Source organism: Lathyrus oleraceus, chromosome 6, assembly GCF_024323335.1.
Source record: "Lathyrus oleraceus cultivar Zhongwan6 chromosome 6, CAAS_Psat_ZW6_1.0, whole genome shotgun sequence".
NCBI lineage: Eukaryota > Viridiplantae > Streptophyta > Magnoliopsida > Fabales > Fabaceae > Lathyrus > Lathyrus oleraceus.
The window spans coordinates 173143170-173215258 of NC_066584.1; positions in this window are offsets into that span (position 1 = coordinate 173143170).

Below are 72089 nucleotides of genomic sequence, written 5' to 3' on the forward strand. Positions count from 1 at the left end.
ACTAAACAAATCAGTACAATACTCGGACAACCAGACAATAGTCAATAAGCAACAGACAATCCCAATGTACAAAATGTGTAAGCCAAAAGGCAAACTCAAATGAGTTAGCAACAACCTACAAAACACACAAGTGTTAGTTATCAAACACAAACAACAATATTCACATGATGAAGCATCATCCACTATGGAACTTGAGTGCTCAACCTGAAATCAAAGCTCAAACATAAGCAACAAACCACTAGGTCAAAGCCTAGGGTCAAAGATGGAGAAAAAATTTAAAACAGGAGCTGAAATTTAACATGAATCAACTTCAATCACATCTTGACACATTCCAAAAGGTCTCACATCAAAATCAATTACCAAAAGCATTTCATGATCAAAAGAAGTTCAAGGCAATTTTAAAGCTCATATGTGATCATCATGAATGAAAAATTTAAATCAAAACAGAAATGATTCAAATAAATCTGGAAAAATTCATGCTCAATCAAGACATTCATAACATGCATTATACAAAAATTCAGAAGCATTGGACATCATTTGGCATGGCAAACTCATCATACAAGTTGAACATCAAAAGGTGGGACACAAATTGTCACACCAAGTTAGCACAATCATAAAACAGCAATGGATCACAGGAAAAATACCAAACCAACACCAAAATGTCAAGCAATGTGTCTAGTTTCATCATGAAAAATTTCAAAGCCATTGGATAAGAAACAAGCATTTCACAATAGTTTGAACAAGGCAAGGTCAAAATTGGACATATGATCAATCATTCTAGCACCAAATAAAATCCAGCCAAGCACAATTTTGGAATTAATGATCATAAAAAAGTAGACAAACCAAGGATCACAATGCAAAAAATTGGAGTTAATTTGGATGAGTTTTCAATTTTATATGATTTTTCTAAGTTGATGGAAAAAATGAAAATAAAAAATGAGCATAGCATAAAAAATGGGAGGGAAAATGTAAAATGGCATGGCATTTGAAAATAATACGCTCGGCAGGACTCGAACCACGTTCACATTCAAATGTGCGCGCCTCAGACAAAACGACGTCGCTTAGCACCTCTTGAAGTGCAGATTCGGATTTGGCTTGATTCAAGGCTTGTGATAGCTCCAATGTTCCTCTATGATGCTTGTATAGATGATTGGAGGAGAAATTGAAGCTTAATTGCTCACGAATCCAACAGATTTTTGAAATTCCATGGATGCTTCAAGCTTTGTGTATGCTTCAATATGGCACGGTTTCTCTCTATTCCACGTCCAATTCTTCTCAAGAACACTTCAGGATCATGAATCAAGCAATAGAAGAGCTTCTTGTGTGAAGATTTGCAAGAAAAATTTGAGAGAAAAGTTTGAAGAATTTTGGATCTAGATCTGAAAAATGAATGTTAATCCCTAAAAACAGTTACGATTACTCTTATATATGCCATGCTAATGATTCAGTAATCATGCTTAAGCCAAATGCTAAGTGAGATTAACCAAATGAGGTGTATGTGCAAAAATGGTTTCTCACCTCTATGCATGGAATGCATGTGTGAACAGTGCACGAATTTGATTCATTTTCACTAAAAATCCAATTTTAAAACCAATGGCAATGGCAAAAAGTTCAAACCATGCACCAATTTTGAATTTTGTAATTTCCCTCCAAAAAGCCAATGGATTAACAAGTGATCATGTGATGACAATTCATGTAATGTGATGCATGATTTGGAATTTAGAGGTCAAGAGGAGAATATTGCAAAAAGAACCACTCATTTTGGAGCTTTGGTTGAAAAGTTATGCTCATTTGAAGTCCCATGCACACTTTGCCATGATTTGATCATATCTCCTTAACCACACATGAGAAATTCATGAGCTTGGATATTTTGGAAATGGGAGAGAAAGATCTACAACTTTCATGTTCAATAAAATTTCATTTGAAGCTTTCTTGATGATGTAATATTGAGTTGAAGTTGGTCCAAAATCTTTCTATTTTTGGAAAGTTCAAATTATAGGTCACTTGCCATTTTTGGAAAGTCTTGACCTGACTTCAAATTCTTCAATGTGAGTATTTGAAATGTCAAATGAGACTTGTTTGAACATGAATGAAGTATTTATAATCACTTCCCACCTCCAAATCCACAGTTGACTAGGCAATTGACTTTCTTGGTCTTCAGTTGACTTGACAATGTTCTGATGAAATTCAAGCCTCTACCACTTGGGATTTTGCTTCAAAATGACATCATAACTCATATGAACTCTTGATAATGATTATGGGGCCCAAATCTCAAGAATAACCACCATCTATTGCTCAATGAATGACTTTGATTGCCTTGACCTGTTGATGCTTCATCTGCAAGACAAAGGTTAGATGACATATTTTTGTACTTTTGGTTAGTGATAAAAAGAAAAGCAATGACATACAAATGCAAACATGCTTGGTGATCAAGAATCACTCTCAAGAAGATGACCCACCCACAGGGGAGGGAGCAAGGTGTCCAATGATCCTTGAGGCAATGCAATGATATGATATGATGGCATGAGGGATCTTAGGGACAAAATTGGGGTCTTACAGATGCCCCTATTTAAGGTCATTCTAGCCGGAGAAGTGAAGGTTAAAATCTTCATCTCGACGCGGTAGAATGGGCTTAAATAACAGTAATGAGACAAATTTTGGTCCCTAAGAGACCTCATGATGCAGATGTATGCATGTAAAAGAAACAACCTCTGTGGTGAATATGGGTCCACAAAGAAAAGACGATCCATCGGAGTAATACACTCACCAGGAACAAAGACTCTAACAGGACTCTCATGGGGATAAGAAAAAGAATGCGTGAGCAGGACACGACTCTGAATTAGGGGAAACTGACGCGGCACGAACAGAACACGACTGGACTAGAGACTTCACTGGGGAGTAAAGGCCTCAAACTGAAAAAAAAAAGAATTCCAAAGGAAGACACATCCATTGAAAATACTCAAGCTGACTCAGACTATCCACGAAGGATACTTCGGATGAAAATCCGGACTCGGACTGGGGAAAGATTCACACAGAATCTCCATGCCGGGGAAAACTGCATATATTGGGGAAAACGCCAATATAGCAAAAGGGCAAAATCACAACGGAAACTCCACTAGGGAATGTCTAACAAAGAGACTCTCCTGGAGAAAAACTGCAAGATGAGGTGTTACCGGTTACTGGGTAACAAATTAAAGAGACATGTGATCTAAACACCGATTACTGGGTGAAAGAACAACAAGCTCAGGAAGAATGAATATCTAAGACCGGTATAAGGGTGAGAGATATCAATCAACCAAACATCTGAGAAAGACCTGAAAAAGGTACATCAACTCAGGAAAATCTGACTCCACAGGGGACCAAGGTCATAATAGGGAGCAGAAAGGAAGGAACACCAGGGATACCTGTTACTGGGTATATAACAGGTGACCGACCAAAGCATGAATTGGTATATATGCCAAAACACTCATCATCCAAAAGGAGGTCTTGAAAAAGCAAATCAACTTACCGGATGGACATTCGAATCCGCAACGGGAAAACGAATCTTACTCAGCTGGAAAAAACCCAAAGAGTGCATGAGATATAATATCCATTACCGTCAGAACGTGGATAGTATACTCGCATGAGATATATTATCTATTACCGTCAGAACGTAGATAACATACTCGCATGGAAGGAACACTAGGGATACCGGTTACTGGGTATATAATAGGTGGCCAACCGAAAAGAGAGACAATCGATACCAACATCAACAGGGTAAACGAAAGATAACTCACAGGGGATAAATTGCAAGCATCCGGCAATCATCCAAGAGACAACAAAATATTCGATTTCACAAAAGGAATACGAATCTTACTCGACTGGGAAACACAACAGGCTTCGACTGAAGAGTGCATGAGATATATTATCCATTACCGTCAGAACGTGGATAACATACTCGCATGGAAGATTATCCATAATCGGTTACTGGGTTAATAAAAGATAAATCAACCGAAAAGAAAGGCATCGGGATACCAAAACTAGGTATATAAAGATGACCGATCAAAGGGAGCAACAATCATTACCAAGCAAAAGGGTAAATGAAAGAGAAACTCACCGGGGATACATTGATAAACATCAATGATCCGGGGAACAAATCACTGGCATACAGTGAAAGGACCTACTGAGGATAAAAATTGCTAGCATCTGGCAATTATCCACAAGGAAAGATCTGTTGGGGATACAATTACTAGCATACGGCAATTACCCAGAAGAAAGAGGGAATATCAACATCGAATACTGGATGAAGATAACCACAAAGAGTAACCATCATCGGTTAGGATGAACAACAAGGTTAACTCTGCAAAGGAGAGCAATTAGGATTTACAACTACCGAATACGGGGTAGAAGACCACAAACTCTGGCTGGGGATAAAATTGCTAGCATACGGCAATTATCCACAAGAAAGCCCAGACTCCACTAGGGAGACAACAACAACATAGGATTTACAACTACCGAAAATTAGGTAGAAGACCACAAAATCCACCATCAGCCAGAATGAACCACAAAGGTTACCTCTTCTAGGGGATAAAAGTAGGATTTATAACTATCGAATACTGGGTAGAAAACCAACAACTCTCTGTGTGGGGAATGAAAGAATCACAACTCCGCACGGGGAAATAAAATAGGGTTTATAACAAACCACCAACTGCTGAGGAGCAAGAAGAAAGGATTTACGACTACCGAATACTGGGTAGAAAACCATCGACTCTTGCTGAGGAACAAAGATGTTCACAAGCACCTATTCCACAAAAGGGAAAAAAGGTATACAGGATTTACAACTACCGGGTACTGGGTAGAAAACCAACAACTCTCCTGAGGAATAAAAGGTATATAACCACAAATTTCGCCAAGAAAAGGGAACATAGGACTTACAACTACCGGTTACTGGGTAGAGGCCCAACCGAATTCCGTTGGAGATAAAAAGAACTATTGTCGGTTACTGGGAAAATTCATTCATTTATTCCACAGGGAAGCACAAGAGACAGTTGAAAAATGCCAATTCAGGATCAAACCAAAAAGGCAAACTGAATCAAGACTCGTCCTAAAGAGGATATAACTCAATAGGAAAATCCATCCCAATATATGTATTGGGAGGAAACGGAAGAAACCGTCATCCACGAGGATATATCTCAGTGGGGAATCGCAGAAGGAAAGACAGACGCTTTCTGCTTATAGGGCTAACTCTATATTGAGAGATTAGACACCCGACATCTGCTTGGGAAGATCTAATGGAGAGATCTATATCACCGTTAGCAGGAGACAACAAACAAAATATATATGGCAAAAAATGCAATCATGAATATCTGAATGTTGAAAGTATGCATGAATATGCGTGATTTATGTTTGATGAATGCTGACAAAACAAACATATCTAACACAAACAGGTCCAGGAATCAAACGCCCGGTACTACACTTCCAGAGGAAACATCCAAGGAAATCCAACTGGAAAGCCACTCTGCTGGAGATCTACATGCTAAAAGCAAAGATTTGCTAGAAAGCAAAAGATCAGAGATATCAAAGAAATCACAAAATCTCTGAGTGATGGATCATCAATCAACCCAACTGGGAAACAGAAGCTCACAACAGGCAGAAACTGCCGCAAAAGCAAATCTGTTGGGGAAATGGAGAAATCCCGAGATTTCTGCAGGGGATCCTCAGTATCAAGTGGGAAACAAGAGTTCACTACACAAGCAAGAACTGCTGAAGAGAACAGAACACACAAGTAGAATCTATCCGCACAAGTAACTCTACTGGGGAAACTGTCAGCCGCTCCATTGGGGATAAACCCACTGAGGGAAAATAGATCACATAAGTAGATTCTGCCACAAGCCACTCTACTGGGGATCAAAAGCATCAGGAAATCAACCAAATCTATGGATGATAGATCACCAATCCACCCAAACTAGGGAACAGAAGTTCACAACAGGCAGAAAATGCCACAAAAGCAACTCTGTTGAGAATACCAACTCTGTTGAGGATACTGCAGGGAATCATCGCAGACACAATCCACCGTACCACAAATCTACTGGGGGATTTATCTGAGGATGAGAAGGAGAATCGGTGATCAACCACCAAATGCTGAACCTTCTAAGAGGAAACTACCAATCGCTGAGGAGGAAACAATCACTGCTCTGCTGAAGGGATAAGAGGTGAAAACCTCAACAAGCACTCTGATGGAGAGATAGCATAAATGAAGTACATCATACCAACCACTTTGCTGGCGACTTTACTGAGGAAACAGACGAAGTACCGGGATGTCAACCCACCAACTACCGAATCTTCCAAAAGGAAAGCACCCATGCTGAGGAGAGAATATTGTTGGAGAGGACGGTGAAGTTCTAAACAAACACTTTGCTTAGTGAACAACCCTAACAACAATCTGGATAAAGAGGATACAACCATGCCAGGAATATGAACAAATGTCTTACCCTGTTGGAAATCATGCCACCCTTGGGAGAGCACTGAGAAATTCTTAAGTATCCTTTCATCATTGTGAATGTTCACTTTGTTTAAAACAACATTTTGAAAAAATTTATTGTTTAAAACAATGACATTTTATCAATTAAAACATGCAAAACATTTGTTGAATTAAAACAAATAAGAGTGCAAATAATTGGATAAAAGCTCAAATTGATTTGATGGAATGGTAGCCTGCAAATGGCAAGACTCCATAGATCTGTACAAATTTGAAATCAGTGATATATATTGGAAGAGGGCTACATTGAACATAATGATCCTTTCTCTACCAATTTGAATTTCGATGTATTCGAAGCTTCAGTTGACGACGAATCGAGAATCTCTGACGAAAAGACAGCTGCGGAACAGAAAGTCTTGTCAGGATGCAGTTACTTGCCATATCCCTAATTTTTGCCTAGATTGCCCCAGGGTGAGGTACTCAATCTAGCGGGATGCAAAATTCATTTTTTCAATGTCTCTAACTTTTTCTTGGATCGCCCTTTCGGGTTCTCCACCGCTCATTTTTGCCTAAGCCGCCCTTTCGGGTTTTCAACTTAGCGAGCTATTCTGTTTTTCTTTTACTTTCTTTTTTTTTAGGCAAAGTATTTCTTGACTGCATCTGAATTCACAGGACGAGTGAAATCCTCCCCATCCATAGTTGTAAGCATCAAAGCACCGCCTGAAAAGGCTCTCTTAACAACATATGGACCTTCATAGTTTGGAGTCCACTTGCCCCTGGAATCGGGCGCGAAAGACAAAACTTTCTTGAGCACGAGGTCACCTTCTCGGAACACACGAGGCTTGACCGTCTTATCGAATGCTTTCTTCATTCTCTGCTGATATAATTGACCATGGCACAAGGCAGTCAATCGCTTCTCTTCAATCAAATTCAGCTGGTCATAACGACTCTGAATCCATTCAGCATCAGTCAACTTGGCTTCCATCAAGACTCTCATTGATGGGATCTCCACCTCTACTGGGAGAACAACCTCCATACCGTAAACAAGAGAGAAAGGGGTTGCCCCCGTTGAAGAGCGGACAGATGTACGATAACCATGCAAAGCAAATGGCAGCATCTCATGCCAATCTTTGTACGTAACAACCATCTTCTGGATAATCTTCTTGATATTCTTATTAGCAGCTTCAACCGCCCCATTCATCTTTGGTCTGTAAGGAGAGGAATTATGGTGTGCAATCTTGAATTCAGCGCACAACTCTTCCATTATCTTATTGTTCAGATTAGATCCATTATCAGTAATGATCTTATCTGGCACACCATAACGGCAAATAAGCTGATTCTTAATAAACTTCACGACCACCTGCCTGGTCACATTCGCATACGAAGCGGCTTCAACCCATTTGGTGAAGTAATCAATTGCTACGAGAATAAACCTGTGTCTATTGGATGCTTTTGGTTCAATCATGCCGATCATGTCGATTCCCCACATAGAGAAAGGCCATGGTGATGAAATCACATTCAGAAGTGTCGGAGGAATATGAATCTTATCTGCATAAATCTGACACTTGTGGCATTTCTTCACATATTTGCAGCAGTCAGACTCCATTGTCAGCCAATAGTAGCCTGCTCTCAACATCTTTCTAGCCATGGCATGTCCATTGGAATGAGTACCAAATGAACCCTCATGGACCTCAGTTATTAACAGGTTTGCTTCGTGTCTATCCACGCATCTGAGCAAAACCATGTCAAAATTTCTCTTATAAAGCACTTCACCACTGAGGTAGAAACTGCCTGACAACCTTCTCAAAGTTTTCCTATCTTTCACAGATGCCCCAGGCGGGTAGACCTGGTTCTGGAGGAAATTCTTGATATCGAAATACCAAGGCTTGTCATCATTCACTTCTTCAACTGCAAACACGTGAGCTGGTCTATCCAAGCGCATCACGGTGATATTGGGAACTTCATTCCAATATTTGACTACAATCATCGAAGCAAGCGTAGCAAGCGCATCTGCCATCCGATTATCCTCTCGAGGAATATGATGAAAGTCAACTTCTGTAAAGAACGTTGAAATCCTCCTCGCATAATCTCTGTACGGAATGAGACCAGGCTGATTCGTCTCCCATTCACCCTTGATCTGATTGACAACTAAGGCCGAATCACCATACACATCAAGATGTTTGATTCTCAAATCAATAAATTCTTCCAATCCCATATTACAGGCCTCATACTCAGCCATATTATTCGTGCATTTGAAATTTAGCCTTGCTGTAAACGGAATATGCGTGCCATGAGGAGTAATGATTACTTCCCCAATTCCATTTCCATACTGATTTACAGCGCCATCAAACACCATCGTCCATCTGGAACCAGGTTCCGGACCTTCATCAAGTGTAGGCTCATCACAATCTTTCATTTTCAAATACAGAATCTCCTCGTCTGGGAAGTCGTACTGAACAGACTGATGATCTTCAATCGGCTGATGTGCTAAATGGTCAGCCAAGATACTACCTTTGATAGCTTTCTGAGCTCGATACTCGATATCATACTCAGACAACAACATATGCCAACAGGCAATCCTCCCAGTTAAAGCAGGCTTCTCGAAAATATACTTGATTGGATCCATTCTGGATATCAACCAAGTTGTATGATTTATCATGTACTGGTGTAAACGCTTAGCAGCCCAAGCCAAAGCACAACACGTCTTCTCAAGCATAGAGTATCGAGACTCACAATCAGTAAACTTCTTACTGAGGTAGTAGATAGCAGATTCTTTCTTCCCTGATTCATCTTGTTGACCGAGTACACAACCCATGGAGTCTTCAAGAACAGACAGATACACGATCAGAGGCCTTCCTTCTACAGGCGGAGACACGATCGGAGGTTCAGACAGATACTCTTTGATACTGTCGAAAGCTTTCTGGCAATCCTCGGTCCAATCATGAGATTGATCTTTCCGGAGGAGCTTGAATATCGGCGCACATGTGGCAGTCATGTGGGATATAAATCTGGAAATGTAGTTCAAGCGGCCAAGGAAACCTCGGACTTGCTTCTCAGTTTTGGGCGCAGGCATCTCTTGTATTGCTTTGACCTTTGCAGGATCAACCTCAATACCTCTCTCACTGACAACAAAACCCAACAACTTGCCAGAACGGACTCCAAATGTACATTTGTTCGGATTCAGACAAAGCTTGTACTTCCTCAAACGCTGAAAAAGCTTCAACAAATGCTCAACATGTTCAACTTCCGTTCGGGACTTAGCAATCATATCATCAACATAGACCTCTATCTCCTTGTGCATCATATCATGAAACAAGGTAGTCATAGCACGTTGATACATGGCTCCGGCGTTCTTCAAACCGAAGGGCATCACTCGATAACAGAATGTTCCCCAAGGTGTGATGAATGTTGTCTTCTCCATATCCTCGGGTGCCATCTTGATTTGATTATATCCGGAAAATCCGTCCATAAAGGAAAAGACTTTGAATTTGGCTGTATTGTCTACCAACATATCAATGTGTGGTAGAGGAAAATCATCTTTCGGACTAGCTTTATTCAAATCCCTGTAATCAACACACATACGGACTTTTCCGTCTTTCTTAGGCACTGGCACAATATTGGCCACCCATTGAGGATATGTAGAAGTCACCAGAAACCCCACATCAATTTGCTTCTGAACTTCCTCTTTGATCTTCACTGCCATATCCAGATGAGTTCTTCTGAGCTTCTGCTTCACAGGCACGCACTCAGGCTTCAAAGGCAGGAAATGTTGCACAATATCTGTATCTAGACCCGGCATGTCTTCATACGACCAAGCAAAGATATCGGAATATTCTCGTAGCAAACTGATCAACCCCTTCTTGACAGACTCTTCAAGAAGTGCCCCAATCTTCACCATACGAACACAATCTTCAGACCCTAAGTTGACTGTTTCCAGATCTTCAAGGTGCGGCTGAATGATCTTCTTCTTGTGCTCAAGGAGACGGGTAATCTCATCAGGAATCTCTTCAACATCATCTTCCTCTGCTTCAAATACAGGGAATTCAAAATTGGGAGATGACGTTGGATCATTATGTTCAATGGGTTTTAGAATCAACCTGCATAATGATTTTGGTTAATAAAAACTTTAGAATTTAAACAAGCAAATCATTATGCAGATGAAAAAGATTGCTTTTATTCTTGTTTTTTAGGGTTTTTTGTGATCGCCGATTTCATGCAAAAGCAAAAAGTGAAAACAAATGGAAAAACAAATGTTTAACAATGCATTAATTGAATGAAATATCATTGTATAAATGCTGCCAACAATGTCATCACTTCTCCTTTTGGCATGGGAGAAGGGTTTTGAACAAAGTGAACAAATTACGCTGACTTATGAATGACCGTAGGAACATCCACAGCGACCCAATTATGGCAGATCCCGCCTGGGATAACAAAGTTGCTCAAATCCTCTGCATCCTCTTCCAGAATAGCGGCAGCTTCCTCAGCTTGATCAGCATGGATGAAACCTCCACTCTTGAACAGACCTTGCTTGTTGAAGACCCCAGAAGAATAGCCAATGCCAGCCCGGGATTTATTGTCTTCAAGCTCAATCATCTTCCCTAAACCAGCAACTGCACCACATTCAATGGCCAGTTTCGCATCACGATAGGAAGCAAATGAAGGAGACTTCTTCTCAATCGGCTCAGCAATAGACAAAGCTTGGAAAGGCGTTCCAACTTCATCCTCAGCATCAATATATGAGAAAGAAGACAGGTGGCTAACCAGGAGAGCCTTTTCTCCCCCTACCACAACCAGTTTCTTATTCTTGACGAATTTCAGCTTCTGGTGTAGGGTGGATGTCACGGCGTCAGCTTCGTGAATCCATGGTCTACCAAGGAGACAACTATAAGATGGGTGGATATCCATAACCTGAAAGGTAACTTGGAAATCACTTGGTCCAATCTTGATTGGGAGATCAACTTCCCCAACAACACCACTATGCCTCATGGGAGGCCCCTGATATGACAATCTCGAAAGAGTGGTCTTCGGCAATACATTCAAAGATGACCCAGTGTCCACCAGCACGTTGGACATGGCGTCGGTCTTGCAGTTCATAGAAATATGTAAAGCCATGTTGTGGTCTCTTCCCTCCTTAGGGAGATCAGCGTCACAGAAACTCAAAGTGTTGCAAGCAGTGATGTTTGCAACAATACTGTCAAATTGTTCAATTGTGACATCATGATCAACATAAGCCAGGTCCAATACTTTCTACAGAGCCTCCCTATGGGATTCTGAATTCAGAAGCAAAGATAGCACGGAAATCTTGGACGGCGTTTGTAGAAGCTGGTCTACAACGTTGTACTCACTCTTCTTGATGAGCCTCAGCATCTCATCACAGTCTTCATTCACAATGCCACTAGGGCCAACAGAAAAAGTAGGAGTCTTTTGTACAGAGGAGGGTTTGGCAACAGGTGTCGGGTTCAGAACGTTCACCGCAGTCCCAACCGGACGCTCAGCAGAATCAGAAACAACAGCCCTAGCCTGAGGCTTCGGGGGTGCAGAAAATATACGACCACTACGGGTCAACCCGCTCACGTCAGCAATATTAACAACGGAGGATGAAGGCAAAGGCACTTATTTCCCATCTTCAACAGCAAAGGGATTATAGCGGAAGGGAATCGCTTTCTCAGAAGCATAAGGCACAAGGCCTGCAGGCTTGATTACCAAGGAAGGAGAGACCTTCGGCTTGCTACCATTATAACGGATGACAACAGGCTCAGGAATCTTGAACATAGGAGAAATCACATTTACTTCTGGTTCGTCTTCATCAACATTTCTATTCTGAAGAATCTCTATAGTCCCATCATCCAACAGCTCTTGAAGCTCCCTGCGCACATGGCGGCAACCCAATCTATTGACAGAGCAGATATGACATTTGTCATGGTCGTGCTCCATATGACTGTAATCACACAGCAGACGATGCAACTCGACCAATGACTGTCGAATATGGCTTACATACTTGACCTTATATTTGTCAGAGCAACCCTGGACCATGTTAATCGACTTCCCATGCTCGGGCAATGGGTTCTTCGTAACATTGGGGCCTGAGTCCTCAAAGCTCAGAATGCCGCATCTCATAAGGTCTTGAACCTTAGTCTTCAACGGATAGCAGTTCTCTATATTGTGTCCCGGAGCACCGAAATGATAAACACAATGTTGGTCGGGCTTATACCACCACTGCGGGTTAGCAGGCACAGCCGGAGGATCCCTTGGGGTAATCAGTTTCCGCTCTATTAAAGAGGGATATAACTCAGCATATGACATAGGAATAGGATCGAAAGTGATCTTCTTCCTATCATAATTCAAATTAGCCTGATTACTGCTGTTGCGAGGCTGGTAAGCCTGTTGCTGTGGGCGATGCTGCTGTTGATACTGAGGTTGTTGCTGATTATGCTGATTGTTGTCTCTGAAGACAGGTGCTATGTGAGCCACCTGATGCTGGTTGCTGGCATGACGCACAGGCTTCCTCTTGGCAGAGGGTCTTCTGGGTTTAGCATGGGATTGCACAACATGTGCCTCCCCATCTTTCTTCTTAAACGCCCCATATCGTTTAGAAGAGCCTTCATCCTTAGATAACTGTCCTTCCCGGACTCCTTCCTCCAATCGCATCCCCATGTTCACCATCTCGGTGAAATCAGAGGGAGCACTAGCGACCATCCGCTCATAATAAAATGAACTAAGAGTTTTCAAAAAGATCTTAGTCATCTCCTTCTCTTCCAGCGGAGGAGTAATCTGAGTTGCCAGCTCTCGCCACCTCTGGGCGTAGTCTTTGAATGTCTCTTTGTCCTTCTGGGACATAGCTCTGAGTTGATCACGGTCAGGAGCCATATCCACATTATACTTATACTGCTTGACGAAGGCCTCGCCAAGATCGTTGAAGGAACGGATGTTTGCACTACCAAGGCTCATATACCAACGAAGAGCTGCACCAGACAAACTATCCTGAAAATAATGAATCAGCAGTTGATCATTATCAGTCTGAGTAGACATTTTCCTGGCATACATAACCAGGTGACTGAGCGGGCAGGTGTTCCCCTTATACTTCTCAAAGTCAGGGACTTTGAATTTGACGGGTATCTTCACACCGGGAACCAAGCACAGTTCAGCAGCAAACTTGCCGAACAAATCTTTCCCTCAGAGGGTCTTCAATTCCTTGCAGAGCTCGAGGAATTGATCGTTCATAGCTTCCATCTTCTCATTAACATCTGGGCCCTCAGACGGCTCAGAATGATAGATGGTGTCGTCTACCCTGGGAGTGGTATGCACGACAGGAGGAGGCATTGCAAGGATCAGGCTAGATGTCGGCATGGAAGAAAATGTAGGAGCTGGAATATCAGGCGTGAAACCTGGAGGCATACCCCACGGAAACCCGGCTGGCATGGCTGGCATGAAATGAGCACTAGCAGCTGGCACAGTTGACGCAACTACTTCAGACATAACAGTCCTCTGGGGAGGAGTTGTAGGCGGTGGAGATGGTTGATTCGGAGCAGCCAAGAACTGCTCCATCAGAGCACTCAATCGGGCAACTTCTTCCTTCAGCTCTTGGTTCTCTTGTTCAAGTTGATCCATCACTCTTGCAGAATTGGCTCGGGTGTAGTATCGATGAGTCAGCTTGTCTTCAAAATAAATGAAGAGCACAGAGTTAGGCCACAGACAAGAAGACCAGAACAACCTGCTTATGCGAAATGATGCATGCAATGCTTGTGCATATGCTTTGTTTTTATTTCAAGGAACTTTTAGGGTTCTATTTGCAAATTTTGAATATTAAACATTTAATAGCATATGGAAAATATCTTATCAAATATATTTGAGACAAAGAAGTACAGCATTGTTGATCATATTACAAGGGAGAAGGAAAATGAACATCCTATGGATCCCTAGAAGCTCGAGATGCTGGAAGACGAGAAACACAAAGCTTCTTGATCTCTCTCTCATATGCTGCTTCCATATCCGCTTTCTCCTTAGCAAGTCGATCATACTTCCTCTTCCAGAACTTGGAAGACTGAGGAAGCAGAGAAGTCCAGGTATCATTCGGATCATCTATTACCTGATGCTCGAGGAATTCGATCAGAGCGTCCTTTTCCTTGATTTGCTGAAGCAACTCTTCTCTTTCACGGATCCAAGCACGTGAAAGGTCTTCTTCTCTCAACTCCTCTACGCCTTGGTTAGGGAGGGTTGAAGGCCCAGCCACAACCAACGGTGTAGGTCTCGGATAATCATACGGCATAAGATACTCAGAAGCTCTCTGTCTGACCCAAGAAGTATACGGCTCCAAAGCAATGCAGTTCTTCGGACCTAACTCATTTCTACCCTTCTTGTGAATCTTGTGCCAAGCGCAGACCATCCTTGCTTTCAGGCCTTGGGGATCTTTACCCTTCTGAAAGAATACACCTTCTAACAGAATGTTATGAGGCTTATCCTTTAGGGGGAACCCAAGCTGACGACGTGCTAAGATAGGGTTGTAGCTGATCCCACCACATGTACCAAGAAGAGGCACATTAGGGAATTCACCACAATAATCAATGATCTGAACAGTATCATACACGCGATCATACCAAGAGATATCGTCATTAGTGAGAGACATAAGTCTCGTAGACCACCGTAGAGATCCCTTGTTCTCCTTGAAAGCGACCGTCTGCGGTAAGTGAGAAATAAACCACTTATACAACAGAGGCAAGCAGTACATAATAGCTCCTCCGCCCTTTGCATTCCTCAGATGCAAAGAGAAATAGGCATCACCCAATAGAGTAGGAACGAGATTAAGAACAGAAAAGATCCTAATGGCGTTCACATCCACAAATTTTTCGATGTTGGGGAACAATACCAAACCATAGATGAGCAGCACAAATATGGCCTCAAAGGCATCCTCACTCATGGCCTTCCCATAAACGGTAGCTTGAGCGATGAGGAAATCAGAAGGAAGACCCTGAATTCCACCTTTGGTGGTCATATGTGCTTCAATAAGGGATTCATCTATGTGCAACAAGTCTGCGATCTCTCGAGAAGTCGGAATACTCTCCAAGCCACTGAACGGCACCTGATCCAGAATAGGAATACCCACAAGATGAGCATACTCCTCAAGCGTAGGCAACAACTGAAAGTCTGGAAAAGAGAAGCAATGATACAGAGGATCATAGAACTGTGCCAAAGTACTCGTCAACCCTTCATCAACCTGAGTAGTCAACAGAGGCAGAAGCTTCCCATAACGAGCTTTGAAACCCAAGGGATCTAATACATAGGATGTCAGATTCCTTAACTCTTTCAGATCGGGCTGTCGAAGGCTGTACTTCTTTGTATGCCTTTTTGGTCTTTCCATGTCTGAAAATTTTGCAAATAAACCCTTTAAGTTCCTTGAAAATTTTCTGATTTTTTCTGATGACATGAATGCAGATGAATGCATGAATGTATGAATGCAACAATCACACTCAAGGATCAAGCAAAGCACACCAAACAAAGGTCATGGGAAAGCTCATAGTATCCTTAATATCAATCATCCATTTTGGTGGATTATGGTTTACACCTTATCGACACCCAAGTTCCATTGATATTAACAATACATGAACCAGCTCAATCATCCTTAATATCAATCATCCATTTTGGTGGATTATGGTTTACACCTTATCAACACCCAAGTTCCATTGATATTAAGGATGTCTGAACGACTCAACCATGAATCATGGGTTTGTTGAGAGTCACGAGCATGGAGTCTCGGTTAAGAACCACCGAAAGGGAGTGTACTAGGGTTTAAACCTGCCGAACATGTTCTACAAGAGGTTCCCATAGTCATCATCCCATCTTTCGAATATTATCGCAGGAACGAATACTCGTATTCCAAAAATATTCTCAAGAGAGACTCTTATGAGTGTAGCATCGTGTAACAATCGCATCAGATCTTACATCTGAACGACCTCCGCACTACGTCCTAAAAAATAGGCCAAGATGGGCTTGGTAAACTAAGGTCCTTGGCTTCTAAGGTACATGATTGAAAGAATAATGCCTAACCACAAATGACTTGTGTGACATTATTAATCCAACATGACCTCCACAAAGTGAATGGACTCGCAAGTCAACTTGCTAAGGAATACTCCACACAAGTCGACAAGACTACGCCATTCTCCTATCCTAAGGTGCACTCGAGTTCGGGTTTAGAACTCATCTCACAGAGATCACCAAGCAAATAACAATTGTATATCAAGCAATTCAATCATTACAATCAATACAGTTATCCCAAATTGTTCAAAAATATGTCATATAACAAGTAAACAATATCATACAACAAGGGTGAAAAGTAGGCAAAACCACCAAGGAGATTTCGGTCCCCAGCAGAGTCGCCACTTTTCTGTAGCGGTGTATTCGTCACTTTATGATTTATTGACTAAATCAAAAGCAAAGCATACAAAGAATCGAGTCGCCACCGCACTTTTATTTATCCAAAGGAATGGCTAAAAAGCGAACAAAAGCCTAAGAAGTTTTACACATAGAAAACTAATGAAAAGATCAGAGATCTGGGTAAGGGGTTAATTACACTCTCAATTATGATCATTACTTTTCCAACCTGTCAACACAGACTTGACACACACACTTGTAGCATAATGTACATTCAACAGACAAATTCGATCTAGAATACAAAATTAAAAAGTAAAAATAACACAAAACAAATTACAAATAAAAGACATAAAATCTCCCCCACACTTGAACCTAACATTGCCCACAATGTTTGTAAGCAAGCGCGGAGGAGGGAACTCACAGGGTCCTACTGAGGAGGTGGGTGCGGGAAATGCAACATCAACGGTCGCATCATGCTGCTCATCTCATCCAACATCGCTCCCTGACGGGCTTGCTCGATGCCTTGCCTTTGTTGTTCAGTCCTCAAGTCACCTATCTCGGTCTGTACCCAACTCTATTGGTCAGTTGACCAAGATGATAAACCCGCCTGCTGGATGGGTTTCTGATGCTGTGGGGCAAACTGCTCAGGAGGTGCTTGAGGATATTCCTCTTCTATTTCCGTTCCTTCTGCCTGATCATCTACAAATTGCTCACCTGCATTAAAATGGTCAGTGTCGTGGCCCTTATCCGCATCGGGATCGGCGCTCACATATAGCCAATTCGCACAATCAATAATAGCCACTCTGTCTGGATCCGGCAGAGCGATGATAAACCTTTTATGAAAGAGGACAGAATAATAGGTAGGGGCAACCGCAATCATACCTTGGGAAATCAGAGCAGACATGTCAATTTTTGTATTACCTGTAATCGGCGTGTCCTCGAGTAAAACAGCCTGATACCCGAGATGCATATGGAAAAATTTGGGTGATCATACCTCCCATGGAAATGCCTCCAGAGTTCGCTCGGTCGACTCTCCCCAGGTAGTCTGCTGTAAAGGCAACTACAATGATGGTCTTGGTTTGAGCCATCGAGTACATGAAGAATAGCTCTCTCTGAGTAGCTACTCCATTGCTGTCACCTCTACCAAACAGGGTATAGGCTAAGTGTCGCAACCTGAAAAAAGGAATGCGAAAAAAACAACCGGAGAGAAAAGAAATTACAGAAGAGTCGCCACCGTGCGTTATTTATCCCAAAGGAGGGAAAGGAAACGCTCGAAGTAAACCTGAAAAAAGGAAAGGAAAAGACAAGGTCTCGCAACCAAATCTTGGGTTCGGGAGCCGATTATGGGAAGGGAAGGTATTAGCACCCCTACGCATCCGTAGTACTCTACGGGATCCATTTTTGTTGTTCTTGTCTAAAGGGTGTAGGTTTATCTAATGTACTATTTACTAAAAGGGGGGTCAAAAGAAAATGACTCGCACGGATGTCGCATCCACTGCATACGTATCTCATCTGAACATGAGAATCAGAGTCTTCGTAGCTCGGCTACCTAGGGGTTAAAGAGGAGTGTGCTCGCTAAGACATCGCGTCTTATGCCTACGTATCTCATCTAGAATGAGAATCAGAGCAAGCCGTAGTTCGGCTAACTACGGGTTAAGGGTTGTGTTTTTGGGTGAACGACGTTACTATGCATCTACCGGATGCTCGACCTTTGGAGACTTACTCGCCTGTAGTAGAAGGAGTTAATGTGTTCTTAGGAGAAGAAAAATCAATGAGTTGGTTTGTGTTTTAGGAATGCTCATGCAAAAAAGGAAGTCCTATACGAAGGAACAATGCTACCTTAATTGACATGCAAACGAGAGACTGTACGAAGCCTAACAATCTTATGGGGAAACGATCACACCACACAAAACATGTATCTTAAAGTAAACGCGCCAACAGGGGGGCTCAAACATACATGGGTAGGGCTTTAGTCAAGAGGGGTCATATCAACCTCGACAAACAAGCCATGGACAGGTAATCAAATGGGCTTTTAACCACTGACATTGAACGTCAAGGTGAGCAGATCAAAAGGGTAATGAGGATAAGACCTCATAGCTCTTAACCCTGGACAGGGTGAGCTCATGACAAAAAGTGGGGATTCAGAAAGGATGATAAAAAGTGGGGATTCAGAAAGGTGGAACCCTCTCCACTGACTGACCGGACAAAAGATCTTGGGCTTTTGTTCTGAAGCATCGACACGTAGTGTGAGCATAAAGAAAGACACGTAGGATAACAGGGGATTGATTACTAATCTCTTTTATCCGTCAATTGCCTCTGGATGGAGGTCTTTGGGTGCCTCCTATTGAGGTCTTCCAGCTAAGAAAGCGGTAAAATGCAGGAAAGATAAAGGATCAAGAGATCTACCACACGGATAAAGATCCGAAGTAACAGCAACTAACGACACAAGAAACCCAGAGATCTCTCAAGCTGGCACCACCAAAGAAAGCAAGTCAGCACACGTAATCGGAATAAACCTCCAGGTGGTATCCCACAAATAAAGTGGAATGCCAAGCAAGCTATCCTTTCAGGAGTCATGTGAGCCCTCACAAAAAACTCAACAAACAGGTTAGAGTGACAAGATGGGGCGCAATCAAGAGTTGCCCCAAATCAAAATGTAACCACATGAATCATGCTATTAAAATTCACAAAAAGAGCTCACAAAAAGCAACCAAGTGTAGGAGGCCTAAACCTCTTGTTAAACATATGCATCAAAAGGGTATCAAAATTCAATGTCAGGGGCAAGGATCCACACATCAAGACATGGCATACATACTAAAACATGTTCCCACATGCAAAACCTAACGATAATACCTCATACATTCAGAGCATTCAAATTGAAAGCATAGAGTAATGGAAATAGGGCAAACCTGATTGGAGAGATCGAATGAAATTGAATTGCCCGGTTGGGTTTGCAAAGCAATCTAAGGGTTTATATGAGATGGAATTGGCTCTTTGCAGATGAGTTCCTTTCAGTCTCTGGAGGTTGCTCTGAACTCTGTTAGCTCTTCTCTCACTATCTTTTTCTCAGGTTTTTTGGGAGATGGAAGTCTAGAATTTATAACTTGATTTTTGTGACTTTGTGGGCTCAAAAGAGAGAGGTCCAAGTCCAAGATTTTTCTGTTATATTTTATTTATTTATTTATTTATTTTTTTTTCTTCGTTATTTTCGTTTTTTTTTTCGAAACCCTTGTGTTAACTGATCACCCAGATAGGACCCACAAAGTGTCTTGGATGATATTCAAGTTTCTTGGATTTAATTCCGATTGACATGATGAAATGCAATATGAAATGTTAAATGACCTAAAAATGAATGCATGCATGAGGGGGGCAAATTTTGAGGTATTACACTAAGCCTTTTTGGGCGTACCTAAAATAGGGATTCTGGATGCCCGAAGCTTTCACGCCTTTGGAGGAGTAATCCATCCTCCCAGTTATGGAGATCCAGAAATCCTTAGGAGAAAACCCGTCTAGGACCGCTCCGGGTCCGTTTAGAGGGAGTCGGAGTATTGCAGCTAACTCCACAACAGATAATTCATGATAATTGTTAAACAACCGGAAACGTAAGGTACCTAAATAATACCTGGTTATGTTAATCCACCGTTTTTCCAGCTGGAACTCTAAGGTACTGAGGAACTCGAGAGTGATGCGCTCGTAGGTCGGCGCCTCCAAACTTATAAACTCGAGCATGACCAAAACATGGAACATTTGGTCGACCTTAATTTTCAGTCCTAGAGCGTTTAGAGTATGCTCGCACATATACCTGGTCGGCGTGAGCTTTCGCTTCCGGTGAATTTGGTAACGTCGTTCTTGCTCCAGATTGTCAAACACAATATTGTGGGGATTAGGGTTCTGGCTCGGGCGTTTCCGGGACTTCACCATCTCTGCAAGTTGTTGCTTTCCGATAAGGATTCTTCTCGGGGGCATTTTGGACCTGCAAAAAATAGCAATATTCCGAACTTTTGAGTTAGAAAAATCTAAAACCGTGGTTATGACCGAGACTGCGAGGTGAGAAATATTTGTAAAGGGTGTTTTAGCTATAGGTGAGGGGAACTTGAGTGCATAGAGGGTTTTGTGTGGTGATGTAAGTGAGTGTTAATGGAGTTTGTGAGAGAGTGGAAGAAGATGAAAAAGTATGAGAGAGAGTGATGATAAGTGTTGTAAAAATCTGATAATGATGCGTGATAAGGGAAAAAGTGTGGTTAAGAATGGTTTAAATGGGTGGGCCCCACGAAAAATTCAAAATTTCAAAAAAATTTCAAAAAATCCGCATGCCTGACACGGCCGTGTCAGCTGACACGGGTGGCCGTGTCAGGCTACTATTTAGCCACTTTTCCACCAAATGTTTTACAGTGATCCTGACACGGGTCGTGTCAGCTGACACGGCCGACCGTGTCAGACCACTGTTTTACCAAACCTCAAACCAATTCTCCTTCAGTGCTCCTGACACGGCCCGTGTCAGTTGACACAGGTGGCCGTGTCAGGCCACTGTTTTCCAACACCCTTCATGCATTTTTCTCCTCTGACACGGCCAGTGTCAGCTGACACGGGTGGCCGTGTCAGACTGTCCTTTTGGCCGTTTTTGGGTTTTCTTGTCAGGTCAACCGCTGGTTCCTCTGGCTCCTCCTTGTAGAACTCCTGTATACCTACAGACACACACAAATGCTTAGAAATAAAAAGCGTGGGTTGCCTTCCACGAAGCGCTTCGTTTAACGTCGCATGGCTCGACGGTTCATTCCCCTTATTATGGGGGGTATTTCAGGTTCAAAACCTTGTTGCACCTTTTGTCCACAACTAGGACGTTGTCTCTTTTCTCAGCGTGGACTCCTTTGTGCCACGATTCCTTTTTAACCTTCCTCTTGGTGTTTGGAATAGATATGGGAATCTCTCTGTTTAGGGTGGCTACTGGCAGTGGTGAGATTCTAATAGCATTCGATGTCTTGATTACGCCTACTTGATATTGAGTTTCTGTATCTTCCTCATGCTCCTGGTCTTCAATAGCATTCAATGTTACTTCCTTGTCGTGAACTTTCAAGGTTAACGTGCACTGATCCATGTCAAGCTTGCATCGACTCGTCTGCATGAAAGGTCGACCTAGAATGATGGGTGCCTCATTATCTTCAGGTATGTCTAGGATTACAAAATCAACTAGAAAATTCAAGTCGGCTATTGTTACCAGCACATCTTCAGCTATACCATATGCATCTTTTCTTGAGTGATCTGCAAACTTCAGATTGGTCTTTATATCACTGATATTTTTAATACCCAGCCTGTGATAGATCGATAATGGCATCAGATTCACACTAGCTCAAGAATCTATTAGTGCATTTTTGAAGGTTCTTTCTTTGATTGTGCATGGTACTGTGACAGTTCCTGGATCCTTTTGTTTGTTAGGAATGTTCTGCCCCAGTGAGTTTGCATTATACTGTTCCTTCCAGGATACCTGTTCTTCAGTGTTTGGATTCTTTTCAGCCATTACCTCTTCCATGAATTTCTTGTACATGGGCATCCTTTCAAGTGCTTCAAACAAAGCCATATGACCCTCAACCCTTTTAAACATTGTCATGAATTTCTCAAAGTCTGACTCACTAGGTTCTTTCTTTGTCATTCTCTGAGGGTAGGGCAACTTAATCACCAGTTTAGTTCCTTTTGTAGTTTCCTCTTTAGTCGGCTCGCTCGGTGATATAATTTTTTTCTTTTTAGCAACCTTTTTCTCTATCGTCGTGACGGTATTAACATTCTCCTGACCTCTCGAATTTTGAACTGTTTCACTTGGTAACGAACCTGGTGTTCGAGAACTTGCTAGTTGTTGTGCTATCTGCCCCAGCTGGACTTCAAGATTCTTTAGGGAGGCGGTGGTGTTTTTCTGATTGTTTCTAGTCTCTTCTTCAAATTGCTTATTTTGAGCTGCCATGTTTTCAATGGCAATCTCCCAATCTTCTTTCCTTGGAGCTTGTTGTTGTTGATATTGAGTCTGATATTGATTTTGACCCTGTTGTGGAACATTCCCTTTTTTATCTTTCCAAGAGAAGTTTGGATGATTCTTCCACCCTGGATTGTACGTGTTAGAATAGGGATTATTCTGCTTCAAGAATTTGATCTCTTCAATCTGTTGGGGAGTCGCAAAATAATAGACCGTATGATGAGGTCCATTACAGATTTCACAAGTGCTTGCCTGAGCTGCCCGAACCTGTGCTATCTGTTGAATACCTATATTCATAGCTTTTAGCTTTTTGTCTACTTCGGCCGCAACAGTGTCTTCCTGACGAATTTTATTTGTCTCTAATTTAGATCAATTACCCCGTCTGGCTAACTGGTACACCTGTCATATAGCTCTAGATGCTCATTAGCAGCTATTGCTTCAATAATCCTCTTGATACCAGTGGTTGTTGAGAAATTTGTTGAGCCACCGGCTGTTGTATCAATCAACTGTTTTGTCTTTATTTTCAGCCCATTAACAAACATCTGCATTTGTTCTGTCTGATCCATATTATGAGTGGGACACATGACTAAGATCCTTTTGAATCTTTTGTAAGTGTCTCCCAATGATTCACCATCCTTCTGTTTGAAATTCAGAATTTCATACATTTTTCTCAGGAATACTGATGCTGGAAAATATTCATTTAAGAATGCAGTTTCCATCTCCTCCCAGGAAGTGATACTACCGGCAGGGAGAGAATAGAACCATTCTTCCACGTCTTCAGCTAAAGTGAACGGGAACATTCTTAATTTTTTTGCTTCATCAGTGTGACCATCAATTTTCAAGGTGGTGCTCATGGTCAGAAATCTCTGCAGGTGTTTGTTGGCATCTTCATTAACCTTTCCGGTGAAAGATTTTCTTTCCAATTGATTGATCGTGCTAGGATGCAGTTGAAAATTTGTAACATTCACCGGTTGGTTAACAATGGTCAGTCGACCACCCGGTGCATTTGCACCTCCATAGTCACCTAGGAGTCTTTTCGGAGGTGGAGGAGGTGGAATTGGAGGAACTTCAGCCATTGGTTCCTTGACTTCTGGTTGATCTGAGGTGCTTTCTTCTGTAGAATCCACTCTTTGTTCTTTGCGTCTTCTGTGAAGGGTTCTCTCGATTTCTGCGTCAAAAAGAATTTCAGCTGAGGGTTTTCCTCGCATACACTGCTTAAGAAAGTATAAATGACAGAAAAATAATTTTATCGTAGAGCAACAAAATTTTAATTGAAATAAAATTTAAACTCTATATTTTTGGCAGTCCCCGTCAACGGCGCCAAAAACTTGATCGGGAAATTAGCAAGTGTACTATTTCGCCTTTTATAGTAATAATGGGGAAATTCCCCGAATGTCGATCTCAAGGACTGCACGTTAGTATTGAGTTTAAATTATCATTCAATTAAACAAAAAGTATTAATTTGGTTTTTGAGTGTAAAAATATAATAATAAAAGGAAAGGTAAAGAAATATGAAAATAAGGGTTTATAGAGAAAAAGGAACAATGCCAGGGAAGGTGTATGATTTATCCCTGTAACAACTCTGAGTTACTATTGCGTCAACAAATATCAATTACCACCAGTTCTCAAGGGTATTTTCTCCCAATTTCTTGGTGAGAAAACCTTTAATTAATCTACCCTAATTCCTATGTCCATAGCCAATTAGGGTGAAGTTAAGCTGTATAATTTCAAGAATGCTCTGGTTCATACAGGGTATCCCTAGTCCTAGGTGATATCTACTGCAGAGTAACCTGATGAAAACCTTATCACTGGCGGTCCAACCTAAGTGATAACCATAGATCAATCTCAATTGGTCCGAAAGAGAAAGCAATAAACACATCAAAAGGTTACCGTAAACAAAATATTATAAATGCAAATGTAAACTCAAATTCATTACAATTCTAAATCAGGGACACCCCCTAGCATTGGGGGGTTTAGCTACTCATATTGTTTAAAACAAATTCAAGATAAAAATTACACATTATAAGTAATTGGATGACTTTGATCTTCAATCGCTCCCGCTCATGAATCTCTTCAGCTCTCCAAATGCCTTGATCTCTGTAATACTTGATTACTTCATAATACTGTGTTTTTCTGTATTCTAAGATGATTTTTCCTTTGGCAGAAAACCTCTTTTTATAGTGAAAGTTCCCAGCAGCAGTTGGACAGGTCCAAAGATATCTCCACAAAGCCCGAAGAATGAAAAGCCCGGGAAAATTGGAAATATTGGGCTTGGGCTGACACGGGTGGCCGTGTCAGCCTACTGTTTCCCCTGACACGCCCCTGGCAAGGCTAACACGGTGGGGGCTTCTACCTGACACGGCCCGTGTCAGCTGACACGGGTGGCCGTGTCAGGCTACTATTTTCCTTCCTTTGCTTCCATTGCCCTGACACGGCCCGTGTCAGGTGACACGGGTGGCCGTGTCAGGCCTCCTGTACCGGGGTTTTCTGCTCTTTTGCGTGCCGGACTCTCGCACTATCGTGTTTTGAGTTCTCCGGTTCTTCTACTTGGATCTGTCGGACAAAAACACAGCTATCCCACGTATAAAATCAAGATAAACAAAGTAAAACATAACAAAGATTAAAAATGCGTAAATAAAATAACGGACGTAAAACTACTCGAATTGTACCTTAAATGCTTGCATAGTGTATCAAATGTGTCTATTTTGAGTCAGATCAGTAATGAAAACTTACTATAAATGGTGACTGATCACTAACCCACTTTTAGGAGGAGGCGCCAATTCAATTAGCGACTCCTCTTAAAAATTGAATGCATGCGCCAATTGGATTGGCTAGGGCAGGTGCCCTAGCCAATTGGATTGGCGCCCCTGCGTATAAGTTTATAGGAGGCGCCAATTGGATTGGCGCCTCAGTGTAAAATGCAATTTTTTGTTATAAATAGATGCGTTATGTGAGTCATTGTTCCACATCTCCATTAATCATTAGGCAATCATGCTTGGTGTTTGTCGTCGATACGAAAAGGTGATTTATGCGAGAGACAAACCTCAGATGTTGATGTTGTTCTGGGACATCACTACATTCGATCAACTGAAGAGGGAGCTGGTTCGTTGGTTAGATGGGAAAATACCAGAAGTGGAAAAAATGAGAAGAATTGAGAGACTCGACAGTATCTTTGGTTGGGTGCGAATGAAGACTGATAAGGATGTTAGGGAAATGATGTTCGGTCGAGATGACATCAATTTGATTGTTGTAATCAGTTAGAAATATTTCTATTTTCAGATAGCTTATTTTGTACTGATGTTTGTTGTGAACCTCGTTGTAACAAAAACTTAATGATATATAGTGATTAAAGGTTACAGAAATACAATGTTACAAAAAGCTTAAGACCCAGATGTAAGACCCCAATTTTGTCCCTAAGATCCCTCATGGCATCATGTCATATCATAGCATTGCCTCAAGGATCATTGTGCACCTTTGCTTCCTCCCCCTGTGGGTGGGTTATCTTTTGAGAGTGGTTCTTGATCACCAAGCATGTTTTGCATTTTGTATATCATTGCTTTTCATTTGTTTACTAACCAAAAGTACAAAAATATGTCATCTAACCTTTGCCTTGCAGATGAAGCAACACTAGGTCAAGACAGTCAAAGGCATTCAATGAGCAATAGATGGTGGCCATTCTGGAGAATTTGGGCACCATTGATCATTCACAAGAGTTCATATGAACCATGACATCATTTTGAATCAAAATCTCACGTGGTAGAGGTTTGAATCTCATCAAGGCATTCTTCAATCAACTGAAACCCTAGCCAGTCAACTGCCAGTCAACTGTTGGATTTGAAGGTGGGAAGTGATGGGAAATACTTCATTCATGTTCAAACAAGTCTCATTTGACATTTCAAACATCAACAATGAAGAAAATAAAGTCAGATGAAAACTTTCCAAAAATAGAAAGTGACCTATAATTTGAAATTGCCAAAAATGGAAAGGTTTTCTCCTCAAGATTACTTTACCAAAAATGCTTCAAATGAAATTTTGCTGAAAATGAAAGTTGTAGATCTTTCTCTCCCATTTTCAAAAAGTCCAAGATTATCCATTTCTCATTTGTGGTTGGGGAGATATGGTCAAAAGATGGCCAAGTGTGGATTGAACTTCAAAATGGCATAACTTCTCAACCATTGCTCCAAATCACATGGCTCTTTTTGCTAATTTCATGTCATGACCTATAATTTCACAATCTTTCATTACATTGCATCATTTCTCATTCCATGAACATTTGCAAAAATCTTGATTTTTGGAGGGAATTTCTAAAATTTAAAATTGGTAATTCATTTGAACATTTTCCAATTACCAATAGCTCCAAAATATCATTTTAAGTGAATTTGAACTAAATTCGTGCACTGTTCATGCACCATGCACATGCATAAGGGTGAAATGCAATTTTGGCCAAAACACCTCTTTTTGCTAATTCACTTAACCAATTAATTAAACATGTTTAGAGGGTGATTAGTAGGGGGTATTTAAGCCAAATCCTAACAGAAATTCAGTAACCACACTTCATAAATTCAGATCTAGAATTTTTGCTCTCAATTTTCTCTCATTTTTTTTCTCTCATTTCTTCATAGCAATTGCATAATTCTTGCTTGATTCTTCATCTAACATCATCATAGAGTAAGCTGCGAGCAAGATCCAGGTGAATCCGTGCCATTTGAAGCAGCTTGAACTTGAAGAACATTAATGGTGAATTGCAAAATCCGTGGATTCAAGCTCAATTGAACATCCAAACCTCATCCAATTCACTCATACAAGCACTCTAGAACACGATTGAAGCATAGCCAAGCCAGAAACTCGTGGATTTGAAAGCTGCTCTACAAGAGGTGTGAAAATCGATTCTCTCTATTCTCAATTTCATTATGTGATTCGTATAGATCTTCCTTTTGTGAGCATGCTGAGCTAAAAATCATAAAAAACGATGCCGTATTCATGTAGTTTCGAAGGTTTGAAGTTTCATGTTGATTCTTGATTTGCTTGATTCATACGTGTTATCATGTTTTTGGATGAAATTGTGGTTGATTCTTGTTGCATAATGTTATATCTTCATGATGTAATGCGTAATTCATGTTTCTGGATACTTTCAATTTTTCTGGAAAAATCGTTGATGAAGATCATAAAGATCTTCATCATGTTCTTGATTGCTGGAAATTTCCTGCGGATTTTCATATGACCTTCATCGCCTTGGCTGCGAAATTTCCTGCGGATTCATGAGCAGTACTTGCGAATCTGGAATTTGCATGCATGCACGTTGCGCCTAGGGTTAGTCCAAAACGACTGTGTTTTGGTTGGCGCGCTTGGATATTTGAATTTGAGTCGTGTTCGATTCCTGGCTCTAACATGATTCATAATTGCCTTGCCTTATTTTTTTTCAACTTGTACTCATGTGTTCATGCATTGCTTCATCATTTTTTATTTCTTTTCCACTTAAAAAAATCCATAACTCCATGAATAATGATCCAAATCACATGAGTTTTTTTTTCACATTGTTCCTCATGATGTCTACTTTTTTTTGGCTATTTTTCCAGAATTTGTGCTCGGTTGGATTTTAAATTTGCCTAGGGATTGTTCATGCATATGCTATCTTGCACCTTGCTTGCCATTTTCTTTGTGAAATAATGATGGTTGATCCAATGAATGTGAAAATTGACATGCTTAAAATAGACATCCTAATTGACATCTTCGCATTGAGTTTGCATTTTTCTCATTTCTGGTTGTTGAGATATGATATGATTAATGTAGGTGTGACAATGTGTGTCACACCTTTGCTTGCTTGATTTGCTGATTTTATTTACCATGCCAATTAAATGTCAAATGATGTGAATTTTTGCATGATGCTACTTCTGGATGTTAGGATTGATCATGAAAATTTGTGGAATTTTTGGATCCATTTCCCATTTGTTTGAGATTTTCTTTGCTGGTTGGTCATGTTTGGACTTTTGATGAGTGTTGAACTTTCATGATTTGTGAAATTCTTATGCTTTATCATATGAACTTGAAATTTTGTACATGTCTTCTAGACACATTGAAGTTTGTCTTGGATTTGGTTTGAGTCATTTATCACTTGTCATCTCTGTTTTAGGATTGCCTTAAGTTGATGTATCAATTTGTGCCTCCTTTGAGCTTGTTTATGCTTACCTTGACTTGAGGAATTTCTTTGACCTGCTTATACTTGTCCAAATGCCATGATTTTTGGTGTGTTGATCATATGATGTGTCCTGTTTATCCATGATTTTTCTTGAGATTTGTTGAACCATTCTGGAATTAATATGCATCTGATCATTCTGTTGCTTCAATGTGGTTTCAACTTGCCTACTTTGACATGATTGCTTTATGAAATGAAATTGGTTGATGCTATTGACATGAGACCACTTGGACATTGTTCTTAATTGATTAAACTTGGTTCTTGTCAATTTTCATGTTCTGTTTTGGATTATTTCTCCTTCTTTGACCCTAGGCCTTGTCCTAGTGGTTTGCTTCTCATGTTTGAGTTTGTTTTCAGGTTAAGAAGCACATGCCCTTAAGGAGATTAATGCACATTGCTTGAGTGGTTTATTTGATTGATATTGGCTAACTTTGACTTGTTTTGTAGGATGCTCTTAGCTCATTTGAGTTGAGCTTGTGCCTTGCACATTGTAGCCTTGCTTGTTTGATTGTGCATTGTCTGTTGACTGTTGGATTATCTGTTTGACTTTTTGAACTGAGTACTGATTGAGTTGGATTGTTTTCAGGTACATTAGTTGCTTAAGTTCATTTTGAACTTGCTTGGTTGCTTAACCAATTAGGTATAATTTCTCTTCTTCATGTAGTCTGGAAGACCTGGCCTATTATTTGGTCAGGCACCTGTCTGAAGTCCTCCTTAAGAGGCAATGCTTGTGATTGTTTATCTTTGTCCCCAAGCAGGAAAAGTCCTTTGATAAGGCAATTGGTAGATAAAAGAGATGTGTAGTCCATCTCCTACTATTCTGTGTGTCATCCCTTTGGTCACATTACATGTTGATGCATTGTGGATCTTAACCCAAGATCTATAGAGTCATTAACTTGTGGAGAGAGTTCCAACTTTCTGAACTCCCACACCTTCTAATATTCAAAGCTCTCCCTGACCAGGGATAAGAGCTATGAGGCACACCCCTCATTTCCTTTTCATCTGCTTCACCTTAACTCTCAATGTTAAGGTTAAGAGCACCACTTACCCCATTCCAGTTGACTTTAAAGTCTAACCCTTGCTTGAGCCTAATTGCTTGTATATAGTGTGTGCTAACTGAATCATTGATTGCTTATTGGTTCATCTATACATGTTTGCTTGTTTGCCTTTGTGTATTTATCATCATTAATTGTTCATTATTGCATGATCATCATTTCATACCTTTGTTTCACATCTTTGTTTGTCCATTGAGGAATCAACTGTAAGTCCATTCATTGGTCATTGTTCCTATGATTTGGAAGGGATTGAGTGTAAGACCATTTCATTGGCCACTTATGTCCTCTTTGCTTAATGCTTTTGTTTGTTTGTTGTATGTGAGGATGCAATTGTAAGTCCATGTTGTTGGCATTTGTTTTCCCATGATCATCTATTGGAGATTAGAGTAAGCCCAAATAGATTGGCATCTGACATCCATGTTTTGTTTTGGGAGATTGGAATAGGTCCATTTATTGGCCTCTGATATCCATGTTTGGTTTTGCTTTAGGAGATTGGAATAAGTCCATTTATTGGCCTCTGATATCCTTGTTTGTTTTAGGAGACTGATGTAAATCCATTGATTGGTATCCGGTATCCACCTTTGTTTGTGAGATTGGTATAAGTCCAGCAATTGGCATCCGGTATCATTTGTTTTGCTTATTTGTTATTGCTCATTTTCCTATTCCTAAGGACACACTTGAATCATCTTCTATATGATTTCAAGAGGTGAACTTCTAAGAAGTTTTACACTCCTTCATCCACACCCTTTTGTTTCCAAAACTCCTTTTTCACATTGTTAATTCAAAACTTTGAACTATTGTGCAAACATCTTCATGTCTTTTCAAATTAGAAACCTGGACCCTAAGTCCTTGACTTTTCAAACTCCATTTTTGATAACACTTCTTTGAATTGAATCTTAATCATACTTTGACCATCCTTTTGTGAATACTCATAATCAATTAACTTCACTCATTCAATTGTTTTGTGGCTTTGTCCATTGTTGATATGTTTTCATACATTAGCCATAGGTTTCAATTCTCATAGTGGTTGATGTAAATCTCACCACATCCTTAGTGAGTTGATTGTAAGTCTTCCATACTTATTATAGGGTTAACCCCTCACTAGTATGTTGAAGTTGTCCTTGCATGGTGGATTGTTGGTCTTGGTTGAGTTTTCTCCCATTGGTAATGAAAAACCTTAGGGCTTGTGTTTTAAAATGAATTCATTAATTTTTGGAAATCTTTTAGCCGAACTACGGCGTTTTGATCCTTACCTTTCATGGAAGGTACGTAGGCAACGGGTTCATCCGTTCAAACACAAAAATAATAACTTGTACATTCTTTTCTCATCTTCCCAATCATGTTTGCACAATATGTCATAAACAAATAAACATTTTTATACAACAAGTGTGAAAAGGGCTCCCTAGGAGTACCTAGGACGTTTTGGGTGCCTAACACCTTCCCATTGCGTAATTAACCCCTTACCCAGATTCTCTGATCTTTTCATTAGTTTTCTATGTGTAAAACTTCTTAGGCTTTTGTTCGCTTTTTAGCCAATCCTTTGGATAAATAAAAGTGCGGTGGCGACTCGATTCTTTGTATGCTTTGCTTTTGATTTAGTCAATAAATCATAAAGTGACGAATACACCGCTACAGAAAAGTGGCGACTCTGCTGGGGATAACGTTAGACCTTCCTTAGTGGGTTTTGCCTACTTTTCACCCTTGTTGTATGATATTTGTTTATCTGTTATTTGACATATTTTTGTACAATTTGGGATAACTGTATTGATTGTAATGTTTGAATTGCTTGATATACAATTGCTGTTTGCTTTGGTGATCTCTGTGAGATGAGTTCTATACCCGAACTCGAGTGCACTCTAGGATAGGAGAATGGCGTAGTCTTGTTGACTGGTGTGGAGTATTCCATAGCCAGTTGATTTGCGAGTCCATTCACTTGGTGGAGGTCATGTTGGATTAATAATGTCACACAAGTTATTTGTGGTTAGGCATTATTCTTTCAATCATGTGCCTTAGAAGCCAAGGACCTTAGTTTACCAAGCCCATCTTGGCCTATTTTTAGGACGTAGTGCGGAGGTCGTTCAGATGTCAATTCTGATGCGATTGTTACGCGATACTACACTCATAAGAGTCTCTCTTGAGAATATTTTTGGAATACGAGTATTCGTTCCTCCGATAATATTCGAAAGATGGGACGATGATTATGGGAACCTCTGGTAGAAGATGCTCGGCAGGTTTAAACCCTAGTACACTCCCTTTGGGTGGTTCTTAACCGAGACTCCATGCTCGTGACTCTCAGCAAACCCGTGATTCATGGTTGAGTCGTTCAGACAACCTTAATATCAATGGAACTTGGGCGTTGATAAGGTGTAAACCATAATCCGCCAAAACGGATGGTTGATATTAAGGATGATTGAACCGGTTCATGTATTGTTAATATCAATGGAACTTGGGTGTTGATAAGGTGAAAACCATAATCCACCAAAATGGATGATTGATATTAGGGATACAATGAGCTTTCCCATGACCTTTGTCTGGTGTGACTTACTTGATCCTTGAGTGTGATTGTTGCATTCATGCATTCATCTGCACTTCATGTCATCGAAAAATGAGAAAATTTTCAAGGAACTTAAAGGGTTTATTTGCAAAAAATTTCAGACATGGAAAGACCAAAAAGGCATACGAAGAAGTACAACTTTAGACAACCTGATGTGAAAGAGTTAAGGAATCTGACATCTTATGTATTAGATCCCTTGGGTTTCAAAGCTCGCTATGGGAAGCTTCTGCCTCTGTTGACTACTCAGGTTGACGAGGGTTTGATGAGTACTCTGGCTCAGTTTTATGATCCTCTGTATCACTGCTTCTCTTTTCCGGACTTCCAGTTGTTGCCTACGCTTGAGGAGTATGCTCATCTTATTGGGATCCCGATTCTGGATCAGGTGCCGTTCAGTGGCTTGGAGAGTATTCCGACTTCTCGAGAGATTGCAGACTTGTTGCACATAGATGAGTCCCTTATTGAGGTGCATATGACCACCAAAGGTGGAATTCAGGGTCTTCCTTCCGATTTCCTCATCGCTCAAGCTACCGTTTATGGGAAGGCCATGAGTGAGGAAGCCTTTGAGGCTTTATTTGTGCTGCTCATCTATGGTTTGGTATTATTCCCCAACATTGACAAATTTGTGGATGTGAACGCCATTAGGATCTTCTCAGTTCTTAATCCCGTTCCGACTCTGTTGGGTGATGCCTATGTCTCTTTGCATCTGAGGAATGCAAAGGGTGGAGGAGTCATTGTGTGCTGTCTGCCTCTGCTGTATAAGTGGTTTATTTCTCACTTACCGCAGACGGTCGCTTTCAAGGAGAACAAGGGATGTCTACGGTGGTCTCAGAGACTTATGTCTCTCACTAATGATGATATCTCTTGGTATGATCGCGTGTATGATACTGTTCAGATCATTGATTATTGTGGTGAATTCCCTAATGTGCCTCTACTCGGTACATGTGGTGGGATCAGCTACAATCCTATTCTAGCACGTCGTCAGCTTGGGTTCCCCTTAAAGGATAAACCTCATAACATTCTGTTAGAAGGTGTGTTCTTTCAAGAGGGTAAAGATCCCCAAGGCCTGAAAGCCAGATTTGTCCGCGCTTGGCGCAAGATTCAGAAGAAGGGTAGGAATGAATTGGGTCCGAAGAATTGCATTGCTTTGGAGCCATATACTTCTTGGGTCAGACAGAGAGCTTCTGAATATCTTATGCCGTATGATCATCCGAGACCTACACCGTTGGATGTGGCTGGGCCTTCAACCCTCCCCACCCAAGATGTAGAGGAGTTGAGAGAAGAAGACCTTTCACATGCCTGGATCCGTGAAAGAGAAGAGTTGCTTCAACAGCTGAAGGAGAAGGACGCTCTGATTGAGTTTCTCGAGCATCAGGTGATCGATGATCCAAATGATACTTGGACTTCTCTGCTTCCTCAGTCTTCCAAATTCTGGAAGAGGAAGTATGATCGACTTGCGAAGGAGAAAGCGGATATGGAAGCAGCCCATGAGAGAGAGATCAAGAAGCTGTGTGCATCTCGTCTTCCAGCATCCCGAGCTTCTAGGGATCCATAGGATGTCTATTTTTATTTTCCCTTGTAATAATCAAAAATTGCTGTACTTCTTTGTTCAAAAATATATTTGATGAGACATTTTCCATATGCTATTAAATGCTTTAAATATTCAAAATTGCAAATAACCCTAAAAGTTCCTGGAAAAAACAAAGCATATGCACAAACATTGCATGCATCATTTTGCATAAGCAGGTGTCGTTCTTGGTCTTCTTGTCTGTGGCCTAACTCTGTGCTCTTCATTTATTTTGAAGACAAGCTGACTCACCGGTACTATACAAGAGCCAATTCTGCCAGAGTTATGGATCAACTTGAACAAGAGAACAGAGAATTGAAGGAAGAGGTCGCTCGTCTGAGTGCTTTGATGGAGCAGTTTCTGTCTGCTCAGAATCAACCTTCTCCACCTCCTGCAACTCCTCCCGAGAGGACGGTTATATCTGAAGTCGTTGCTCCGACTGTGCCAGCTGCTAGTGCTCACTTTATGCCGAATGCCATGCCAGCCGGGTTTCCGTGGGGTATGCCTCCGGGTTTCATGCCAGATATTCCAGCACCAACTTTTGCTTCTATGCCGGCATCTAGCCCGGTCCTTGCAGCTGCTCCTCCTGTCGTGCATACCATTCCCAGGGTAGACGACACCATCTATCATTCTGAGCCGTCTGAGGGCCCAGATGTCAATGAGAAGATGGACGCGATGAATGATCAATTCCTCGAGCTGCGAAAGGAATTGAAGACCCTCCGAGGGAAAGATCTGTTTGGCAAGTCTGCTGCTGAACTTTGCCTTGTTCCCGGTGTTAAAATTCCAATCAAATTCAAAGTACCTGACTTTGAAAAGTATAAGGGGAACACCTGCCCTCTTGCTCACCTGGTTATGTACGCCAGGAAAATGTCTACGCAAACAGATAATGATCAGCTTTTGATTCATTACTTCCAGGATAGTTTGTCCGGTGCGGCTCTTCGCTGGTATATGAGCCTTGATAGTGCAAACATCCGATCCTTCAACGATCTTGGCGAAGCCTTCGTCAAGCAGTACAAGTATAATGTTGATATGGCGCCTGACCGTGATCAACTCAGGGCCATGTCCTAGAAGGATAAAGAGACATTCAAGGAGTACGCCCAGAGGTGGCGAGAGTTGGCTGCTCAGATTACTCCTCTGCTAGAAGAGAAAGAAATGACTAAGATCTTTTTGAAGACTCTTAGCTCATTCTATTATGAGCGGTTGGTTGCGAGCGCTACCTCTGATTTCACCGAAATGGTGAACATGGGGATGCGTCTGGAGGAAGGAGTCCGTGAAGGACGTTTGTCAAAAGATGAGAGCTCTTCTAAACGGTATGGGGCGTTTAAGAAGAAAGATGGGGAGGCACATGCTGTGCAGTCCCATGCTAAACCAAGAAAACCCTCTGTTCAAAGGAAGCCGGTACGTCGTACTAGCAGTCAGCACCAGGTGGCTCATATAGCACCTGTTTTCAGGGACAATGCTCAGTATTGTAGCGGTGTATTCGTCGCTATATGATTTATTGATTAAACCATAAGCAAAGCATACAAAGAAATCGAGTCGCCACCGCACTTTTATTTATCCAAAGGACTGGCTAAAAAGCGAACAAAAGCCTAAGAAGTTTTACACATAGAAAACTAATGAAAAGATCAGAGAGTCTGAGTAAGGGGTAAATTACGCAATGGGAAGGTGTTAAGCACCCAAAACGTCCTAGGTACTCCTAGGGAGCCCTTTTCACAATTGTTGTATGAAATGTTATTTGTTATGAAATATTTGTTGTGCAAACATGAATGGGATGATGAGAAAAGAATGTACAATTTTTATTGTTTTTGTGTTTGAACGGATGAACCCGTTGCCTACGTACCTTCCATGAAAGGTAAGGATCAAAACGCCGTAGTTCGGCTAAAAGATTTCCAAAAATCAGTGAGTTCATTTTTAAACACAAGCATTAAGGCTTTTCATTACCAATGGGAGAAAACTCAACCTGAATCAACAATCCACCATGCGAGGACGACTTCAACGTACTAGAGGGGTTAACCCTGTTTTCAGTACGGAAGTCTTACAATCAACTCACTAAGGACAAGGTAAGATTTATATCAACCACTATGGTAATTGAAACCTATGGCTAATGTGTAAAACATATTAACAATGGACAAAGCCACAAAACAATTGAATGTGTGAAGTTAATTGATTATGAGTATTCACAAAATATGGTCCAGGTATGATTAGGATTGATTCAAAGAAGTGTTATGAAATGGAGTTTGAAAAGTCAAGGACTTAGGGTCCAGGTTTCTAATTTGAAAAGACATGAAGATGTTTGCACAACAGGTCAAAGTTTTGAAAGCAAAGTGTGAAAAGGTTTAGGACAAAGAGGGTGAATGGATAAAGGAGTGTAAAACTTCTCAGAAAGGTTCACCTCTTGAGATCATATAGAAGATTATTCAAGCGTGTCCTTAGGAATAGGCAACAAAACAAATAAGCAAAACAAATGATACCGGAGGCCAATTGTTGGGCTTATACCAATCTCACAACAAAGGTGGATACCGGATACCAATAAATGGATTTACACCAGTCTCCTAAAACAAACAGGGATATCAGATGCCAATAAATGGACTTATTCCAACCTCCTAAAGCAAAACAAAACCTGGATATCAGATGCCAATCTATCTGGACTTACTCTAATCTCCAACAGATGATCATAGGAATACAAAAGCCAACAACATGGTCTTACACTTGCATCCTCACATACAACAAACAAACAAGCATTAGGAAATGGACATAAGTAGCCAAATGACATGGTCTTACACTCTATCCCTTCCAAATCATAGGAACAATGGCCAATTAATGGACTTATAGCTGATTCCTCAATGGGCAAACTCAAACAAATCACAAAGATATGAAATAATGATCATGCAATAACGAACAATTAATGATGATCAATGCACAAAGGTATGCAAGCAAACATGTACATATGAATCAAGCAATCAATCAAACAAAGTCATTTAGCACACACTATAACCAAGCAATTAGGCTCAAGCAAGGGTTAGACTTTAAAGTCAACTGGAATGGGGTAAATGGTGCTCTTAACCTTAACATTGAGAGTTAAGGTGAAGCAGATGAAAGGATATGAGGGGTGTGCCTCATTGCTCTTATCCCTGGTCAGGGAGAGCATTGAATATCAGAAGGTGTGGGAGTTCAGAAAGTTGGAACTCTCTCCACAAGTTAATGACTCGATAGATCTTGGGTTTTTTACTCACTATGCATCAACACATATGATGTGAGAAAGGTGAGTGACACACAGAATAGTAGGAGATGGACTACACATCTCTTTTGTCTACCAATTGCCTTATCAAAAGGACTTTACCTGCTTGGGGACAAAGATAAACAATCACAAACATTGCCTCTTAAGGAGGACTTCAGACAGGTGCCTGGCTAAGTAACAAGCCAGGTCTTCCAGACTACATGGAGACAAGAGATTCTACCTCAATGCTAATGCTATCAAGCAAAGCAAAAGAAAGTTCACAAAGGAACTATAGCAACTAAGGTACCTGAAATCAATCCAATATAATCAGTACTCAAGTCACGAAGTCAAAACAGACAAGATAAGAACCAACAGTCAACACAATCAATCACATGTGCAAAGCACAAACTCAAATCAAATGAGTTAGCATCCTACAAAACAAACCAAGTTAGTCCATAACAATCAAGTAAACCAAACTCAATCAACTTGACTTAATCTCCTTAAAGCAATTGCTTCTTCAACCTGAAAATCAAACTCAAACATGAGAAGTAAACCCTTAGGCCAAAGCCTAGGGTCAAAGGAGGAGAAATAGACCAAAACAGAACATGAAAATTGATCAAAATCAAGATTAATCAAATAAGAACAAAGTCCAATTGGTCCCATATCAAAACTATGCACCAAATCCATTTCATAAGCAAATCATGTCAAACTATGCAAATTGAAACACATTGGAGTAAACAGAATGAACACAAGCATATCCATACCAAAATGGCTCAATAAATTCCAATAAAAATAATGCTCAAACAGAACACATTGAATGAGCAACACACCAAAAATCATGGCAATTGGATAAGTGGAAGCATGTCAATTAAAATCAACAAGTCAAAGCATGTTCAAACAAGCTCATACAAGGCACCAAATCATGCATCAACTTCAAGTAAGCATAAAACAGAAACCAAACATGATAAATGAATGAAATCAAAGCCATGGAAAACTTCAAGATGTCTATAATGCACATGTAAAATTTTAGGTCCATCCAATAAACACCAAGGATTTCACAAATCATATGATATCATGACTCACAAAAGGTTCACAATTGGTCAAACAGGGGGAAAATTCTCAAACAAATTGAAAATGCATTCCAAAATTCTACAAACAATCATGCTCAAACTAGACATCCAGAAGTATCATTATGCAAAAATCCATATCAATTCAAGTTCAATAGGCATGGCAAAGAAATTCCACAAAATGGACAAGAAATGGTGTGACATACATTGTCACACCTCCAAAGATCATGTCATATCTCACAATCCAGAAAGGCAAAAATCACAAACCATATACCAAAATGACCAGGAATGAGTCTAGATTACACATGTAAAATTTCAAGAATTTTGGATCAACCATCATGATTTCACAAATGAAATGGCAAGCTATATGCAAGAAATGACATATGAGAACAAACCCTAGGCAAATATTTTTTCCAACCGTGCACAAATTTATTAAAAAATCATCAAAATATAAAGGACATTACAAGGATCATGGCATAAAAAACCTCATGTGATTTGGATTATTATTGAGAGAGTTATGGATTTTTCATGTGGAAGAAAATATAAAAAAATGTGAAAGGCAAGCATGTAAACATGATAAGCAAATGTGAAAAAAATGCAACAAGCCAATATGAGGAAATGATGGAAGCCAGAATCGAAGTGTGTGTGTGTTTGAAGTTGGCGCTCACTTAATGAAACACAGTGTTTCATTAAGTGAGGTGGCATGCTTTGATTCGCGGCATGGCATACAAACATGATTTTCATGCAAAAGCAAGGCAAAACGGATCAAAGCTATTTCTGGACACGAAACCCTACACGTTCATCACACATTCATATTGTTTATCATGCTCAGGATCCAAACTCCACAGAAATGCATGAAAATTATATGAATCGAACCGTTATTCAAGACACATCAATAATCTAGCAATGATTTGTCCTAATTCTAAACATATCACAAGAACCGATCCAAATAAGTTTCACAATCCAAATTTCAAATCCACATAACTTGCTCAAAACTTAATGAAATTGCACGATTCAAATTGCAGAATGCTCTACATGCTAAGATCTACAAAAACCACATGATAATTGCAAGAACTGAGAGTATCGAGTTCCAACCTCTATGAAGATGCAGCACTTGATTCGTGTGTTTCAAGGCTCCAATTGTCAAAACAGATGCTCAATGATGAAGAGGAAGATGAATGAATGATGTGCTTTAGCTCAACAATGCTCAGATTCGAAGAAAACTCCAAATGCCATGTGAAGGCTCAAGTTTCAACAGCTGCAAATCTTCAAGAATTCTCCAATCTTTGCTTCAACAGATCGTCAATACTTCCTGCAGATGATGATTAGCACAAGAACAAGCAAAAAGAATCAAGAATTTCGATGGAAAAGTTGAAAAAAGTTTGAGCAAATTTGAGAGAATTTGAGAGATTTTGAGTTTGGATCTGAGATTGTGAAGTGTTGATGCAAAATTCTGTTATGATTAGTGCTTTATACCACCTGTTAATCACACTAGCTAAACATGATTAGGCAAAATGGATTGGATTAGTGAAATTGGCATGGTTTATGGAAATTGGCCAAAATGCCCTCATACACACATGACCAATGGAACAGTGCGAAATTCTACTTGAGGCAAGTCACAAATTCTGTTTTAAGGCAAATTGAATTGGTTTGACATGAAAATGATGCATAATTTTCAAAATCACTTTTTCCCACCAAAATTCAAATTGATTCACTTGAAAAATGGACTTTTTGTGTGATGATTTTTGATGAAATGTAATGAATGATTTGAATAGAGGGGATCAAAAGAAGTTTGCTCAAAAAAGAATCACATGAATTGGCCATTTGATGCAAAAGTTATGCCTTGTTGAAGTTCAAAAATTCTTGACAATGATTTGATCATAACTTGCCAACCACAAATGAGAAATGGATGTTCTTGGACGTTTTGGAAAGGTGAGAGCAAGATCTTCAACTTTCATGTTGGACAAAATTTGATTTGAAGCTTTATTGGACATGTAAATTTGAGGAGAAGACCTTTCCATTTTTGGCAGTTTGGAATTATAGGTCACCTACTATTTTTGGCAACTTCTTGTCTGACCTCCAATTCTTCAATGTGGATGTTTGACATGTTATATGAGACTTGCATGGACATGAATGAGACCTCTCAAACCATCTCCCACCATCAAATCCCTGATTAAATGCACAGTTGACCACAGTTGACTTTGCTAGGGTTTTGGTTGACTGAGCCATGTTTTGATGAATTCCAAGCCTCTACCACTTGAGATCTTGATTCCAAATGATGTCACAACTCATATGAATCTCTTATGAATGATCATGGTGCCCAAATTCTTCAGAATGGCCACCATCTATGGCTCAATGAATGATTTTGACTGTCTTGACCTAATGGTTGCTTCATCTGCAAGTAACAAGGTTAGATGACATATTTTTGTACCTTTGGGTTAGTAAACAAATGAAAAGCAATGATATACATATGCAAAACATGCTTGGTGATCAAGAACCACTCTCAAAAGATGACCCACCCACAGGGAAGGAGGCAAAGGTGCACAAAGATCCTTGAGGCAATGATATGATATGATATGATGCCATGAGGGATCTTAGGGACAAAATTGGGGTCTTACAGATGCCCCTATTTAAGGTCATTCTAACCGGAGGAGTGAAGTTTAGAAATCTTCATCTAGACGCGGTAGAATGGGCTTAAATAACAGTAATGAGACAAATATTGGTCCCTAAGAGACCTCATGATGCAGATGTATGCATGCAAAAGACACAAACTCTGTGGGGATAAGGTTCGCACAGAAGAAAAGACGATCCATCGGAGTAATTCACTCACCAGGAACATAGACTCAAACAGGACTCTTATTGGGACTCTGATAGGGGAAAACAGAAAAGGAATGCGTGAGCAGGACACGACTCTGATTTGGGGAAAAACAAAACTGACACAGCGTGAACAAGACACGACCGGAATAGAGACCTCACTGGGGAAGCAGAGGACTCAAACTGGGGAGAGAAAGAAATTCCAAAGGAGGACACATCCATTGGAAAGACTCAAGCTGACTCACAAAATGCATGTACTGGGGATAACACCAATACAGCAACACGAATAGGAACACGAATCCGCTGGGGAAATCTAGAAAAGACTTTCCAGGGGAAACCAAAGGATGAGATGTTACCGGTTAGTGAGTAACAAACTCAGGAATAATGAATATCTAAGACCGGTATACGGGTGAGAGAGATCAATCAACCAAATATCTGAGAAAGACCTGAAAAAGGTATACTCAGGGAAATCTGACTCCACAAGGGACCAAGGTCATAATAGGGAGCAGACAGGAAGGAAACACCAAGGATACCGGGTTGTAGGTATGTAACAGGTGACCGACCAAGGCGTGAATTGGTGTGTGTTCCAAAACACTCATCATCCTGAAGAAAGCTAGAAAAGCAGACTTGTTTATAGGATGGATATTTGATTCTGTAAAGAATGCAAATCTTACTCAATTGGGGAAACAAACAAAGGATCCGACAAAAGAGTGCATGAGATATATTATCTATAGCCGTCAAAACGTAGATAATATACTCGCATGGAAGATTATCCTGAACCGGGTTATAGGTTGTTTATAGGATAAAAATCCGAAATCGTGAATTGGTTTGTGTTCCAAAACACTCATCACCCTGAAGAAAGCTAGAAAAGCAAACTTGTTTATAGGATGGACATTCGATTCCACAAGGAATACGAATCTTACTCTGTGGAGAAAACAATCAAAAGATTGACCCAAGAGTGAAAGAGACATAATATCCATTACCGTCAGAACATGGATAGCATACTCAAAAGGAAGATTATCCTGAACCGGGTTGTAGGTTGTTTATAGGATAAAAATCCGAAAATGTGAATTGGTTTGTGTTCCAAAACACTCATCACCCTGAAGAAAGCTTGAACAACAATCCTGTTTATAGGATGGATATTCGATCCCACAAGGAATACGAATCTTACTCTACTGGGGAAGATCAACAAAGGATTCCAACCAAAGAGTGAAAGAGATATATTATTCATTACCGTCAGAACGTGAATAATATACTCGAAAAGGAAGAGACACCAGAGATACCGGTTAGGGCATATAATAGGTGATCAACCAGAAAAGAGAGACAATCGATCCCAAGCATACGGGTAAACGAAAGATAACTCAAAGGGATACATTGCAAGCATCCGACAATTATCCGAAACAACAAATATTCGACTCCGCAAAGGGAAATAACGAATCTTACTCGACTAGGGAAACACAAAAGGCTTCGACCGAAGAGCGAATGAGATATATTATTCATAGCCGTCAAAACGTGAATAATAACCTCTAGAGGAAGATTATCCTGAACCGGGTTGTAGGTTGTTTATAAGATAAAAATCCGGAAATGAAAGGCATCGGGATACCAAATTAGGTATATAATGATGACCAATCAACAAGGAGTCACAACATTACCAACAAGAGGGTAAATGAAAGAAAACTCGCCGGGGATACATTGACGAAAATGAATGATCCAGGGAACACAATCACTGACAAACGGTGAAGGGACCCGCTGGGGATAAAATTGCTAGCATACGGTAATTATCCACAAAAGACTTGCTGGGGATATAAGTGCTTATTCAAGCGACTTATCCAAGCGAAGGAAAAATCAACATCGAGTACTAGATGAAGATAACCACAAATAGGGGATTACATCTACCAGAAACAAAACTGGGCAGAAAACCGCAGAAGAGTAACTGTCATCGGTTGGGATGAACAACAAAGTTAACTCTGCTAGTGGAGAAAACAGGGTTTGAACTACCAGTTCGTAGGTAGAAAACCGCAAAGATAGGACTTACAACTGCTGGTTTGTAGGCAGAAGGCCGAACATTCCACTGAGGATAAGATGAATGAGCGCCGGTTTGTAGGCAACTATTCATTTATACCACAGGGAAGCGCGAGAGACAGTTGAAAAAGGGGCCAATTTAGGATCAAACCAAAAAGGCGGACTGAATCAAGGCTCGTCCTGATGAGGATATAACTCAAAAGGGAAAACCCGTCCCAATGTGTGTTGGGAGGGAACGGAAACAACCGTCATCCACGAGGATGTATCTCAGTGGGGAAATGGCAGGAAAGGATAGACACTTTCTGCTTAAGGGCTGACTCTATTTGGAGAGATTAAACACCCGACATCTGCTTTGGGAGATCTATAAAGGAGATCTATATCACTATAGCAGGAAACAACAAACAAAAGATATATGGCAAAAATGCAACATGAATATCTGAATGTTTATGAGTATGCATGAATATGCGTGATTTATGTTTGATGAATGCTGACAAAACAGACAATCTAACTCAAACAGGCCCAGGAATCAAACGCCCGGTACTATACTTCCAGGGAAAACCAAGGAGGTCCAACTGGAAAGCCAATCTGCAGGAGATCTTCAAGCTGAAAAGCAAAGACCTGCGGGGAGGCAAAAGATCGGAGATATCACAAAATCTCTGAGTGATGGATCAACAAACATCCCAACTGGAGTACAGAAAGTCACAACAGGCAACAACGGCCACAAAGACAAATCTGTTGGGGAATGGGATAAATCCCAAAATATCTGCAGGGGAACAAAAGCTCACTGCTATGAAAGCAACTTTACATAACTCCACTGGGGAACAACCCACTGAGGGAGAATAGATCATCCACATAGAATCTGGCTGCACACGCAACTCTACCTGGGGAAAACACAAATATCCATTCCATTGGGGAACAACCCAGTGAGGAGGAAGAAAAGATCACACAAGTAGATTCTGCCACAAGCCACTCTACTGGGGATCAAAAGCAACAGGAGATCAACCAAATCTCTGGATGATAGATCACCAACCAACCCTACTGGGGCAACAGAGGTTTCCAACTCTGGCGGAGATTCTGAGGGGAATACTCAGATGCAATCCTGACTCTGTTGAGGAATACCCATTCCATTGGAGATTTTGCATATACACGATCCACCAAACCACAAATTTGCTGACGTCTCCTGGGGAGATCCGTTGAAGAATCCACTGAGGGATACAGAAGAGAGCTGGGGATCGACCACCAAAGACTACACCTTCTGAGGAGAACACCCACAACTGCTGAGGAGGAACACAATCACTGCCCTGCTGAAGGAATACGCGCACTGATGGGGAGATAACAACTCCACTGGCAACTTGGCCGGGGAAGAGGGTACTGCTGGAGAAAACGACGTCTTCCACAAGCACTCTATCTTGGGGATATATCACAGATCCCACTAGCGACTGTGCTGAGGAAAGAAGCAACAACTCAGCTTGCGACAATTTTGGGGAAAGCGGTAAAGTACCGGGATATCAATCTACCAACCATTGAATCTTCAACAGGAAAGCAACCATGCTGAGGAGAAAGACCACAACTCCGCTGGCGACTGCACTAGGGAGAGTGATAGGGTACCGGGGTCTCAAACCATCCACTACCGAAACTTCCACAAGGAGAACACCCATGCTGGGGGAGAGTACTACTGGAGAAGAAAACGAAGTCTTCAACAACATCTCTGCTTAGGGAACAACCCTAACAAAAGCTCTGCTTGGGGAACAGCCCCAACAAAAAGCAGGATAAAGAGGATACAACCAACGCCAGGAATATGAACAAATGTCTTACCTGTTGGAAATCATGCCACCCTCGGGAGAGCACTGAGAGATTCTTAAGTATCCTTTCATCATTGTGAATGTTCACTTTGTTTAAAACAACAAATTTTTGAAAAAAATTCATTTGTTTTAAAACAATGACATTTTATCAATTAAAACATGCAAAACATTTGTTGAATTGAAACAAATAAGAATGCAAATAATTGGATAAAAGCTCAAATTGATTTGATGGAATGGTAGCCTGCAAATGGCAAGACTCCATAGATCTGTACAAATTTGAAATCAGTGATATATATTGGAAGAGGGCTACATTGAACATAATGATCCTTTCTCTACCAATTTGAATCTCGATGTATTCGAAGCTTCAGTTGACGACGAATCGAGAATCTCTGACGAAAAGACGGCTGCGGAACAGAAAGTCTTGTCAGGATGCAGTTACTTGCCAAATCCCTAATTTTTACCTAGATTGCCCCAGGGTGAGGTACTCAATCTAGCGGGATGCAAATATATCCTTTTTTTCAAGTCTCTAATTTTTGCCTGGATTACCCTTGCGGGTTATCCACCGAGACGCTCATTTTTGTCTAAGTCGCCCTTTCGGGTTTTCAACTTAGCGAGCTATTCTGTTTTTTCATTTGCATATACTTTTTTTTAGGCAAAGTATTTCTTGATTGCATCTGAATTCACAGGACGAGTGAAATCCTCCCCATCCATTGTTGTAAGCATCAAAGCTCCGCCTGAAAAGGCTCTTTTAACAACATATGGACCCTCATAGTTCGGAGTCCACTTGCCCCTGGAATCGGGCACGAAAGACAAGACTTTCTTGAGCACGAGGTCACCTTCCCGGAAAACACGAGGCTTCACCTTCTTATCGAATGCTTTCTTCATTCTCTGCTGATACAACTGACCATGGCACATGGCAGTCAATCGCTTCTCTTCAGTCAAATTCAATTGGTCATAACGACTCTGAATCCATTCAGCATCAGTCAACTAGGGATTTTAGGGTATGCTTTTCTTTTTCTTTTTCTTTTGAAATTTTTTTCTGATTTTTGATTGATTTTTTTTTTGATTTTGTTTTTTTCATCTTTTTCACCCTCTCCTTTTTTTTTTATTGCATTTGTAATGCCCCAGTTTGACTGTTGCTGGGTTCTTGAGACGCAGCTGAATGATCTGCTTTTCATTGCTCAAGTGCTCGGGTAATCTCGTCAGGAATCCCCTTCAACATCATCTTCCTCTGCCTCGAATACAAGGAATTCAAGATTGGGAGATGGCGTTGGATCATTATCTTCAATGGGTTTAGAAATCCCTGCATAATGATTTTGGATAATGAAAAACTTTAGAATGTAAACAAGCAAATCATTATGCAGATGAAAATGTGATTGCTTTTATTCTTGTTTTTATGGGTTTTTTGTGATCACTGATTTCATGCAAAAGCAAAAAGTGAAAACAAATGGAAAAACAAATGTTTAATAATGCATTAATTGAATGAAATATCATTGTATTAAATGCTGCCAACAATGTCATCACTTCTCCTTTTGGCATGGGAGAAGGGTTTTAAACAAAGTGAACAATTACTCTGATCTATGGATGACTGTAGGAACATCCACATCGACCCAATTGTGGCAGACACCACCAGGAATGATGAAATTGTTCAGATCCTCTGCATCCTCTTCCAAGATAGCAGCAGCCTCTTCAGGTTGATCGGCATGGATGAATCCTCCACTCTTGAACAAGCCTTGCTCATTGAATTCCCCAGAAGAATAGCCAATGCCAGCCCGGGATCTATTGTCTCCAAGCTCAATCATCTTCCCCAATCCAGCAACTGCACCACATTCAATGGCCAGTTTCGCATCTTTGTAGGAAGCAAATGAATGAGACTTCTTCTCAATTGGTTCATCAATAGATAAAGCTTGGAACGGAGTTCCAACTTCATCCTCAGCGTCAATATACGAAGACAAGTGGCTAACCAGGAGAGCCTTTTCTCCCCCTACCACAACCAGTTTCTTGTTCTTGACAAATTTTAGCTTCTGGTGTAGGGTGGAAGTCACGGCGCCAGCCTCGTGAATCCATGGTCTGCCTAAGAGACAGCTATAAGATGGGTGGATATCCATTACCTGGAAGGTAACTTGGAAATCACTCGGTCCAATTTTAATTGGGAGATCAACTTCCCCAATCACGGTCTTGCGTGACCCATCAAATGCTTTCACAACAACACCACTCTGCCTCATGGGAGGACCTTGATATGACAACTTCGAAAGAGTGGATTTTGGCAATACATTCAAAGATGATCCAGTGTCCACCAGCACGTTGGACATGGCATCAAACTTGCAATTCAGGGAGATGTGTAGAGCCATGTTGTGGTCTCTACCCTCCTCAGGGAGATCAGCGTCACAGAAACTCAAAGTGTTGCAAGCAGTGATGTTTCCAAAACCTTCTGCAGAGCCTCCCAATGGGGTTCTGAATTCAACAGCAACGAAAGCACGGAGATTTTGGATGGCATTTGTAGAAGCTGGTCTACAACATTGTACTCACTCTTTTTGATGAGCCTCAGCATCTCATCACATTCTGCATTCGCAATGCCACTCGGGCCAACTGAAGAAGCAGGAGTCTTTTGTACAGAGGAGGGTTTGGCAACATCAAGTGCCGGATTCTGAGTATTTACAGCAGTCCCAACCGGACGCTCAACAGTATCAGAAGCAACAGCCTTAGCCTGAGGCTTAGGCGCAGAGAATACACGACCACTCCGGGTTAACCCACTTACATCAGCAATGTTGGTGACAGAAGTAGAAGGCAACGACACTTCTTTCCCATCTTCAACAGCAACGGGGTTATATCTGAACGGCACAGCTCTGTCAGAGGAATAAGGCACGGGGCCTGCAGGCTTGATGACTAGTGAAGGAGAGACCTTCGACTTGCTGCTATCATAGCGAATAACAACAGGCTCAGGCAGTTTGAACACAGGAGATATAACATTGACCTCCGGTTCATCTTCATCAACATTTCGATTCTGAAGAATATAAATGGTTCCTTCGTCCAGCAACTCTTGAAGTTCTCTGCGCACCTGGTTACAACCCAAACGATTAACCGAACAGATGCGGCACTTGTCGTGGTCATGCTCCATGTGGCTGTATTGACACAACAACCGATGTAATTCGACCAATGACTGTCTAATATGGCTAACATATTTGACCTTGTACTTCCTAGGGCATCCCTGGACCATATTAACAGATTTCCCATGCGCGGGCAATGGGTTCTTTGTAACATCCGGGCTTGAGTCTTCAAAACTCAGAATTCCACATCTCATCAGATCTTGCACTTTGGTTTTCAGCTGAAAACAGTTCTCTACATCATGGCCCGGAGCGCCAGAATGATAGACATAGTGCAAGTCAGGCTTATACCACCATTGAGGGTTGACCGGTATAGCCGGAGGATCTCTTGGAGTAATCAACTTCCGCTCTATTAAAGCGGGATACAATTCAGCGTATGACATAGGAATCGGATCGAAGCTGATCTTCTTCCTATCATAACTCATATTAGCCTGGTTGGTTGTGCTGCCACGAGGCTGGTAAGCCTGTTGCTGTGGACGGTGTTGCTGTTGATACTGAGGCTGTTGATATTGCTGAGAATTATCTTTGAAGACAGGTGCTATATGATCCACCTGGTGCTGATTGTTGTTACGCCGTGCTGGCTTCCTCTGAACAGAGGGTCTTCTGGATTTAGCATGGGATTGCACAGCATGTGCTTCCCCGTCCTTCTTCTTAAACACCCCATACCGTTTAGAAGAAGAGCTCTCATCCTTTGCCAATCGTCCTTCACGGACTCCTTCCTCCAATCGCATCCCCATGTTCACCATCTCGGTGAAATCAGAGGGAGCACTTGCAACCATCCGCTCATAATAGAATGAGCTAAGAGTCTTTAAGAAGATCTTAGTCATCTCTTTCTCCTCCAGCGGTGGAGTAATCTGAGCAGCCAGCTCTTGCCACCTCTGGGCGTACTCTTTGAATGTCTCTTTATCCTTCTGAGACATGGCCCTGAGCTGATCACGGTCAGGCGCCATATCAACGTTGTACTTATATTGCTTAACGAAGGCTTCGCCAAGATCATTGAAGGATCGGATATTAGCACTGTCCAAACTCATGTACCATCTGAGTGCAGCGCCGGACAGACTGTCTTGAAAATAATGGATCAGAAGCTGATCATTATCAGTTTGGGTAGACATCTTTCTGGCGTACATAACCAGATGAGCAAGAGGGCAGGTGTTCCCCTTATATTTTTCAAAGTCAGGAACTTTGAATTTGATCGGAATTTTCACACCGGGAACAAGGCAAAGTTCAGCAGCAGACTTGCCAAAAAGATCTTTCCCTCTGAGAGTTTTCAATTCCTTCCTCAGCTCAAGGAATTGATCGTTCATAGCGTCCATCTTCTCGTTGACATCCGGGCCCTCAGACGGCTCGGAATGATAGATGGTGTCTTCTACCCTAGGCATGGTATGCACGACAAGAGGAGCAGCAACAGGGACCGGGCTAGATGCCGGCATATGAGCAAAAGTTGGGGTGGGAATATAAGGCATGAAACCCGGAGGCATACCCCAAGGAAACCCGGTTGGCATAGCATGAGACGCGAAATGAGCACTGGCGGCTGGCACAGTCAGAACAACGACCTCTGAAATAACCGTCCTCTGGACAGGAGTTGCATACGGTTGAGCAGGTTGATTCTGAGCAGCAAGGAGTTGCTCCATCAAAGTGCCAAGTCTGGCGACCTCTTCTTTCAATTCACGGTTCTCTTGTTCTAGTTGATCCATTACTCTTGCAGAATTGGCTCGAGTATAATACCGGTGAGTCAGCTTGTCTTCAAAATAAATGAAGAGCACAGAGTTAGGACAAGAAGACCAGAAACAAGGTACCTGCTTATGCAAAATGATGCATGAAATGCTCGTGCATATGCTTTGTTTTTTTTTCAAGGAACCCTTAGGGTATTATTTGCAATTTTGAATTTTTAAAGCACTTATTATCATTATGGAAAATATCTCATTCAATATATTTTGAACAAAGAAGTACAACATTTTTGATCAAATTACAAAGAGAAAAGGAAAATAACATCCTATGGATCCCTAGAAGCTCGGGACACTGGAAGACGAGAAACACAAAGCTTCTTGATCTCTCTCTCATAGGCTGCTTCCATATCTGCTTTCTCCTTAGCAATCTGATCATACTTCCTCTTTAAAAACTTGGAAGACTGAGGAAGCAAATAAGTCCAAGTATCATTGGGATCGTCGATCACCCGATGCTCGAGGAACTCAATCAGAGCGTCCTTCTCCTTAAGCTGCTGCAGCAATTCCTCTCTTTCACGGATCCAAGCACGTGAAAGGTCTTCTTCTCTCAACTCCTCTACACGTTGGTTAGGGAGGGTTGAAGGCCCAACCACATCCAAAGGTGTAGGTCTCGGATGATCATATGGCATAAGGTATACAGAAGCTCTCTGTCTGACCCAAGAGGTATAGGGCTCCAAAGCAATGCAATTCTTCGGACTTAATTCATTCCTACTCTTCTTGCAGATCTTGCGCCAAGCGCGGACAAATCTGGCTTTCAGGCCTTGGGGATCTTTACCCTCCTGAAAGAATACACCTTCTAACAGAATGTTGTGAGGTTTATCCTTTAGGGGGAACCCAAGCTGACGTCGTGCGAGAATGGGATTGTAGTTGATCCCACCACATGTACCAAGAAGAGGCACATTAGGGAATTCACCACAATAGTCAATGATCTGATCGGTATCATACACGCGATCATACCAAGAGATATCATCATTAGTGAGAGACATGAGTCTCTGAGACCACCGTAGACATCCCTTGTTCTCCTTGAAAGCAACTGTCTGCGGCAAGTGCGAAATAAACCACTTGTATAGCAAAGGCAGACATCACACAATAACTCCTCCACCCTTTGCATTCCTTAGATGCAAAGAGACATAGGCATCACCCAACAAAGTCGGGGCGGGATTAAGAATTGAAAAGATCCTAATGGCGTTCATATCCACAAATTTGTCGAAGTTGGGAAATAATACCAATCCATAGATGAGCAACATGAATAAGGCCTCAAAGGCATCCTCACTCATGGCCTTCCCATAAACAGTAGCTTGAGCGATGAGGAAATCAGAAGGAAGACCCTGAATTCCACCTTTGGTTGTCAGATTAGCTTTAATCAAAGCTTCATCTATGTGCAACAAATCTGCAATCTCTCGAGCAGTCGGAATACTCTCTAAGCCACTGAACGGCACCTGATCCAGAATCGGGATCCCAATAAGATGAGAATACTCCTCCAAAGTAGGCAGCAACTGGAAGTCCGGAAAAGAGAAGCAGTGATACAGAGGATCATAAAACTGAGCCAAAGTACTCATCAGTCCCTCATCAACCTGAGTAGTTAACAGAGGCAGAAGTTTCCCATAGCGAGCTTTGAAACCCAAGGGATCTAATACATAAGATGTCAGATTCCTTAACTCTTTCACATCAGGCTGTCTAAAGCTGTACTTCTTTGTATGTCTTTTTGGTCTTTCCATGTCTGAAAATTTTGCAAATAAACCCTTTAAGTTCCTTTAAAATTTTCTCTTTTTCTGATGACATGAAATGCAGATGAATGCATGAATGCAACAATCACACTCAAGGATCAAGCAAGTCACACCAGACAAAGGTCATGGGAAAGCTCATTGTATCCCTAATATCAATCATCTATTTTGGTGGATTTAGGTTTTCACCTTATCAACACCCAAGTTCCATTGATATTAACGGTACATGAACCGGCTCTAACATCCTTAATATCAATCATCCATTTTGGCGGATTATGGTTTACACCTTATCAACACCCAGGTTCCATTGATATTAAGGTTATTTGAACGACTCAACCATGAATCACGGGTTTGCTGAGAGTCACAAGCATGGAGTTTTGGTTAAGAACCACCCAAAGGGAGTATACTAGGGTTTAAACCTGCCGAACATGTTCTATCAGAGGTTCCCATAATCATCGTCCCATCTTTCGGATATTATCTGAGGAACGAATACTCGTATTCCAAAAATATTCTCAAGAGAGACTCTTATGAGTGTAGTATCGTGTAACAATCGCATCAGATCTGACATCTGAACGACCTCCGCACTACGTCCTAAAAAATAGGCCAAGATGGGTTTGGTGAACTACGGTCCTTGGCTTCTAAGGCACATGATTGTAAGAATAATGCCTAACCACAAATGACTTGTGTGACATTATTAATCCAACATGACCTCCACCAAGTGAATGGACTCGCAAGTCAACTGGCTAAGGAATACTCCACACCAGTCGACAAGACTATGCCATTCTCCTATCCTAGAGTGAACTCGAGTTCGGGTATAGAACTCATCTAACAGAGATCACCAAAGCAAACAGCAATTGTATATCAAGCAATTCAAACATTACAATCAATACAGTTATCCCAAATTGTACAAAAATATGTCAAATAACACATAAACAAATATCATACAACAAGGGTGAAAAGTAGGCAATACCACCAGGGAAGGTCTAATGTAATCCCCAGCAGAGTCGCCACTTTTTTGTAGCGGTGTATTCGTCGCTATATGATTTATTGATTAAACGATAAGCAAGGCATACAAAGAAATCGAGTCGCCACCGCACTTTTATTTATCCAAAGGACTGGCTAAAAAGCGAACAAAAGCCTAAGAAGTTTTACACATAGAAAACTAATGAAAAGATCAGAGAGTCTGAGTAAGGGGTAAATTACGCAATGGGAAGGTGTTAGGCACCCAAAACGTCCTAGGTACTCCTAGGGAGCCCTTTTCACAATTGTTGTATGAAATGTTATTTGTTATGAAATATTTGTTGTGCAAACATGAATGGGATGATGAGAAAAGAATGTACAATTTTTATTGTTTTTGTGTTTGAACGGATGAACCCGTTGCCTACGTACCTTCCATGAAAGGTAAGGATCAAAACGCCGTAGTTCGGCTAAAAGATTTCCAAAAATCAGTGAGTTCATTTTTAAACACAAGCATTAAGGCTTTTCATTACCAATGGGAGAAAACTCAACCTGAATCAACAATCCACCATGCGAGGACGGCTTCAATGTACTAGAGGGGTTAACCCTGTTTTCAGTACGGAAGTCTTACAATCAACTCACTAAGGACAAGGTAAGATTTATATCAACCACTATGGTAATTGAAACCTATGGCTAATGTGTAAAACATATTAACAATGGACAAAGCCACAAAACAATTGAATGTGTGAAGTTAATTGATTATGAGTATTCACAAAATATGGTCCAGGTATGATTAGGATTGATTCAAAGAAGTGTTATGAAATGGAGTTTGAAAAGTCAAGGACTTAGGGTCTAGGTTTCTAATTTGAAAAGACATGAAGATGTTTGCACAACAGGTCAAAGTTTTGAAAGCAAAGTGTGAAAAGGTTTAGGACAAAGAGGGGAATGGATAAAGGAGTGTAAAACTTCTCAGAAAGGTTCACCTCTTGAGATCATATAGAAGATGATTCAAGTGTGTCCTTAGGAATAGGCAACAAAACAAATAAGCAAAACAAATGATACCGAAGGCCAATTGTTGGGCTTATACCAATGTCACAACAAAGGTGGATACCGGATACCAATAAATGGATTTACACCAGTCTCCTAAAACAAACAGGGATATCAGATGCCAATAAATGGACTTATTCCAACCTCCTAAAGCAAAACAAAACCTGGATATCAGATGCCAATCTATCTGGACTTACTCTAATCTCCAACAGATGATCATAGGAATACAAAAGCCAACAACATGGTCTTACACTTGCATCCTCACATACAACAAACAAACAAGCATTAGGCAATGGACATAAGTAGCCAAATGACATGGTCTTACACTCTATCCCTTCCAAATCATAGGAACAATGGCCAATTAATGGACTTATAGCTGATTCCTCAATGGGCAAACTCAAACAAATCACAAAGATATGAAATTATGATCATGCAATAACGAACAATTAATGATGATCAATGCACAAAGGTATGCAAGCAAACATGTACATATGAATCAAGCAATCAATCAAACAAAGTCATTTAGCACACACTATAACCAAGCAATTAGGCTCAAGCAAGGGTTAGACTTTAAAGTCAACTGGAATGGGGTAAATGGTGCTCTTAACCTTAACATTGAGAGTTAAGGTGAAGCAGATGAAAGGATATGAGGGGTGTGCCTCATTTCTCTTATCCCTGGTCAGGGAGAGCATTGAATATCAGAAGGTGTGGGAGTTCAGAAAGTTGGAACTCTCTCCACAAGTTAATGACTCGATAGATCTTGGGTTTTTTACTCACTATGCATCAACACATGTGGTGTGAGCAAGGTGAGTGACACACAGAATAGTAGGAGATGGACTATACATCTCTTTTGTCTACCAATTTCCTTATCAAAAGGACTTTACCTGCTTGGGGACAAAGATAAACAATCACAAACATTGCCTCTTAAGGAGGACTTCAGATAGGTGCCTGGCTAAGTAACAAGCCAGGTCTTCCAGACTACATGGAGACAAGAGATTCTACCTCAATGCTAATGCTATCAAGCAAATCAAAAGCAAGTTCACAAAGGAACTATAGCAACTAAGGTACCTGAAATCAATCCAATATAATCAGTACTCAAGTCACGAAGTCAAAACAGACAAGATAAGAACCAACAGTCAACACAATCAATCACATGTGCAAAGCACAAACTAAAATCAAATGAGTTAGCATCCTACAAAACAAACCAAGTTAGTCCATAACAATCAAGTAAACCAAACTCAATCAACTTGACTTAATCTCCTTAAAGCAATTGCTTCTTCAACCTGAAAATCAAACTCAAACATGAGAAGTAAACCCTTAGGCCAAAGCCTAGGGTCAAAGGAGGAGAAATAGACCAAAACAGAACATGAAAATTGATCAAAATCAAGATTAATCAAATAAGAACAAAGTCCAATTGGTCCCATATCAAAACTATGCACCAAATCCATTTCATAAGCAAATCATGTCAAACTATGCAAATTGAAACACATTGGAGTAAACAGAATGAACACAAGCATATCCATACCAAAATGGCTCAATAAATTCCAATAAAAATAATGCTCAAACAGAACACATTGAATGAGCAACACACCAAAAATCATGGCAATTGGATAAGTGGAAGCATGTCAATTAAAATCAACAAGTCAAAGCATGTTCAAACAAGCTCATACAAGGCACCAAATCATGCATCAACTTCAAGTAAGCATAAAACAGAAACCAAACATGATAAATGAATGAAATCAAAGCCATGGAAAACTTCAAGATGTCTATAATGCACATGCAAAATTTTAGGTCCATCCAATAAACACCAAGGATTTCACAAATCATATGATATCATGACTCACAAAAGGTTCACAATTGGTCAAACAGGGGGAAAATTCTCAAACAAATTGAAAATGCATTCCAAAATTCTACAAACAATCATGCTCAAACTAGACACCCAGAAGTATCATTATGCAAAAATCCATATCAATTCAAGTTCAATAGGCATGGAAAAGAAATTCCACAAAATGGACAAGAAATGGTGTGACATACATTGTCACACCTCCAAAGATCATGTCATATCTCACAATCCAGAAAGGCAAAAATCACAAACCATATACCAAAATGACCAGGAATGAGTCTAGATTACACATGTAAAATTTCAAGAATTTTGGATCAACCATCATGATTTCACAAATGAAATGGCAAGCTATATGCAAGAAATGACATATGAGAACAAACCCTAGGCAAATATTTTTTCCAACCGTGCACAAATTTATTAAAAAATCATCAAAATATAAAGGACATTACAAGGATCATGGCATAAAAAACCTCATGTGATTTGGATTATTATTGAGAGAGTTATGGATTTTTCATGTGGAAGAAAATATAAAAAAATGTGAAAGGCAAGCATGTAAACATGATAAGCAAATGTGAAAAAAATGCAACAAGCCAATATGAGGAAATGATGGAAGCCAGAATCGAAGTGTGTGTGTGTTTGAAGTTGGCGCTCACTTAATGAAACACAGTGTTTCATTAAGTGAGGTGGCATGCTTTGATTCGCGGCATGGCATACAAACATGATTTTCATGCAAAAGCAAGGCAAAACGGATCAAAGCTATTTCTGGACACGAAACCCTACACGTTCATCACACATTCATACTGTTCATCATGCTCAAGATCCAAACTCCACAGAAATGCACGAAAATTATATGAATCGAACCGTCATTCAACACACATCAATAATCTAGCAATGATTTGTCCTAATTCTAAACATATCACAAGAACCGATCCAAATAAGTTTCACAATCCAAATTTCAAATCCACATAACTTGCTCAAAACTTAATGAAATTGCACGATTCAAATTGCAGAATGCTCTACATGCTAAGATCTACAAAAACCACATGATAATTGCAAGAACTGAGAGTATCGAGTTCCAACCTCTATGAAGATGCAGCACTTGATTCGTGTGTTTCAAGGCTCCAATTGTCAAAACAGATGCTCAATGATGAAGAGGAAGATGAATGAATGATGTGCTTTAGCTCAACAATGCTCAGATTCGAAGAAAACTCCAAATGCCATGTGAATGCTCAAGTTTCAACAACTGCAAATCTTCAAGAATTCTCCAATCTTTGCTTCAACAGATCTTCAATACTTCCTGCAGATGATGATTAGCACAAGAACAAGCAAAAAGAATCAAGAATTTCGATGGAAAAGTTGAAAAAAGTTTGAGCAAATTTGAGAGAATTTGAGAGATTTTGAGTTTGGATCTGAGATTGTGAAGTGTTGATGCAGAATTCTGTTATGATTAGTGCTTTATACCACCTGTTAATCACACTAGCTAAACATGATTAGGCAAAATGGATTGGATTAGTGAAATTGGCATGGTTTATGGAAATTGGCCAAAATGCCCTCATACACACATGACCAATGGAACAGTGCGAAATTCTACTTGAGGCAAGTCACAAATTCTGTTTTAAGGCAAATTGAATGGGTTTGACATGAAAATGATGCATAATTTTCAAAATCACTTTTTCCCACCAAAATTCAAATTGATTCACTTGAAAAATGGACTTTTTGTGTGATGATTTTTGATGAAATGTAATGAATGATTTGAATAGAGGGGATCAAAAGAAGTTTGCTCAAAAAAGAATCACATGAATTGGCCATTTGATGCAAAAGTTATGCCTTGTTGAAGTTCAAAAATTCTTGACAATGATTTGATCATAACTTGCCAACCACAAATGAGAAATGGATGTTCTTGGACGTTTTGGAAAGGTGAGAGCAAGATCTTCAACTTTCATGTTGGACAAAATTTGATTTGAAGCTTTATTGGACATGTAAATTTGAGGAGAAGACCTTTCCATTTTTGGCAGTTTGGAATTATAGGTCACCTACTATTTTTGGCAACTTCTTGTCTGACCTCCAATTCTTCAATGTGGATGTTTGACATGTTATATGAGACTTGTATGGACATGAATGAGACCTCTCAAACCATCTCCCACCATCAAATCCCTGATTAAATGCACAGTTGACCACAGTTGACTTTGCTAGGGTTTTGGTTGACTGAGCCATGTTTTGATGAATTCCAAGCCTCTACCACTTGTGATCTTGATTCCAAATGATGTCACAACTCATATGAATCTCTTATGAATGATCATGGTGCCCAAATTCTTCAGAATGGCCACCATCTATGGCTCAATGAATGATTTTGACTGTCTTGACCTAATGGTTGCTTCATCTGCAAGTAACAAGGTTAGATGACATATTTTTGTACCTTTGGGTTAGTAAACAAATGAAAAGCAATGATATACATATGCAAAACATGCTTGGTGATCAAGAACCACTCTCAAAAGATGACCCACCCACAGGGAAGGAGGCAAAGGTGCACAAAGATCCTTGAGGTAATGATATGATATGATATGATGCCATGAGGGATCTTAGGGACAAAATTGGGGTCTTACAAGTATCAGCAGCCCAATCAGCATCAGCATCAGCAGCAACACCGTCCACAGCAACAGGCTTACCAGCCTCGTGGCAGCACTAATAACCGAGCTAATTTGAACTATGATAGGAAGAAGATCAGCTTCGATCCCATTCCTATGTCATACGCTGAGCTATATCCTTCCTTGTTGGAAAGGAAGCTGGTTACTCCCAGGGATCCTCCAGCTGTGCCTGCGAATCCGCAGTGGTGATATAAGCCAGATCAACATTGTGTTTATCATTCCGGTGCTCCGGGTCACAATATTGAAAATTGCTACCCATTGAAGACCAAGGTGCAAGACCTTATGCGGTGTGGTATTCTGAGCTTCGAGGACTCAGGCCCCAATGTTACTAAGAACCCATTGCCCGAGCATGGGAAATCTGTGAACATGGTCCAGGGGTGCCCTGGGAAGTATAAAGTCAAATATGTGAGTCATATTCGACAGTCATTGGTCGAGTTGCATCGTTTGCTGTGTCAGTACAGCCATATGGAGCATGACCATGACAGATGCCGCATCTGTTCTGTTAACCGTCTGGGTTGTCGCCAAGTGCGAAGAGAGCTTCAAGAGCTATTGGATGAAGGTACTATAGAGATTCTTCAGAACCGTAATGTTGATGAAGATGAACCAGAAGTCAATGTTATCTCTCCTGTGTTCAAGCTACCCGAGCCTGTTGTCATTCGTTATGATGGCAGCAAGCCGAAGGTCTCTCCTTCTCTAATAATCAAGCCTGCAGGCCTTGTGCCTTATTCTTCTGAGAAAGCTATTCCCTTTCGTTACAGTGCTGTTGCTGTTGAAGATGGGAGGGAAGTGCTGTTGCCTTTAACCTCTGTTACCAATATTGCTGATGTGAGCGGGTTGACCCGGAGTGGTCGTGTGTTTTCTGCTCCTAAGCCTCAGGCTAGAGCTGTTGTTTCTGATTCTGCTGAGCGTCCGGTTGGGACCACTGTGAATGTTCAGAACCCAACACTTGTTGTTGCCAAATCCTCCTCTGTACAAAAGACTCTTGTTTCTTCTGTTGGCCCGAGTGGCATTGTGAATGAAGAAAGTGATGAGATGCTGAGGCTCATCAAGAAGAGTGAGTACAATGTTGTAGACCAGCTTCTACAAACGCCATCCAAAATCTCCGTTTTATCTTTGCTGCTGAATTCAGAACCCCATAGGGATGCTCTGCAGAAAGTTTTGGATTTGGCTTATGTCGATCACGATGTCACCATAGAACAGTTTGACAGTATAGTTGCAAACATTACTGCTTGCAAAACTTTGAGTTTCTGTGACGCTGATCTCCCTGAGGAGGGAAGAGACCACAACATGGCTTTACACATTTCTATGAACTGCAAGACCGACGCCATGTCCAACGTGCTGGTGGACACTGGATCATCTCTGAATGTATTGCCAAAGACCACACTCTCTCGATTGTCATATCAGGGGCCTTCCATGAGGCAGAGTGGTGTCGTTGTGAAGGCTTTTGATGGGTCACGTAAGACTGTGATTGGGGAAGTTGATCTCCCAATCAAGATTGGACCAAGTGATTTCCAAGTTACCTTCCAGGTTATGGATATCCACCCATCATATAGCTGTCTCCTTGGTAGACCATGGATTCACGAGGCTGGCGCCGTGACATCCACCCTACACCAAAAGTTGAAATTCGTGAAGAACAAGAAACTGGTTGTGGTAGGGGGAGACAAGGCTCTCCTGGTTAGCCACTTGTCTTCTTTCTCGTATATTGATGCTGAGGATGAAGTTGGAACTCCGTTCCAAGCTTTATCTATTGATGAGCCAATTGAGAAGAAGTCTCCTTCATTTGCTTCCTATCGCGATGCGAAACTGGCCATTGAATGTGGTGCAGTTGCTGGTTTAGGAAAGATGATTGAGCTTGAAGACAACAAATCCCGGGCTGGCATTGGCTACTGTTTTGGGGCATTCAATGAGCTTGGTTTGTTCACGAGTGGAGGTTTCATCCATGCTGATCAACCTGAGGAAGCTGCTGCTATCTTGGAAGAGGATGCAGAGGATCTGAGAAATTTCATCATACCTGGTGGTGTCTGCCATAATTGGGTCGCTGTAGATGTTCCTACAGTCATTCATAAATTAGAGTAATGGTTCACTTTGTTCAAAACCCTTCTCCCATGCCAAAAGGAGAAGTGATGACATTGTTGGCAGAATTTAATACAATGATGTTTTCATTCAATTAATGCATTGTTAAACATTTGTTTTTCCATTTGTTTTCACTTTTTGCTTTTTGCATGAAATCAGTGATCACAAAAAACCCATAAAAACAAGAATAAAAACAATCTTTTCATCTGCATAATGATTTGTTTGTTTAAATTCTGAAGTTTTTTATTAACCAAAATCATTATGCAGGTTGATTCTAAAACCCATTGAACATAATGATCCAACGCCATCTCCCAATCTTGAATTCCTTGTATTCGAGGCAGAGGAAGATGATGTTGAAGGGGATTCCTGATGAGATTACCCGTCTTCTTGAGCACGAAAAGAAGCTCATTCAAGTTGTATCATGAGAATCAGCAAAACAGTCTAACTGGGGCATTACAAATGTAATGTAAAAAAAAAAGAGGGCGAAAATAAAAGAAAAAATCAAAAAAAATCAAAAAAATTTTTAGAAAATAAAAGAAAATTATACCCTCAAAGCCCTAGTTGACTGATGCTGAATGGATTCAGAATTGTTATGACCAGCTGAATTTGATTGAAGAGAAGCGATTCACTGCCATGTGCCATGGTCAGTTATATCAGCAGAGAATGAAGAAAGCATTCAATAAGAAGGTCAAGCCTCGCGTGTTCCGAGAAGGTGACCTCGTGCTTAAGAAAGTCTTGTCTTTCGCGCCCGATTCCAGGGGCAAGTGGACTCCAAACTATGAAGGTCCGTATGTTGTTAAGAGAGCCTTTTCAGGCGGTGCTTTGATGCTTACAACAATGGATGGGGAGGATTTCACTCGTCCTGTGAATTCAGATGCAGTCAAGAAATACTTTGTCTAAAAAAAAGTATATGCAAATGAAAAACAGAATAGCTCGCTAAGTTGAAAACCCGAAAGGGCGGCTTAGGCAAAAATGAGGGTCTCGGTGGAGAATCCGCAAGGGTAATCCAGGCAAAAATTAGAGACTTGAAAAAAAAGTATATTTGCATCCCGCTATATTGAGTACCCCATCCTGGGGCAATCTAGGTAAAAATTAGGGATTTGGCAAGTAACTGCATCCTGACAAGACTTTCTGTTCCGCAGCTGTCTTTTCGTCAGAGATTCTCGATTCATCGTCGACTGAAGCTTCAAATACATCGAGATTCAAATTGGTAGAGAAAGGATCATTATGTTCAATGTAGCCCTCTTCCAATATATATCACTGATTTCAAATTTGTACAGATCTATGGAGTCTTGCCATTTGCAGGCTACCATTCCATCAAATCAATTTGAGCTTTTTATCCAATTATTTGCACTCTTATTTGTTTCAATTCAACAAATGTTTTGCATGTTTTAATTGATAAAATGTCATTGTTTTAAACAAAAAATTTTCAAATTGTTGTTTTAAACAAAGTGAACATTCACAATGATGAAAGGATACTTAAGAATTTCTCAGTGCTCTCCCGAGGGTGGCATGATTTCCAACAGGTGAGACATTTGTTCATATTCCTGGCATGGTTGTATCCTCTTTATCCTGCTTTGTTGTTGGGGTTGTTCCCCAAGCAGAGTTGTTGTTGGGGTTGTTCCCTAAGCAGGGTGCTTGTTGAAGACTTCGTTTTCTTCTCCAGCAGTTATCTCCCCAGCATGGGTGTTTTCCTTTTGGAAGATTCAGTAATTGGTGGTTTGAGACCTCGGTGCCCCATCACTCTCCCCAGTGCAGTCGCCAGAGGAGTTGTTGCTTCCGTTCTCAGCTTAGTCGCCAAGCGGAGTTGTTGCTATATCTCCCCATCAGTGCGCTTATCCCTTCAACAGGGCAGTGATTGTGTTCCTCCTCAGCAGTTGTGGATGTTCTCCTCGGAAGAGTCAGCATTTGGTGGTTGATCCCTAGCTCTCTTCCATATCCCCAGTGGATTCTTCAGTGGTTTCCCCAGTGGGGCCGTCAGTAGATTTGTGGTTTGGTGGATTGTATTTATGCAAAATCCCCAAAAGAGTTGTTATTCCCAACAGAGTCAGGATTGCATCTGCAATAATCCCCTCAGAGTCTCCGTCAGAGCTGGTATCCTTGACAGAGTTGATTTTGTGGCAGTTTATGTTTGTTGAAACCTCTGTTTCCCCAGTAGGGTCGGTTGGTGGCCTATCATCCAGGGATTTGGTTGATTCCCTGATGCTTTTGATCCTCAATAGAGTGGCTTGTTGCAGAATCTACTTGTGTAATCTGTTTTTCCTTCAGTGGGTGTATTCCCGATGGAATGGTTACTTGTGTTCTCCCCAGGTAGAGTTGCTTGTGCAAGAAGATTCTACGTGGATGATCTGTTCTCCCTCAGAGGGTTGTTCCCCAGTGGAGTTGTTGTGGAGTTGCTTTCATAGCAGTTCTCACCTGTGCAGTGAACTCTTGTTTCTCAGTTGATACTGAAGATCCCCCTGCAGAGATATTTTGGGATTTCTCCATTTCCCCAACAAATTTGTCTTTGTGGCTGTTTATGCCTGTTGTGACTTTCTGTACTCCAGTTGGGTTGATTGTTGATCCATCACTCAGAGATTTTGTGATATTTTTGGAGTTGTTTTGCCTCCTCGCAGATCTTTGCTTTTTTAGCATGTGGATCTTCAGCAGATTGGCTTTCCAGTTGGTTTTTCCCTGGAAGTGTAGTATCGGGCGTTTGTTCCCTGGGCCTGTTTGTGTTAGAAATGTCTGTTTTGTCAGCATTCATCAAAAATAAATACGCATATTCATGCATACTCATAAACATTCAGATATTCATGTTGCATTCTTTTGCCATATATCTTTTGTTTATTGTCTCCTGCTTTGGGTGATATAGATCTCTCCAATAGATCTTCCCAAGCAGATGTCGGGTGTTTAAATCTCTCCATATAGAGTCAGCCCCATAAGCAGAAAGCGTTTGTCGTTCCTTCTGCAGTTCCCCACTGAGATATATCCTCGTGGATGACGGTTTCTTCCGTTTCCTCCTAACACATATATTGGGATGGATTTTCCTATTGAGTTATATCCTCATTGGGACGAGTCTTGATTCAATCTGTCTTTTCGGATTAATCCCGAATTGGCTATTTGTCAACTATTTCTTGTGCTTCCCTGTGGCATAAATGAATGAATTGCCCAGTAACCGTCAACGATTCTTTTATCCCCAGCGGATTTTTTGTGGGCCTCTACCCAGTAACCGGTAGTTGTAAGTCCTACGTTCCCTCTTCTTGGCGGAATTTGTGGTTATATGCCTTTTATTCCTCAGCAAGAGTGGGTGGTTTGTTATAAACCCTATTTTGGTTCCCGTGCGGATTTATGATTTCTTTCATTCCCCACGCGGAGTTGTTTGGTTTTCTGCCCCGTATTCGGTAGATGTAAACCCTAATTCTTTATCCTCATCAGAGCTGATGGCTGCTACCCCGTATTCGGTAGTCGTAAGTCCTATCTCGTTTCCCCTAGCAGAGGTAACCTTTGTGGTTCGTTCTGGTTGATGGTGGAGTTTTGTGCTGTTGTGGTTTTATTTCCCAACGGAGTCTGTGCTTTTTTGTGGATAATTGCCGGTTGCTAGCAATTTTATCCCAGCCATAGTTTTGGTATGCTACCCCGTATTCCGTAGTTGTAAACCCTAATTTCTCCCCTTTGCAGAGTTAACCTTGTTGTTCATCCTAACCGATGATGGTTACTCTTTGTGGTTATCTTCATTCGTTGTTCGATGTTGATATTCCTCCCTTGCTTCTGGATAATTGCCGGTTGCTAGCAATTGTATCCCCAGCAGTCTTCTGGATCATTGCCGTATGCTTGCATTGTTATCCCCTTTGAAGTCACCAGCAAGTCCTCGTGGATAATTGCTGTTTATGCAATTCATCCCCAGCGAGTCTTCCTTCATTTACCCGTTTGCTTGGTAATGATTGTTGCTCTCTTTGATTGGTCATCATTATATACCTAGTTTGGTATCCCGATGCCTTTCTTTTCGGTCGATTTATCCTTTATTAACCCAGTAACCGGTTGTGGATAATCTTCCATGCGAGTATGTTATCCACGTTCTGACGGTAATGGATAATATATCTCATGCACTCCTCAGTCGAAGCCTGTTGTGTTTCCCCGGTCGAGTAAGATTCGTTATTCCTTTATGGAACCGAATATTCTTTGTTTCTTGGATAATTGCCGGATGCTTGCAATTTATCCCTTTGAGTTGTCTTTCGTTTACCCGTATGCTTGGTATCGATTGTCTCTCTTTTTGGTTGGTCACCTATTATATACCCTAACCGGTATCTCTGGTGTCTTTTCCTTTCGAGTATATTGTTCACGTTCTGACGGTAATGAATAATATATCTCTTTCACTCTTTGGTTGGAATCCTTTGTTGATCTTCCCCAGTAGAGTAAGATTCGTATTCTTTGTAGAATCGAATATCCATCCTTTAACCAGTTTGTGTTTTGGATGATGAGTGTTTTGGCATATATACCAATTCACGTTTTCGGTAGGTCACCTATTATATACCTTGGTATCCCTGGTGTTTCCTTCCATGCGAGTGTATTATCTACGTTCTGACGGTAATAGATAATATATCTCATGCGAGTATTCTATCCACGTTCTGACGGTAATGGATATTATATCTCATGCGCTCTTTGGGTTTGTGTCCCCAGTTGAGTAAGATTCGTTTTCCCGTTGCGGATTCGAATGTCCATCCTGTAAGTCGATTTGCTTTTTCAAGCCCCCCTTTCGGATGATGAGTGTTTTAGCATATATACCAATTCACGTTTCGGTCGGTCACCTATTATATGCCCTAACCGATATCCCTAGTGTTCCTTCCTTTCTGCTCCCTATTATGACCTTGGTCCCTTGTGGAGTCAGATTTTCCTGAGTTGCTGTACCTTTTTCAGGTCTCTCTCAGACGTTGGTTGATTGATATCTCTCACCCTTATACCGGTCTTAGATATTCATTCTTCCTGAGTTTGTTACCCTTATACCGGTAACACCTCATTTCTTTGTTGCTTCCCCGTGAGAGTCTTTTTTGTTAGACCTTTCCCGGTGGAGTTCTTGTGGTGATTTTTACCCTGTTGCTGTATTGGCGTTTTCCCCAATATATGCAATTTTCCCCGGCAGGGAGGTTCTTTGTGAATCATTCCTTGGTCCGAGTCCGGATTTTTATCCGAAGTATCCTTTGTGGATAGTTTGAGTCAGCTTGTGTTTTTCCAATCGATGTGTTTTCCTTTGGAATTCTTTCTTTTCCCCAGTGTGAGTCCTTCACTCCCCAGTGAGGTCTCCAGTCCAGTCGTGTTGTGATCACACAGTGTCAGTTTGTTCCCCTAATTCAGAGTCGTGTCCTGCTCACGCATTTCTTTTCTTTTTTATTATCCCCACAAGAGTCCTGTTAGAGTCTCTGTTCCTGGTGAGTGTATTACTCCGATGGATCGTCTTTTCTTCTGTGTGAACCATATCCCCACAGAGTTTGTGTCTTTTACATGCATACATCTGCATCATGAGGTCTCTTAGGGACCAAAATTTGTCTCATTACTGTTATTTAAGCCCATTCTACCGCGTCGAGATGAAGATTTCTAAACTTCATTTTTCTGGGTAGAATGACCTTAAATAGGGGCATCTGTAAGACCCCAATTTTGTCCCTAAGATCCCTCATGGAATCATGTCATATCATAGCATTGCCTCAAGGATCATTGTGCACCTTTGCTTCCTCCCCCTGTGGGTGGGTTATCTTTTGAGAGTGGTTCTCGATCACCAAGCATGTTTTGCATTTTGTATATCATTGCTTTTCATTTGTTTACTAACCAAAAGTACAAAAATATGTCATCTAACCTTTGCCTTGCAGATGAAGCAACACTAGGTCAAGACAGTCAAAGGCATTCAATGAGCAATAGATGGTGGCCATTCTGGAGAATTTGGGCACCGTTGATCATTCACAAGAGTTCATATGAACCATGACATCATTTTGAATCAAAATCTCAAGTGGTAGAGGTTTGAATCTCATCAAGGCATTCTTCAGTCAACTGAAACCCTAGCCAGTCAACTATTGGATTTGAAGGTGGGAAGTGATGGGAAATACTTCATTCATGTTCAAACAAGTCTCATTTGACATTTCAAACATCAACAATGAAGAAAATAAAGTCAGATGAAAACTTTCCAAAAATAGAAAGTGACCTATAATTTGAAATTGCCAAAAATGGAAAGGTTTTCTCCTCAAGATTACTTCACCAAAAATGCTTCAAATGAAATTTTGCTGAAACTAAAAGTTGTAGATCTTTCTCTCCCATTTTCAAAAAGTCCAAGATCATCCATTTCTCATTTGTGGTTGGGGAGATATGGTCAAAAGATGGCCAAGTGTGGATTGAACTTCAAAATGGCATAACTTTTCAACCATTGCTCCAAATCACATGGCTCTTTTTGCTAATTTCATGTCATGACCTATAATTTCACAATCTTGCATTACATTGCATCATTTCTCATTCCATGAACATTTGCAAAAATCTTTATTTTTGGAGGGAATTTCTAAAATTTAAAATTGGTAATTCATTTGAACATTTTCCAATTACCAATAGCTCAAAAATATCATTTTAAGTGAATTTGAACTAAATTCGTGCACTGTTCATGCACCATGCACATGCATAAGGGTGAAATGCAATTTTGGCCAAAACACCTCTTTTTGCTAATTCACTTAACCAATTAATTAAAAATGTTTAGAGGGTGATTAGTAGGGGGTATTTAAGCCAAATCCTAACAGAAATTCAGTAACCACACTTCACAAATTCAGATCTAGAAATTTTGCTCTCAATTTTCTCTCATTTTTTTCTCTCATTTCTTCATAGCAATTGCATAATTCTTGCTTGATTCTTCATCTAACATCATCATAGAGTAAGTTGCGAGCAAGATCCAGGTGAATCCGTGCCATTTGAAGCAGCTTGAACTTGAAGAACATTAATGGTGAATTGCAAAATTCGTGGATTCAAGCTCAATTGAACATCCAAACCTCATCCAATTCACTCATACAAGCACTCTAGAACACGATTGAAGCATAGCCAAGCCAGAAACTCGTGGATTTGAAAGTTGCTCTACAAGAGGTGTGAAAATCGATTCTCTCTATTCTCAATTTCATTATGTGATTCGTATAGATCTTCCTTTTGTGAGCATGCTGAGCTAAAAATCATAAAAAACCATGCCGTATTCATGTAGTTTCGAAGGTTTGAAGTTTCATGTTGATTCTTGATTTGCTTGATTCATACGTGTTATCATGTTTTTGGATGAAATTGTGGTTGATTCTTGTTGCATAATGTTAGATCTTCATGATGTAATGCGTAATTCATGTTTCTGGATACTTTCAATTTTTCTGGAAAAATCGTTGATGAAGATCATGAAGATCTTCATCATGTTCTTGATTGCTGGAAATTTCCTGCGGATTTTCATATGACCTTCATCGCCTTGGCTGCGAAATTTCCTGCGGATTCATGAGCATTACCTACGAATCTGGCATTTGCATGCATGCACGTTGCGCCTAGGGTTAGTCCAAAACGACTGTGTTTTGGTTGGCGCGCTTGGATATTTGAATTTGAGCCGTGTTCGATTCCTGGCTCTAACATGATTCATAATTGCCTTGCCTTATTTTTTTTCAACTTGTACTCATGTGTTCATGCATTGCTTCACCATTTTTTATTTCTTTTCCACTTAAAAAAATCCATAACTCCATGAATAATGATCCAAATCACATGAGTTTTTTTTTCACATTGTTCCTCATGATGTCTACTTTTTTTTGGCTATTTTTCCAGAATTTGTGCTCGGTTGGATTTTAAATTTGCCTAGGGATTGTTCATGCATATGCTATCTTGCACCTTGCTTGCCATTTTCTTTGTGAAATAATGATGGTTGATCCAATGAATATGAAAATTGACATGCTTAAACTAGACATCCTAATTGACATCTTGGCATTGAGTTTGCATTTTTCTCATTTCTGGTTGTTGAGATATGATATGATTAATGTAGGTGTGAAAATGTGTGTCACACCTTTGCTTGCTTGATTTGCTGATTTTATTTACCATGCCAATTTAATGCCAAATGATGTGAATTTTTGCATGATGCTACTTCTAGATGTTAGGATTGAGCATGAATTTTTGTAGAATTTTTGGATCCATTTCCCATTTGTTTGAGATTTTCTTTGCTGGTTGGTCATGTTTGGGCTTTTGATGAGTGTTGAACTTTCATGATTTGTGAAATTCTTATGCTTTATCAGATGAACTTGAAATTTTGTACATGTCTTCTAGACACATTGAAGTTTGTCTTGGCTTTGGTTTGAGTCATTTATCACTTGTCATATCTGTTTTAGGATTGCCTTAAGTTGATGTATCAATTTGTGCCTCCTTTGAGCTTGTTTATGCTTACCTTGACTTGAGGAATTTATTTGACCTGCTTATACTTGTCCAAATGCCATGATTTTTGGTGTGTTGATCGTATGATGTGTCCTGTTTAGCCATGATTTTTCTTGAGATTTGTTGAACCATTATGGAATTAATATGCATCTGATCATTCTGTTGCTTCAATGTGGTTTCAACTTGCCTACTTTGACATGATTGCTTTATGAAATGAAATTGGTTGATGCTATTGACATGAGACCACTTGGACATTGTTCTTAATTGATTAAACTTGGTTCTTGTCAATTTTCATGTTCTGTTTTGGATTATTTCTCCTTCTTTGACCCTAGGCCTTGTTCTAGTGGTTTGCTTCTCATGTTTGAGTTTGTTTTCAGGTTAAGAAGCACATGGCCTTAAGGAGATTAATGCACATTGCTTGAGTGGTTTATTTGATTGATATTGGCTAACTTTGACTTGTTTTGTAGGATGCTCTTAGCTCATTTGAGTTGAGCTTGTGCCTTGCACATTGTAGCCTTGCTTGTTTGATTGTGCATTGTCTGTTGACTGTTGGATTATCTGTTTGACTTTTTGAACTGAGTACTGATTGAGTTGGATTGTTTTCAGGTACATTAGTTGCTTAAGTTCATTTTGAACTTGCTTGGTTGCTTAACCAATTAGGTATAATTTCTCTTCTTCATGTAGTCTGGAAGACCTGGCCTGTTATTTGGTCAGGCACCTGTCTGAAGTCCTCCTTAAGAGGCAATGCTTGTGATTGTTTATCTTTGTCCCCAAGCAGGAAAAGTCCTTTGATAAGGCAATTGGTAGATAAAAGAGATGTGTAGTCCATCTCCTACTATTCTGTGTGTCATCCCTTTGCTCACATTACATGTTGATGCATTGTGGATCTTAACCCAAAATCTATAGAGTCATTAACTTGTGGAAAGAGTTCCAACTTTCTGAACTCCCACACCTTCTAATATTCAAAGCTCTCCCTGACCAGGTATAAGAGCTATGAGGCACACCCCTCATTTCCTTTTCATCTTCTTCACCTTAACTCTCAATGTTAAGGTTAAGAGCACCACTTACCCCATTCAAGTTGACTTTAAAGTCTAACCCTTGCTTGAGCCTAATTGCTTGTATATAGTGTGTGCTAACTGAATCATTGATTGCTTATTGGTTCATCTGTACATGTTTGCTTGTTTGCCTTTGTGCATTTATCATCATTAATTGTTCATTATTGCATGATCATCATTTCATACCTTTGTTTCACATCCTTGTTTGTCCATTGAGGAATCAACTGTAAGTCCATTCATTGGTCATTGTTCCTATGATTTGGAAGGGATTGAGTGTAAGACCATTTCATTGGCCACTTATGTCCTCTTTGCTTAATACTTTTGTTTGTTTGTTGTATGTGAGGATGCAATTGTAAGTCCATGTTGTTGGCATTTGTTTTCCCATGATCATCTATTGGAGATTAGAGTAAGCCCAGATAGATTGGCATCTGACATCCATGTTTTGTTTTGGGAGATTGGAATAGGTCCATTTATTGGCCTCTGATATCCACGTTTGGTTTTGCTTTAGGAGATTGGAATAAGTCCATTTATTGGCCTCTGATATCCTTGTTTGTTTTAGGAGACTGGTGTAAATCTATTGATTGGTATCCGGTATCCACCTTTGTTTGTGAGATTGGTATAAGTCCAGCAATTGGCATCCGGTATCATTTGTTTTGCTTATTTGTTATTGCTCATTTGCCTATTCCTAAGGACACACTTGAATAATCTTCTATATGATTTCAAGAGGTGAACTTATAAGAAGTTTTACACTCCTTCATCCACACCCTTTTGTTTCCAAAACTCCCTTTTCACATTGTTAATTCAAAACTTTGAACTATTGTGCAAACATCTTCATGTCTTTTCAAATTAGAAACCTGGACCCTAAGTCCTTGACTTTTCAAACTGCATTTTTGATAACACTTCTTTGAATTGAATCTTAATCATACTTTGACCATCCTTTTGTGAATACTCATAATCAATTAACTTCACTCATTCAATTGTTTTGTGGCTTTGTCCATTGTTGATATGTTTTCATACATTAGCCATAAGTTTCAATTCTCATAGTGGTTGATGTAAATCTCACCACATCCTTAGTGAGTTGATTGTAAGTCTTCCATACTTATTATAGGGTTAACCCCTCACTAGTATGTTGAAGCTGTCCTTGCATGGTGGATTGTTGGTCTTGGTTGAGTTTTCTCCCATTGGTAATGAAAAACCTTAGGGCTTGTGTTTTAAAATGAATTCATTAATTTTTGGAAATCTTTTAGCCGAACTACAATGTTTTGATCCTTACCTTTCATGGAAGGTACGTAGGCAACGGGTTCATCCGTTCAAACACAAAAATAATAACTTGTACATTCTTTTCTCATCTTCCCAATCATGTTTGCACAATATGTCATAAACAAATAAACATTTTTATACAACAAGTGTGAAAAGGGCTCCCTAGGAGTACCTAGGACGTTTTGGGTGCCTAACACCTTCCCATTGCGTAATTAACCCCTTACCCAGATTCTCTGATCTTTTCATTAGTTTTCTATGTGTAAAACTTCTTAGGCTTTTGTTCGCTTTTTAGCCAATCCTTTGGATAAATAAAAGTGCGGTGGCGACTCGATTCTTTGTATGCTTTGCTTTTGATTTAGTCAATAAATCATAAAGTGACGAATACACCGCTACACCAGATGATGCTCCTTGATTGGGACAATTGTTCTTGTTGTGTCCTGGTTGACCACGGATACTACATAATCTTATCATTTTATCTGTGGAATCCATTTTAATCCTGATACGTGTGTTGTTTGGCCTTCCTTTTTTCTTTCTACGCATCTCGTCGTTGTGCCAAACTATATCACCTTCATATGGAGGCTAGTATTCCTCCATTGGTAGTACCGAGAAGCTTTAATTATATACATTCATGACGGTGATGGTCTTGTACACATCAGATAAATGGTTGTAAGCGTCTTGAAGATTATAAGCGCATGCTGCAATGACATGGGAGCAAGGAATGCGGAAGGCCTAGAATTTTCCATAATCGCACCAACTTCTTTTTAGTCTAACAACATAGGCTAAATTTGGTCTCCCCTCGTTGTGATCCATTGTTGCTTGGACACTGAAATTTTGCCTATGACGGTCAAAGACTGTTACAGCGTGTGTGCTAGCTTTGATGCTCTCCTCTTTCATAACCTCATGCAACACTCACTGAATACTTGCCCGGACATTAACACTGCACTCCATCTTTCACCTCTGGTTGCGAACGTAGAAGCCAACCTATAATAGGTCAATCTTACCAAGGCGGTTATTACCAGATTTCGAATTCCTTTGAATACCACGTTCATGCATTGCACAAGGTTTGTTGTCATGTGGCCCCATCGATAACCTCTGTCAAATGCCCTTGTCCACTGCTCTACTAGTATGTTATTTAGCCATCTCCTTGCATCTTTATTAGACAGTCTAATTTCATCACAATAATATTGAAATGACAGCTGA